Genomic DNA, 72,089 nt, shown 5'->3' with positions numbered 1-72,089 from the left:
AATTACTCATATCTATTTGTGTAGAAATAGCTTAAAAAGATCTTGGAAACACTTTTTGTGATAACTTAATCTGTAAAATTAATTTCTTTTTTGTTCTACTCTGAATGATTAATCACAAAATAAAAGAAGAAAGAAAAATTTACTCTTTTAAATTGAGTGACCAAATTAAATTTTTAATTTGTATTCAATATGATGATGACATAAACATCAATTTGCACAGATTTATATTAATGAATTTCATAAAAAAGAGACATTATTTTTTTATCCATGAAAATTATAATAGTAATTTTTTACTATTAAAAATAGCTAGAAAAATAATAATGAAGTTTTCTCCTTTTTCTTTTTAAAATTCCAGTATTTTTTTATGCTGCTTCTATTTAGTAGAAACGGACAATTTATATTTAACAATGTCAATAGCATGATCCAATGAATTACCACCCATCCTTGGTATTTTCAAAAAAAAATACCACAGTCGCAAAAGACAAAACTATTGCTCTAAAGTTTTCTCTAAGAATTGCTTCTCCACATTCCAATTTATTGGCAATAAGAGCTTTTTTTTATGAAGGATATTATTTTTGTGATTGGGATCAAAACTGAATAATTTATTTGACAATATCAAAAAAAAAGTCAATTTTTGTATTTAAAAAGTAATTTTTCCAGTTCAAAATAGGAGGTATAAATAATTAAAAAAAAAGAAAAATAACTTGGAAACATGTACTCCCAAACTATTTATATCTTTCAAAGAAGAAATTAACACAAAATCACGTAGATGTTTATAAAAATAAATTTTCCAAAACTTTAATTTATTGGGCACAAAACCATAAATACTTGATTAAAAAGTAGACGGTTTGATTTTGAACTTTTTTTTGAATTTCGATTCCGGCTGGTGCAAAAAAGTTGTCATGGTATTTAAATAACCTATGCAAAATTGCATTGTCCCTATGAGGTCATCTTTAGGTTGCACATCTCGGTCAAAAATGAAAAAAGTTTTACTTTTTACTTATTTAATTATTTATTTACGAAGACGTTTTCAGTAATTTCGCATCAAATAATTTTGATAGACATTTGTTTAATCTTTAAAAATATTTTTCTAAATGTCGTATTATCAACACACAAAAAAATTAATGTTTTTTGATAGAATAGAATAATGTTTATCATAGTTAATTTCATGATTATTGCTGTATTTTAATCTTAAATGATAAAAGGTCAAAAATGCATATAAATTAAGAAACAAGTGGGGTTATTATGGTTTGAAATATTTATATTCTAGCAAGCCCTTATTCCACTGAATAATCATCTAATCCGTCCGTGGTCCTCTGTAGCTTGTTGCTCTTATTGGTGAGAAGGTCCTTGAAAATGCTAAGAGCTTTTTTCACTGTCCACGGATTTTATGGACGCGCAGTTGAAGCTCGATATAATGGTGAGATTGTCTGTCATACCAGACATATTTTCACAAGAAAGCGCTTAACTAATATTACTCATATACTCAAATACTGGGTTCAAGGTTGTGGGAAAACTAGAGGATGGTCAGACTACCATGTACCTTCCTAATGATGCATAAGTTATGGACAAGAAGGAATATTTCCTCGATGCACTCCTTTAGAATTAAATTTGACTTTATTAAGGCGAGGTCTTGGGCAACAGAGGCCTTCACAAAAAGCTTCTTGGACTCATCGATGGCCCTGCTCTTGTCCTCAGGCATTTGCTGAAAAAAATCATTAATGGTGAAGAATTTTTCGCATTAGTAGAATGTTAACTCATATCTTGGTGTCACTGAGCTCCTTAATGTGAACTGAGGGTTCTACAATATTTCCACAGTCAAATACAGTGGACTGTAATACTTTATATTACAGTAAATACGGTATAATAGGTAAGTGTTTTCCAGTAGGGTTATATATCGTTAATAAAAAGAAAAATGGATGTACATGGTATTTATAGAGGGAAAATATAATGCAAAAATCTCAATAGCCTAGGCAGAAAGATGGATAGTATAAACGGGAAACCAAAGAGACAGAGCTCTCTTGTTTTGGAAGGGAAAGACTAGAGAGTGTGTAATCAGGGTTGTAACTATGTAAGGGCTAAAAACATCAATTTTTAGGAGTAGGTATTTCAGTTTTGAGCCCGAGTTATAGTATTTTTTTCATTCAATTAAATTGTAAAGGAATACAATTTATTATATTCATATGCGTGCTGTGTGCACAGGGAAGAATAAATTAAAAAATTTATTGAATATTCCATGTCACTGTAACGTGCTGTGTTGTAACATGTGTACAAATATATAAAATAAACAAGCAATTGAAATGCATTAACATTTTAATCGAATTACAAAGCTGATTTTATTTGACGTGACAAGGTAGGATAATAAATGTGTAGTTGAAGGAATATTAATGTCCTAATGCCATAGTAATAAACCATATCTTGTATGTAGGTTAGAGGGGTGCTTATTTTTTAAATTTGTGAAATATTAACCTGAATGGAAAACACATTTTTCCTTTTAGACTAAACACATTGTATATAAACATTGAATGGCTTTGAAAAATATTTAGGGTTCTACAATATTTCCATAGTCAAATACAGTGGACTGTAATACTTTATATTACAGTAAATACGGTATAATAGGTAAGTGTTTTCCAGTAGGGTTATATATCGTTAATAAAAAGAAAAATGGATGTACATGGTATTTATAGAGGGAAAATATAATGCAAAAATCTCAATAGCCTAGGCAGAAAGATGGATAGTATAAACGGGAAACCAAAGAGAGTTGCTCAACCGTTTCAAAGTTTAAAATTTTACAATTTTTTTTCTCAAAAATGAGTGTTTTGACCTAAATATCATCCAAACTCTTCGTGTTACAAAAAAAACTTATTATAAAAGAAATTTAGCTAAATAAATTTGCGATCGAAAGTATTGACAAGAATAATTTTTTCTTTAACGTTACGTGCGGATAGGTCAAAAAGAGCAAAGACTACCATAACTTGCATTTTTTTCTGTATGTTCATTGGATCCTCTTTAAAAGAAATGATATCAATAGTAACAATTAATATATTCGAAATTATTAACTTACTATTCGGTATAGAAAAATCAGGTTAAGTTAGTATACTTTGACCTTTAAAAATAAAATAAAAAGATAGAAAGACAAAATAAGCTATATCTATTTAATAATTTGTAATTGAGAATTAAATTTGCCTATCGATACTTTTTGTGTCTTATGAACTTTACTTGAACCAAAAAGTATCGATAGGCAAATTTTAATTAATAAGTAAAGTAATCAAAGATTATATTCTTTTAATCTAGGATTAAATTTTCGAGCAATACTATTTAGTTCAAATTTTTCATGACGGAAAAAATGTGATCAAATTCAAGGCATATGCCTTGACACAACAAATTCAAATACGGGTAGGACTGTTAGAGCTTGCATTCTTCTTCTTCTAAAAAAAATAAATAAAATAACTATGAAAAAAAAATTTACTTCTATCATTTAGACCCCCCCCCTTCTAATGAAACAATCTCCTGAGTCTTTCCTATATTTATTCTGAGACCATATTTCGTCTAACATTATTTTAAAAATATGAATATTCCATTTATAAACATTGTGACTTCCTGGTCTTTTCCTGAGAAAACCATAGCGAGGTCGTTATAAGAGAGCCTTCAGAAACTTGTTCCCATCGATTGTAGTACCTCTAACATTTTATCCTCCTGGATCCGATCCCATAACGCATTTATTGCCCTGATAAATAAGGATGGTGAAATCCTTGTTTTACTGTTCTTCTTTTCTCTTGTATTGAAGTAAATTATTGGTAACCCGGTCCAAACTTGCACAATTAATGAAAAGTTAAATTTAAAAAAAGTCGTTCTACAGCAAGTGTTGGTTTGTAAAAATCCTTTCTATAGCAAAAATTATTATACAAGAATTAACGAGGCCTTGTGAAGATGAATTGAAAATAGTAATCAACCGACATTACTGTACTATTTATACAGGGTGACCCATAGGTAATAGGTTCAACAGCTAAGAAAGTGTATGTACAATTACTTATTTCATGAAAGTTATTTTTACACTATTCGAATCCGTGTTAAATTTCCTTGAAAACGAGCGCCAGTTCATTCCACAAGGTATTTTGATGAAAAAGTCTGTTTGTAAAGTTTCAGTCTGAAAGACGTTTTTAGACTTTTATAGCCTTTTCACAATGAATTTTTTAACAACATTCTCTGCTTGTATAGTGATTTAGAAATTTCAATTGGAAACTAATGTTATTAAATTTCAAAAGTTTAATTAAATTTTAGTTATCATCATGCCCTTTAGGTCAATGGGATCAACGGTAGAGTCATGCCTTTCCCCATCTTCTTTGAGCCAAAAGAGAGGGTAGGTGCCGACAGGTACTTTGAACACCTATCTGACCAAGTGATAACTTGGATAGAAAGTGAGGTGTCAATTCCTGTTTCAACAAGACTCGGCCCCTCTCACAAAGCCCGTAAGATCCAAAGCTTGTTTAAAGAGGAGAAGATGTCATTTTGACACCCCTACACCTGGCCCTCGAACATCCCCTTTATGAATCCTATGGATTACTACTTTTAGGAGGAGTGAGAGAAGAAGGTTTCTGGCGATTCAAATAACAGCATCGACTCTTTGAATATCTCAATCATCAAGTGTTTTAATTATTTAGAGAGTTTCTAAATACTTTTTCTTCGTGTTCTCTTTTTTGAAAGAATCACAAAAGAGTCAAACTCATTTCAAATTATTTTTTCCTGAGCCTTGCCCATCTCCACATATCGAATGAAAGAAGTGAGCTTCTTGCTTATTTTTTGATTAATTGTGTTTATTTTGAAGATTATTTCCTTGGCATTTCCTTTGGGGGATTGTGGTCTGGATAATAACACACACATTCTTAATCATAGCTCCATCTGAGTGACAACATGTCCACTGAAGATAGGAGTGATCCTCAAATGGCGGCCGCCTATAAGGAGGCTACTTTTCTTGCAAAACAACCTAGCTGGATATTTAGTGACCTTCCAATACTACATATGCAAGTTGTATCATATTGTCTAATTTACAAAAAATATTTTTACTTACGTATGTGGTTAATATATATATCCAATATGACCACCCCCTCTATCAGTCTATCTTCTTTATATCACGTTTCAGGCTGGCAACAGTGTGGGAAACTTTAGAAACGTTTCTCTCCAACTTTCCCTTAAAGTAATAGTCCAAAGGATTACTATAATGAGAGTTGGGGGAGCATATCTCAGGGTTTCAAATTACTGGAACATTGGCCTTCAGAAATTCTACTGTAGACTTGTCTCTATAGGTAGAAGATGAATCTTACTGAAATTATTGGTCATCCCCTCCCACATCCTTTATGAGATCCTGATAGACACTGACAGTGATTTTGAGGCAATATAATAAATTTGAGGAGGCATGACTTCACTCTTGCTGCTAATCACACATAGTACACAATTTTTTTTGGTAGGAAACCTTCTTTTGTACACAGCTGGCCCTCCGAATTTTCTTTGGCAACTAATCTGTCATTCTTGGGCATTTCTGTATTTGTTCACGGTAAATAACTTCTCGTCAGAGAAAAAGGAGGTTTACTAAGGTTTAATTTTAAGCCAGGAAAGGAGTCTTGAATTTTCTCTTGGCCTTCTGAGTTGCTGTTAAGAGGTGTTTAAGCCCAAGTCAAAATTATTTATGCCAAACACGTTGTTAATAGCCATAAAGATAGTCTTCTTTGAACATTACGCTTCTTGGCAAGCTTAGAAATCAGATTGGATGGATTGGCATTTAAGTTTAATTTTAAAACCAGGCATGGAACATGGAGCTCGCCTTTTTGTCAGCTTGGTGGTCATAAGATCGTCTAGAGGTGTCCTTACTTTTTTTTAAATTTCTTTATTGCATCATTGAGAGTGGTCCGGGATATCTAATGATATGGATGATGTCCGTTGCATTGTTACCCACATGAAGCCATTCGATTATAGTTGTTTAATTATGAATATTAATTATGAAGCTGACAACCCAACCTCTAGAAGGGAATTTCAACAGAAATAAGATTTTTAAGGTTTGACAGTCTTCAAAGGCCACTAAATTTGTGACAAATTTAAAGGTACGACCCTCTTAAAGATTTTATTCAATTTGCTATAAGGGTTGTTATTGATGATTGATTGTTATTTAAGTACAAACCATTTATACATCCTCAACTTATGTTTAGCGAAGATAAATCTCATCAGTATACTTGTACACAGTTTCAGATAATTACATCATTGTGTTTATTTAAGTTGTTTCCTCATCAAGATAATCAACCTGAGTGCATTATAGGTAGAAACGCAATTTATAAATTTAACTGATCTCAAGTAGAGTGGGATCCAATGTTAAAGGCTTCCAACTGGAATGTCTCATTTTCTCAGAAATTGTCTTTACGTGAGATTCCATGAAATTCATTTCCTAATAAATTCTGGAATGACATAGTAAATGACAAATACAGTTGCATTTTAAATAATTTATTAAAAGAAGAAAAATTAAAGTTTTCGAATAAAAATTATAAATTATGAATTGTAGGTCTAGAGACTTTTGGCCTCATTAAGTCCCTTGATCTCAATGCTTTGGACTTATCAAAATGGTGACATATTGATTACAAAGCATGTAGAGTCCACTACATCAACATTTCCAAACCTCAAAGCCTTTGTAGAGTCCCATTGAAGGAGGATGCACAGGACTTACATCATCAAAGTATGTACTGCCTTCAAACCTTGTCTTGAGGCTCTAATTGGTAGAATCCCAATTCACCAATAATAATCTTCATAACGGGTGAATAAAAAAGTACCTTTCTGTAGTGGGTGGTACATTGATATCTTACGACTTATTAATTCAATTATTAATGAATGCTGAGTGACTAAAATTAATTCATATTTCGATATATTAAAGTATAAGTAATTAGTTACCAAACAAAACAAGCCTGAGCTCTCTAGCTTACGTACAAGTCGAGAAAATTACTCTTGAACGTGATCAACGAACTTCAATTTGCGCACTTAAGCAGATGGGCGTCTCATGGACCACCGTCTACGCCGTCAGCAGGTCCAAGCCGTTGAAGAAGGGAACACTGGCCCCGGAAGAGTGAAAATAGTCCATGCCAATCAATCAAGTTCATGAATACCCATGAAAGATATCTCGGGGTTTCACACCAGAATGTCCCGAGAGCTATCAAAAAAGTTAAGAATTGTGGCAAGCCCAATTTCATGATAGTGTAACCTTTTATTTATTTGAACCTTGAAACAAACATTCGCCATAAAAGGGGGATACAGCTAAATATATAATTAGAGATATTTCGATTTTCTCACCTTGTTAAAAGACACAAGTAAAATCGTATAAAAACGAAATTCATTAGTCTACAAAGTTCATGAAACAGACAATCATCTCCTCAAGTACAATTGGAATTGGGATTTCTTTATATCTGCAAGTTTAGGTTGGCCAAATAATTTTATCAAGTGTTCCCTCCCTTTTGCATTCGACTTTTCTTTCAATAGAGAGAACAACGAGCCAGTCTGTGGACGATAATTTATTTTCATACTTTTCTCAGATAAGTTTATTAACCATTTGTTAATATCGTAAATAAATATAATTAAATTAACATTATAATTTAAAGTTACTGCTTCATAAAAGAACTTTCAAAAGGGCCAAATTGTTGTATTCAAGTTGGGGAAGTTAAAAGTCATTGATTTACAATTAAAAAAAAGCGAAGTGAAGCAATAATAATAAAATAAACATCCTTAATAAAACACATTATAAAAGTTACTATATAAAAATAATTGAAACCAAAATAAATACCAGCATTCAAACGTCCGGGTTAGAAATTCTAAAACTTATGAGAATTGATATTAGTAGCTTCTTATGTTATAGTGATACCGATGGATAGAATTTCCCTTCTTTTGCCGCAGGGATCCAGGAAGTGTCATCAGCTTTGGGGACTTTCAAGGAAAGGGTGGTAGCAACATACGATAGTTTTTTTATTATTATTTTACATTCAAAATTGTACTTGAATAACACACACTTAGTAATATCAATGACCTCAATTATCCATCTCTGGACGATGGCCTAGAACAGAAGAAGAAAAAATCCTTTAGCTTTGCAAAACGTTGCCCACTGATACTTTTATTAGAGGAGCATTAACGAAAATAGCAATGCGTCTGAAATCTCTTCCGCGCCAGTGTCAGTCCTGAGACGGCTGCAGAGAACGTTGGCATTTTCATTGGGCATGCCTTCTACATCAATGAGTTCATTACAGGGCCATGCAGCTAAGAAGAACCAAAACTAACTCAGTAGCAATATGTTTGACTTCTGTCCTGCATATATTTGGTCCTCATCCAGCCCTGACCTCGACTCCCTGGACTCTGTAGTTGAACGTGCATTGGAGAAGAATGTCTGGCGCACCTCTAATTCAAATTTGGATTTGCTCCAAGATCCCATCATGATAGTGTGATACGCCATGGACAAACATGGCCTTCATTCTCAAGATTTACCAATATGTTCACTCTCATGTTAAGGCAGTTATTGCTTATGAAAAAGGGAATATTCTTGAATAATATAGGGAAATATAGTATTTAAACATTTCATAAAATGGTTTGAGTTGTATCTGTTCTTAGTTCCATAAAAATTACTTTTTTCGTAAATTAAACAGTTGAATTAAGAAATTGTCAACATCAAAATTGATTTAAGAGCTAAAATATTTTCCATGTTATGAAATGGTGCTCACAAAATACATACGGGTTTTAAATAATAATTAATAAAAACAAAGATCGCATTGTTACAAGCTGATTCATTGGCCAAAAAGGGGAAATTTTGGCCAATTAGCTCCGCTTCTTCATACTACAATTCACTTCATTTTTCATTCAAGAAACATAATAATAAAGAAGTAATACTATATCTCATTAAACATACAATTGCCTCATTAACCAATAAATGACCAGAGGAACAAAGAAAGAGCTATAATCATCAACTGTTATGTATTTGAACCATCAACCTAATTGATTACTTTCATCATTTGCTTTATATTTACCTAAAAGTTTTAATGAGTGACTTGGGTATTAACATATCAAATGTACAAGTTACCACCAAAAAACTTGTCGTGAGAACAATAGAAAAATTGAATATTCCATGGATGGGTCACATATTACTTATGTTGTAGATTTAAATGTTTTAATAAATATACTGAGTGATAAATATTCTGTGGCACATTATAAAATTACCGATTGGTCCATTAAAATCTGAACATACAGGAAAGAAATGATTCACTTCTCAATACCTCAAATCCAAGAGTTTCTTTTGTAGTTACGTTTCAGGGAAAAATGCTGGATAGTTATGATTCAGCTATTGCAGCTATGAATACCATTGCTTACACACATGGTCACAAATATAGTACTTTGCATAACAAGATTTTGCTAATTCTCTTCAATTTGATGGGCAAGAATTTGGTCAGTCAACTAAATGATGGGGTCTGTCAAGGGAACAGAAAAATAAATACAAATCGGAATACACTTAATAATGTCAAGCTCTCTTCAAAAAAAAATTCTAAGCCTCAATCAGGCTCCATTCAATTATGTTCATGTTAATGAATTACTGGAAGGCTCTTTTATTCTATAATAGTTATCCGCCCTAATCATACTAGTTACAAAAACGTCATACTCATTTTTGAGACCATCAGCCACTTTCTGGAGCGTGCTTTAGAGTCAAGTGTGCATTGAGTAGAGACAGCCGTGGTTCAAATCTGCTAAGTATCTTGTTAGAAACGCCCTCCTTTTAATTTCGTTCTCACGTCAACGTTGATTGTTCTTCATCCTCTATTAGTCTCTAACGATGAAAAATCGGGACTGTCAAGTTGAAAGATATGGCTTATTTAAAGAAATGTGTATATAAAGCAGTATGAACCATCAAGTTCAATAAATATCCTTATTTTTCGTATAAATGTGTATGCAAAATATAAAAGGAATAAAAGTTAATGGAATGTTGATCAGATCTTGATAATGATTTTTTCTATTATTTCTTCAAATAGTCAATTTGTATAGCCAAAAAAGTATTGGACTGGTAATGATTTTTCCACGTATTGTTTATTTTTCTTTATTATTTTTTATGTTCACCATGAAAGCATTTCAATGCTCAACACTACTAGCATATATCATGGAAGTCTATTGACGTCATTTCCTTTTTTTCCACTTGAGTCATAGATTCTTCTATAAACTTTACATATACGAGGGTTGTCTGAAAAGTTTTATACCTAAAATTTTTAATTTTTTTTTCATCATAGTCTCCTTGTAACTTTATTCACTTCTCCCGGCGATGCTCCCATCTCTGTAACCCGTTCAAATAGTAATTGACGTTTTTCTCTCCAAAATAATTGTTCACAAGACACTTTGTTTTTTGTTTTCTGAGTTGGATGGACTTGGACACGTCAAATTCTAAAAGAATAAGTCTTAATATGTCTGCTATTGTTTGTATCTATTTAAAAGTTACACTTGTAAAAAAAAATTATTTAATGACAGCTCTAAAAACGAGTTTGTTCATTTTCACAAAAATACTCAGATCAACTTACGGAAATTTTGGTGAGTAACTTCAACAAATGCTTGATAGATGTGCCTAGCTTTTATTTACGGGTGCTGCCATTTTCACATTCAGATCAAACACTTTTCAGACCACCCTTGTAAACTTACAGTTTTTAGTGCATCATTTTATTTGTATATAATTTTTTTGCTGTTAATTCTTTGGAAATAAATATATTGTTATGTTTCGATCATGAGCAATAAATATACATCAAGCACTTACAGAAGACTAATATTTTTTTTTCAATGTAAAATATTTATGAAAGTGTGCTCATCAGACTCAACTTACAAAATTGTTAAAGAAAAAAACAAATTATTGAGATGTCCTCCAAATACGAACACCGTGTGACCATTGTCCTTGTGCATCTGTGCCGGGCGAAGGCCCAAGGAGATTATTAAGATATGTTAACATAAAAATATAATTTTGTAATTTTTATATACTAAGAATGATTTAATTGTCGCCTAAAAATGAGATGATGCAGAAATTATCCTACCGTGACTACGATTATAGACGAAGTAATTTGAATTTTTCTGCCTAAAATTAAAACTTTTTATCACCCGCAATCGTCAAAATTTTCATGAATATTTGTTTGTTTAGTCTATTTGAACACTTCATGGTGCATCAAATTTCAAAACATAACAAACAAATCAACGCATACTTATAAATACTAAATAACTTATCTTACAGCTGAAATTATGAATAGTGTAATAAAGACTATTATAACAACTTTTTGCCAATTAATAAATAAGACACTATATTTTATGAGTACGTTAAATTTATTATACTTGAACTCTAACTCTATCAAAACTTGATGAAAACTGAATAAATTAAATGTATTCAAATCAATGATAAGCAATGTGAATGTATTGAATAATAAAAAAATCGCTGAATAACTGGTTTGAAAAATAATCATATGGTAGAACTACTTATTTCGATTTTGGAATTTTTTGTTGTTGCGCCCTCTACGTTTTTAACATACCTAGATTATTGAGTTTACGATGTTCCCAATACATTGAAGGAGTCTGATGGTTCTTGAATACTTGCAATTTGGACTCAATAGTAGCCGCCAATCCAATCCCCAAGGATACATTTAAGATGGAAGCAATAATCTCAAAGTTGCTTTATATAATGTATGGTGCTAGGTCTTCCGGGTCAGCTATACCTATAGGTATAGAGCTAGTTTAGGGAGACCATTCCCTATTAAAAAAGTATATATTCTTTTGGCATTTATTATTAACCCGTTTATCTAATATACATACGACTAATTATTCTTTTTCTATATAGAAGGTTCTACCGAGTATATGTAGAGGTTACTATATACGTTCCCCCTAGATAAAGAATTATTATTATTTTACACAGAAAAAACTAGTAATAAGGATAAAAATACACGTCGAGGCAACTTCGTGGTAGACATTAAGATTCAAGGTTTCTTGGTTTCTTGGATCTTCCTCGTGGAGGAGGAAGAGATAGCATAGTGTTATCTGGAACTATTCCAGGCTTTAATTGGTCGATGGGGATCTGTTGTACTCGGGAGACCCGTTGAATATCAAAATTTTTGTCTTACATTTGTATTACTCGAAAAAGTCCCTCATAAGGAGACTGTAGACTTTTAAGAGCAGGACCACGACAAACAAAAATGAATTGTAAGGTCCAAAGCCTTAATGGTACGTAATCTTTTTGACGTGTTGAATGATGGACAGTGGAGTGAGGACGTAACGTAGAGACATGAGTATGTAGATCGGCTAAAATTTGTTCTGGAGAAGACAACAAAGGATGTATCATTGTACCAAGAACAGAAAGGAGTTTACCGTTAAGCATTTTAACCGAAGAAGAAGCAAGATCCTCTTTAGAGGTATATATACGGATACCTAGAAATGCCCAGGGAAGTTGGTTTACCCATTGTGATGAAGTGAGGCGTGTTTTTAAGGAAGATTTGAGTTGTCAATGAAAATGTGCGACTAATCTGTTAGACTTTAGATGATATGACGTGGTGTAGGATATTTTATAGACTATGGAGAGATATATTTATTGCTAGAGTTGAGAAGTGAACTGTGGGCTTATGTTTGACGTTATTTCTCCTGGAACGCCAAATTGGGATATCCAGTGTAAGGACAATATTTGTGCATATTTAGTCGCGTCTGTGTCAGAGATAGAAATGGCTTCTGGCCAACAAGAAAAACTATCTATTATTATTATAAAAAGATGTAGGAATTCGTGATAGGTGGGAAGTGGACCCACTACATTGACATGAATATGAGAGAAACGTGAAGTTGGCAATGTAATCTGGATTGATGTTGATCTACTATGTTCGTCGACTTTTGACATATAATACATTGTCGATCCCAAAGTTTCATTTCCTTATTCATACCATTCAAAACATAGGTTTAAGCTATAAGTTTAATTGAAGAGCGTGCTGATGGATGTGATAACAAGTGAATAATATCAAATATTGGTCGTTTCAAAGATTGAGGAACCACTGGGCGCGGAGTGGAGCCTGACATATCAGATAAAAGCATTATCGGTTTGTCTGAAGAACCAAAATTTATCTTAGATAATTTTAGTTTGGATTTAGTTGTGCATTAGGAGAACATTTCATTTTGGTCTTCGGATTGTGCAATATTCCAAGACTGAAAAACAATTGAAGGTATTTCTTTTTTGGTTGGTTTCGACTAGTGGCTAGAAAAAAAGCCCAATATCGTCGACGATGATAAAATATAATAAAACATTATGATAAAGTATAATAAAACAATATGATAAAATCTAATGAAATGATATAATGTGTTGTGGAATTAAAGTAGATGTGGATTATTTTTAAACCCGCAATGTGAAGACGTTCTTCGGGAAGGCTGTTCCATATCCGTATAGCTCGTTTAAAAAAGCTATGTTGGAGGAAATTAGTATTTACCGATGGCTGAACTAGGTAAAAATCGGAGGACAACCTAGTGTTGTACATCTTAATATATACTTTGGGCCTGATATTACAATGAGTCAGTCCATTAATAGCTTTAAACATCATAACCACATCCTGAAGTTTCCTCCTCTTTTCAAGCGACAATAGTCCGAATAGATGTAAGCCAACCTCATAGGCTATATCGGCGCACACCATCTTAATGAAGCGTTTTTGTACATTTTCAAGAGCTCCAATTTCCTTTCTATACACTCGATTCCACAATTGAGAAGCGTAGTTTAAAATGGGCATAACATATATTTACTAAAGCTTTTTCATCAGCTTCATATTTCTGGTTTTAAAGCTCCTTTTAATAAACCCCAGCGCTCTGTTTGCTTTTCTAACGATATTGTAAATGTGAGTGCTGAATTTCATATTAGAAGATGTAAGCACTCCAAGATCTTTAACGACACTCACATTCTTCATCTCTCCAAGATCAATAGCACCGCCCCGAAAAGTGATAAATGCGCTTTTCTCAAGATTACTAGGAACTCTCCATCGGTCGCTCCACTTCAAAAATTATGTGAGTTCATGTTTGGCCTCCTCTTCTGAGTGGAAAACAAGCTTTGTGTCGACAGCATACATATATATTTTGTATCTGAGGTTATGAAACAGATCATTAATATAGACAGAAAAGGGGGTAGGTCCAAGGACACTAGCCTGAGGTGAAGAAGATGGGACACCTATTGAAGCTGATCCAATGCCGTTTATCAGAATTCGCTGTTCTCGATTTCTGAGCCAAGATAAAATCCACTGCAATGGTTCACCCCCAATTGTAATGCAATATAGTTTGTGTTCGAGCCCACCATGTAGCACCTTGTCGAACGCATTGCTGAAATCAAAGCATAAAACATATATATCCAGTGAGGAGTCCGTACTTTCGAGCAACATCACCACAGAATGATAAGAGGTTTGTAACACAAGACCTTCCACTTCGGAGTCCATGTTGTCTGGGAGATATCAAATTGTGTTTGTCAAAAAAATTTCTCCATTCCGAATTGATTAGCTTCTCCATTAGTCAAGAGATCTGGCTTGTGATGGAAATAGGTCGGTAATTACAAACATCCTTATGGGTTCCTTTTTGTGTATTGGGATAATATTGGTGCATTTCCACTCAAATGGCACCACTACCACCTGCATCGACTTGTTGAATATCATTGTAAGAGGGAAGTATATAACATTCCTAAGCTTCTTCAAGAAGAAAGCACAAATACTATCAGAACCAGCCGAGAAATAACCATTGATGGAGGAAATGGCTTTTAGGACAACTGATTCTGCAAAGAAAATCTTGGATAGGCGATAACGGTTATCTGGGAGTGGTTGATCAATGTAGGAAGTCTCAGAATCTGTTGAGTAAATTGATTGAAAGAAGTCGTTAAAAAGATTTGCAATGCTATGGTCCTCGGTCATTCGAGTACCGTTACCCAATTCAAATTCGTTAAAAGCCTTATTGAACGGTCCCTATTTGTGTTTCATATAAGAGAAAATGGGCTTGATGTTATTTTTATCAATGCTAGCTAACAATTTATCTTCAAATTTACGTCTACTCGAAGACACCAGAAGTTTCATACAGATCCCTTATTATTATGAGATTTTTTGTTGGGAACGTACTTATCAATAAGGGAGTTAAATATATCACGAAACATCGACCACATATCATCGAAACCTGGTACCATGTTCGTGGAGATATTGGGGGCGGAGAAGAGTTAACCCCTGTTAATGGATATTAAACTTGTTGGGATTGGTATGTGATTGGCGTTTTTAAAATCTAGAGTGTAGGTTAGTGACTCGTGAGGGGTTTTTTCAACCTTATGATGTAATCAGCATCAATAATAATGAGATAGTGATCTGAGAGGGACACCTTCTTCATGACATCGGTCTTAATATTACATTATGAATTACAGAGGACATGATCTAATGTGTTTCCTTTGATATGTGTAGATTCAGTGATGTATTGGGGGAGAAAGGAGTCAAGGAAAGCCTATATAAGTAGATTGGCTTAGTTGGAATAAGGTGCCAGAGTTTTGGCCGGTCAACTGTAGAAATATTGAAGTCCTGCACATTATGGTTGAGTTATTAATTTATTTTATTAAAGAAGAGAGTGCAAGGACAGTTTTGTTATTAGACTCGGGGGATCTGTATACAAACATGCATTTCAACAGTATTCACCAGCGTGTTTCTGGAGATTAAAAGCTCTTGTATCATTACGGGAGTAGATACCGACCCTATCCCCTCTGGATTTGGTCCCTGAGTTGCAATCCGCTCGAGAAATTAGAAAAAAATTGTTTAGAATGATTTTGGAGTTTATATGATCATTTGGCCAAGTTTCGGTGATACAGATCAATGAAAGCTGGTGACCGTCAATAATCATTTGAAGTGTATGGATTTTGTAGAATAAGCTCCTGATGTTTATGTAAAATATCTTTAGTTTTTCCTTTTTATGATTCTTAGCTGCCCAGACCTCCTTACAAGCTGAAAGAGGTCTGGGTTTGCCGCGTTATTTTCTTTAAAATCTTCATAGACCTTCTAGTTGACGTCTCTTTGGCATTTTGTAAGGCATGCATTCACATTTTCACAATCACATTTTCTATTTTTTTGCTTAAAATAAGTTTTTGTTCAGGTCATCAACAAACCCCACTACATATTTCTAATTTGTTATTGAGAGATTCAAACTTCTTGTCGATAGATGTTAATTTTTCCATTACGTCATCAATAGTATCAATAGACTGAAGAGAATCAGAGGTCTCCCTGTTTCTTTTTTTGTTGCCATTCACCATGATGATAAGAAGATGATTTTATATAAGTATAAGCGATAGATATTAAAAAGAATAAAGAAGTAGAAGTAATATTTTTGACAGTTCTTAGAGTTGGGTGCAAGTGAGATTTGAAGATTGCACGCTCGGTGAATATAAGGAAGAGTTTTTATTTTTGACAGATCTTGGTTTTCCATTGGAGGTGAATCAATGTATAAAAATGAATTAATCAACGAGTTAGGTTAGAAGAAGGTATACAGCAAAGCAGAAGGAGTAAAGAATCCTGTACTTGATGAGAGAAGCTATGGTCCGAGGAGCTCCTTTTAGAAGTTGAAAGAAAGGTCGTAGAAGTTTAGTCATACCAGGAACAAATCGATGATAAAATGTTAAGAACCTATGAATTCTTAGACTTTAGCGAGACTAGATGGGAATGGATGAGATTGAATTGTTTTGACCTTGTCGGTGAGAGGTCTGATCCCTGATGACTTTACAAATTGACCGAAAAAGTCTATATTTGTTGCACCAAATTTACATTTTGCAAGATTAATGGCCCATTCGTGGCTATGTAGTCTTTCAAAAGTGTTGTCAAATGTTTTTGATGTTGCTCCTTAGACGAACTTGCCATTAATATGTCGTCTAGATAGACAAAGGCGAAATCTACCCCGTATACAACAAGACCAATGTGTCTTTAGAACACAAGTGAAATTTTTTTTAGACCTATAGGCATTCTTAAGAATTCTAAAAGTCCAAAAGGGGTAACGATGGCTGCTTTACAAGGGTTTACTGGAATTTGATGGTCAACTTTGATTAGATCTACTTTAGAAAATATTGAACAGCTCGTTTAGTGTGTGTTAAAATCTTGTATGCTCGGAAGAAGATATTGATCTGGAAATGTGACGTTATTGAATCGTCGAAAATCGCCACAGGGTATCCTCTTGCCATTAGTTTTGGGACCATGTATAATGGGGATACCCAAGTACTATTGGAAAATCGAATGACACCTAGTTTTTCCATTTTAATAAATTTTTCCTTTGCATTTAAAGTTTTTCTGGGGAAAGCCGGCGAGCCTTAGCGTAAAGAGGTGGTACAGTTGTCTCAATGGTCAACCACGGTATTGTTTGCCTCTTTGTTGAAAACACCAGTTTAATAATAACTATATATTGTAATAAAAGTTTGCCGTAATTATCGGAAGCAATAGATATCGATCCGAGATGAGTGGAATCTAATATATTCGATATTTTACAAGGAAGTGATATAAAATCAGAAGCATCAACAAGTGTACGACAGAACAGGTCGGGGAAAGAGGTCAAAACCATGAAAAAAATTGCTCCAACGAGATACTTTTGTTTTGATAAGTTTCCAAGGAAAAACACGGTCGTTTATGTAAAGTATTAGATGAACACGTTAGTACGGTGTTATGGATGAACCATTAACGGGTTTTAGAAAGAATGATAGTTTTTTTATCAATTGACGTATTAGTAGGAATCACACTGATTTCTGCTCCTGTATTGACTAGGAAGTTTTTCCCATAACTTTTATCGTAAATCGTAAGTAAACGAGGGGAGTAAATCCTTCAAATCTAATTCCCGCTATTTTTGGCTTTCTTGGGAGTTTCCATGAACAAAGATACGCTAGCGCTAGTTCTAGTTCGTTGATGATAATAGCAAACGGCTTTGTCGGTCTTTCTTATAGAACTCACAGTGTAGGAAGACGTCGGTTGATGTATGTTCCACTGTGCAGACAAACGATCAGAGGCATTTCCTACTTTATATGGATCTGTGAAATTAGCTTGTTCCAGTTGGAGTCAGATTGGAAACGGCAGTGCTTTAAAGATGAAAGCAGGAGACTAATCATTTCGTCTAATAATGCCAAAAGTGCATGCTCCTCCAATTTCCCAATATTCAGAAAAATCTCAAACTTCTCGCTGTCTGAAGGTTTATATATGTTCAGAAAACGACCTTTAATGGTAGAATATGGGTCTTTGGGAGGATTTTCTATTTGTAGTACCACTCGAGAAGCTGTTGTATTGTACAAGCAGATGTAATCATGCTTTGTTCCCTATTCGGTTATACCTTTGACCCCAAATGGGCGTTCAGCTTGGGCAAACCATAACAATGGTATTTTGGTATAAAATATAGGAAGATTAACGGACAGTGCACTTACAATATGTGTTGCCTCGTTGTTGATTTTCATCCTTGATATTTGACGGTTCGAGGTCACCAATTTAGGGATATCATTCCCGATACGAAAGTATATTATTTCGTCATTTATTATCAACCTGTTTATTTAATATACATATATATATACACAAATACGGCTAATTATTCTTTTTCTGTTTAGAGGGTGCTACCGAGTATATATAGAGGTCGCTACACTAGTAGCAAAGAAGATGTATAAAAACATTTTTCGTGTTTTCACGAGATAGCAGCGAAGGTGGATTTGGAATACTAAATAAATAATAATGTTTACGAGTATCTTGAGATCCTCTCTGGATCTACAGGTTATTTTTATTTTTTTCCTTCGCGTTTTAGTTTTCGATTGTCTTATTTTTTGATGAATGGTGGTAGAGATTAGTTTAAGTTAATATTAAACATATATAATAATCTAATGACATTTTGAGATTAGCAATGTTTAAAAATATGCATATATGTGTTATTGTAATAAAATACATAATAGTATTAAGAAAAAAGTCAGAACCAACAGGAATATTATTTGTTCAAATTAGCCACTTATAGATGCACCGGTAGCCTCCCATAATATTTTCTTGAAGTACTTGCATAAATAATTGCTACAAGCTCTGAGCATAGTGACCCATTGCTCATTCACAGTGGCCTTGAAGCCATCAATATTTTGGAGGCAGATACTTTTCTCCAAATCTTCAGCAAAAAACTTTTGATTAGATTTAGGACTGCGATCTTAAACTTATTTGATTCGATTTGGATGTCAGAACAGTGTTTCTGACGGTTTGATTATACAATTTGTTTTTCCTCAAAATGAAAAATAAGGATTATAGTCTACTTTATCCCTCAAGAAAATAATTTTCCATGAAAATTTAGAAATTTACAATCAGAACTTTAAAAATGAAAACTCTGAAGCCCTTTGCAAATTGAGAAATTATTGAAAATAGTTATTTTCCAATGGCTATAAAGGTCACAAAAATCTGTTTTTGGAGACTGAAAACTTTCAATCATAACTTTTTTCATAAATACCGAGTATAGAAAAAGTAATCAGACATTCTAAAAATACAATTTTAAAAAGGTGTTGCTTTTAAATCTTAAAGTTTCTATAATTTTAAATAGATTAGATTGTAGGCCATTGATTGCTTTACATTTTGTAAACAAAAATTCTGTATATCTTTCGATGGAGGCAAGAATATCCATCACAGGCAATTTAATACACACCAACTTGACCACCTCGGACATCATGAAGGCTTTAAATGTCAGCAAGGCCACAGTCTGCCTGGTCATTGATCGTTTGGCGGACTGAACATCCTTAAGGACAAACCTAAGAGTGGAAGACCCATCATAGTGAAACCTGAAGACATCATAGTGGCCTTTAAGGTAAATCCAACGATGAAGATATCAGAGTAAGCCAAGAAGGAGAAGATGCATCGTTCTACTGTTGGAAACGCCACTTAAAAGGCTGGAGGAAGGTAGCTTAGAAAAATTGAGAGGCCACTTTGGGCCCAACGTCAAAAAGAACTCCGTCTTCAGCGATGTCAATTCAAAGAAGGCCACGAACGTATTTCATCTGGACTGAGCTCCTGCCCATATTACTAATATTGTACAAGAGTAGATGGATAGCAAGATGAACTTTTAATCCATAAACCTTTGCCCCCTTAGAGCCCGGATCTGCATCTACTGGATTACTCCATTTTTGTGGCAAATTTAGAAAAAGGCTTACAAAGTCAACTACCGAATATTGATGCCCGGAAATCCTCCATTAATCAGTTGTGGAGGATCATGAAAAATAACTAAGTTGCCAATGGGTGTAAGGGGTTCCAGAAGCAGTTGTAGGGTGTCATAGCATTGCAATACTTTATAGGTATAAAATCTGTTCGTTAGGGGAGGGGGTTCATAAATAGGTATTTGTAAAAATGGTATGCAAGTCCTCCAAGAACATCTGGGCAACTTTTGAGTTGTTGTCTGCGACACCATCCTGCTGTAAGGCATAGTTCCCATGGAGGATAGTCTGGCGTAAAGATAGGTGTAATTTTTCTTTTAAGATCTTCTTTTAGTCAGTCCTGTTCAAGCGAAATTTAGTTTTAAACCAAATAAATAGCTTGTTCATACCGTTTGAGGTTCAATTTAGGCTTCCTGCAAGATCGATAATGTCTATCCATGCCTTCATTGGTCTCCATTTCCCTTTGACATTGTAAAACATCTTTCTAGTTTTACCTACATGACTCACAGTCTCTTTGTGGAGAAATATTTATTTGTGGATTATTTTGTATCCTTCTTCAGACTAATATGTTGAAGAAAAAAATCTCCATCTAGGCCGATTTTTCAATTAATATAACGAAAGTTTGAAGAACAAAATCAAGGAATCCTTTGCAACATTATTTTTAGGAGCCAATTTTTCTGGTTACACCTGGTATATTTACATTTATAACTAAAAACCAAACCTAAATCAAAAAAATAATAATTAGTGTTAATAAAAATAACTCTATAGCTCCTATAATTAAAATAAGAATATATACATTGTTAGTAAGTCTACAATACCAACAGCGTTATTACCTCTTAGTTTTATATAAAAATAATTTATTTTATTCTTTTTAAAGTCTTTGAATGGTTGTTAATTCCAAGATATAGAACGTATATATAAATATCATTAAATTAAATCATTAAATACAATTTGAAATTTGTTTCATTTCCTTTTCATTTTAACTAAAATAAAAAAAATCTCCAAATTATACTACACATTGTTTGTGTTCCATTAATTAAATTACATTAGGAAATCAGCACATTAATATACTTCTATTTTTAGTATACACCTTCGTACTTTCACGCGTTAAATATTTTAAAATTATTTACTTTTGAAGATATGTATTTCTTTTAAAAAATCAACGTGGAAACTTAATATTGAAACTAAATATATTGATTTAAAACATTTGTATTATTTTAATGTTTGTAAAAATAAATTTTATACTAAGTTTTGTTATTCAATATCACTCATACACTTATTCATTATTATGGAAACAAATAAATAAATAAATATTTGAATACTGGCAGCAAAAGTACAGAAGGGACGCGTTACAGACCAATGTTGGGAGAAGTTTTCAGAGTTAAAAAGAGACTATCTGTAAAAATAAAATGAAATAATCATTTTTATTTTCACAAAAACATTCACATCCAATAGTTCAAATGACTGATAGCAATAGCTAAAACGTTGAGATCAGAAACTTTTCAGACAATCTTTGTATGTTGCAATGGTTATTTTAGGTTTAAATTATTTTTTTAGACCAATATGGACCCATATTTTGGTCCAGACTGCAGTCTAAGATTGTAGACAAAAATTTAAACATTTTTAAATTGTGGATTGATTTTTCTGTCTCAATATTAGCGATGAAATGATTAATTGAAATCGAATTCTTTTTATGGAAACGGTATTGGTATCAAATTATCCTATTCTAATTTTTATTGATTAGTATGTATTATTTTTCTAAATTATAAATATATATATATATATATATTTCCGTCAAGATATAGGAAACGACCATATGAATTTGTGACTTATCAGTGTTATATATGATTCTAATAAAATAAGTTATCTTAAAAATATGCTCCAAAATTGAGAAGACACAAATTGAATACAGACTGAACAGTAACAAACGTACTCTAAGCATATCCCGTCAGTGCAGCATTTGTTAATTTGATGCAATACGTTTTGTAAATGTAAATCATCTGGGAAATTACTGAATGTTTCTAAATGTGTTTGATCAACCGCTTAACCGTTACAATTGCTAATAGTGTTTTTACATTGGTCAATATTCAAGTACAAACTATACTTGTTTCGTTCTAACAAGTGGTTGTTTCAATTATTTAAAAATATAAGTAATAAGAAAGATTCTTTATTATTGTAATAAATAAATAGTGATGTGCAACGAGCAAAACTCGTTAATTGACACTCTAGTTTTATGAAGTAAATCAAAAAGACACAAAAAACTCGTATAAAAAGCCAAGTGTTACATGGAACTCGTCAAAACCTCGGAACATTAAAAAACTTGGGATTTTTTATTTTTACTTTTCGAGCGAATTATAACAAGTAAATTTTTCTATACCGACTTCCTTTCTCTGTTACATTTTGAATTTCTGTTTTAAAAGGGCCTACACTATGTTCATTTTTGTGAAATATATACACTTAATCCCAGTTTCTTTTAGAAGTAATCTTTGTTTGAATGTTTTAAATTTTGCGGAAGAACTCCACATTGCTTGGAATTACACAATTGATTAAACACACACTCAAAAATCCTCCTCAGACCAACAAAATTGTACGTATTAATATAGATTAATGAATATTTCTAAATGCAGGAGGGAGAGGCCGCTATTAAACATAATTCAAATGTTTAAATTTGATTTTCACTTTAGTAGCTACAAATTCTTTTGGGATTATTCCTTGAAATGTAAGCTTAAGCGTAATCCCCCTTCCTCTTGCAGCATTTCAGGATTAGGGTATTAAAGTTGTAACTATCCTTATCTTTTTTGTTTAAAAAATAGTTACATCTTGAAATGAATTTATTGATTAACACTTTTTCATGTATTCATATTATTTATAATAATAATAATAAATTGACCATTAATATTTTTAATAGTGAGGAAAGTAATGGTGAAGTTGATCTACTATGTGACTCTAAAAGCCCTGTTTATCTTTTTGAATCTCTGTTTGAACCACAAGATTTGGAAATTGTCAACCTTGCCTATGTTGTACAAGGTTTGAAGTCTAATTCTTGAAATAATTCATTTCCATCTACCTATACTCTATCTGGTTAGAATAAGGAAAAGTGTCAACATCACATTGCTGCTTAGTATTTTTACTATATTGAAGAAGGATAAAAAGATTTTTATATGCAATATGTAGTGAATATATAAAAATGTGTCTGGTGTCAACAGCACGACCTCAATCAAAGCCCATTTGGAAAACACTCATTAAGTGGTTTTATATTATTTTATGACTAATAATTCTTTGCAGCTAAAAGCCTATGTTTATCTCCAGAAAAAAGAATCGTCTGGGGCCTCGAGAAGAAATACATGATTGAAAGGCAGCTATGATTCCGACCAAGATTCTAAAAAAGTTATCAATTATTTCAAAAATTCTATAAAAAATATGATTTTTTGAGTGATGAGCTAGTTAGCGACAAAAAGTGTTTGTGTGAGAAATTAGTATTCAGGCGATCAACGGGTATTCATGTGAGTAAAGAGTATTCCAGCGAGTACCGAGTATATCTCGTAATTACTTGAGTCTTTTTTTTACAAACTCGAAAATACCAAATCGGCATCGAAAACAGAAATTTGGAATCTCCTTATAGAGAACCGGCTCTTTTAGTTGGCTCACTCAAAACAGCCGCCTCTTTTGGCTTCCAAACAGGCCTTGAAATTTAATTTACTATAAAGAGCTATGGATTTATCAAAATTTTTTTCCAAAAATGTAATATTGGAATATTTTTTGTTTGGAAGCAGCTGTAGATTTTTTTTTCCAAAAAATTTAATATTTGAAATTTAATTTTTTAATTTTTTTTTCATATAAATTCCAAAATCCAAACTACCTTCACCCACAAAAAATATAATTCAGCGAACACTCCCGCTGTAGGACAATATTTTGAAAAAATTTATCTGCTGCTTAATTTACCCAAATTTTTTTCCAGAATATTAATCCCTAAAAAACATTCCTCCTTCTTAGCTTAAAATTTTGTCATCCTGACGAATTTTTATATGTATAAAAAGCCAACATTCCTTCATTTGGGGGCTACAGCGTCTCCAGCCCCACTACCTGCAGACACTTAGAGCCAGCTCCCGTCGTTCAACTCAAAGAGCAACTCATTAGTAAAGCCGATTTTTTTCTTTTTTGCTCTGAATATATGGACTGATTTCCTCCTAATTTCTGATTTATGAGTTGTACAAATACGATTTATGCAATAGATTTAACCAGGCTTTCATCATTTGGATGGGCTTAGCCCACAAAATTATCAACACCGGTACATAATTATTTATATAAATAGGTTCATATAAGATTAGATTAGAAGAGCGTGTCCGCATTAGAGAATAAAAAGGAATGGAAACAATGAATGAAGGAACAAGAATAAAGACATAGAATGGAGAAAAAAATGAAAGCAAAGACAGAAATATATAGAAAGAGAGAAAGACTTGCTAAATTTTAGACTGATCAGTTCGACCATTTTGGATTCCATGTCTGATAATAACAAAAACATACATATAAATATAAAATAGATATGATGAAAATTTTGAAGGGCTTCAAAAACTTATATGGTTTTTTTTAGAGTGAAACAAAATACAAAATAATATTAATGGTTATCCTAAGTGAACAACTCTGAGGCATGAAATAATTACCCTCGCGTAATTTTATTTAGTGCCCTTTGAAATATTATTAGATCCTTGATGGATGTTTTGAGGTCTCTTGCATGTTATATAGCTCTCATAATTTATGTTCTTGTGTAGGAAACTAAATGCAAAAAAAAAAAAAAAATATATATATAATTATATTTAATATTTATTGTACATTGGGGTGGTTTGTTTTTCAACATTTTTCAAATTTTGATTAGGACTATTGTGGAAAAGGAGTGATATGATATGAATATTATTTTAGCAAAATTGCATTGTCGTACTAGGTCATCTGTAGGGCGCACACCTCTATCAAATTATAAAAGAGTACAAAAATTATTTCCTTAGTAAATAAAGATCTCAGAAGACATTTTAAGTTATTTCGCATAAAATAATTTGGATAGACATTTTCTTAACTTATAAAAAATGCTTATTCAGTTTTTTTCTAAAATTGTCCTATTTTAGAAAAAAAAGAAAAAAATTGCGTATCGTGCATATTATTTTCAGAAAGGAAATATCATCTATCTCTATTTGCTCCACAAGCTAGCTTTAGCAAATAATTTTAATTATCTTCTTTATAGGTTAGAGTAATGTCTATCAAAATAAATTTTATACAAATGCCTCATTTTAACCTTAATTGAGTAGATAAAGAACTTTTGTTTATTTTGAAACTTATACAAATATGGAATTTTGCGTAGATTATTTTCTTACCATATCACAACTTTTTCTTACTAGCCGTAATCAAAATTCAAAAAAGCTTGATAAACAAACCAGCCTAATGTGCATACAATTATTCAGTAATCTAATTTATCACGTATAATTAATGAAACTATTTTTTAATATTATTATTGATAATCTTCACTATGAAAAAATAATTGAAATATAATTATATACATGGTGTACGGGTATACATGTACGATGGTGTGTCTGAAAAGTTTCCGATCTCAACTTGTCAACACTCCTAAATAAATGCTAATCACATCTGTCCTGCATCTTTTGACAGTTACTTACCAAAGTTTCAGCCATTTGGGACGTGCAGTTTACTAATATAAAAATTCCCGATGGATTTTTCCTGACAGTTGTAAATTTTCTGTTTCTTTGCCCGATATTAGGGTTTTGACCAGGAATATTTTTTGGTTCATTCGACTCTAAGGGACTTCAGTATAGACACCTAGACAACTTTTTTATCATGCCAATATGTAGCACATATTTCAAAATTACACACGAAAGAAAAAGACGAGGAGAGGGAGAAGATTATCTGGATAATATAATCACTATGATTGCTCCCTCTAGTGATAGGTGGAGGAGAGTCAAATGTATAACTTTAAATGAAGGATTTACAGTACTCGGGATAAGGATCATATAGTAAGTGAACATTTTACGAATGATTAATGATGTATTTTTTGATTTTATTACACCCAAAAATTACTAAAATATGCATAAATATTAGAGGATCACATGAAATCTCATGACAGCTAAGCTGCTCTTCCCGAAAATATTTTCTTGACGTTGCCATGGCTAGCGTGTTGATTTTCTGTTTCTTTTTTCTTAAATGTCCAAAATGCTCCTGATTAGTATCACTTGTGATATCCCACTTTAAGTGGGGTGATACCATGTGTCATTTACAAAAATGACCAATTTTTTGGTTAAATTTATAAAAAGTTCTGCTGAATCTAGCTAATTAGGTATTACTGATATGGAAACAATGAGTGAACATTTAATTCAAGGCGGTTGAAATAAAACAACAACAAATAATTAAATAAATTGAATATATGTTGATTTATATAATATATGTAGATCCTAATATTTATTATTCCTCTATAAGTCGTTACTATCCTTAATTTTAAAAGCCCCCTTCATATACAAATATATTTGTATCTACATTAGGGTGATGTTGGTGCTCAACACATTCATCAATTTGGAGAGAAAACGCTATTCCTCATTTTGGTTTAGATATACCTAGTGGTCCATTTAAATCTGAAAACTTACTGATTCAATAATTACTGAAGGTTCAGGGATTGAAATTAATTCATAAACAATTAGTTATTAAACAAAACAAACTAAAGGTCTTTAGATTAAGTACAAGTCGAGAAAATGACAATTGAGTGTGAGTTTCCATTCGTACACTCCAAGTGGTTGTCCGTCTCGAAGGCCACCGTCTACGTCGTAAGCAAGTCTAAAACGTTGGAGAGGAAGAAGTGAACTATCAAAAAGGCCAAACTGGACCCGGATGAGTTCAAGGAAACTACCTTATCCCCTCAAGTATATGAAGACCCATGCTAGAGATCTCGGAATTTTCTACCAGACTCTCCAGAGAACTATAAAAAAAGTAGGTAGAAAGAACCATGTGGGCGTAGAGAGGCCACTTTTAACACCAGGAATGACATAAATCTATGTCTTCTGTTGCAAGACTCTTTTGAATGAGTCTTTTGAGTTATTTCAAACTCATTTTTGACACTTTAGGCCCTCCCTTATAACCCTGATGTCAACTCCTTCGATATATACCTTTTGGGAGGATATCGAATTGAAGTCCTCCAGGGTCCTCATTCCATTGCTGAGGCCCTAAAAACCATTTTCAGCCAGCACTGGGGCGCCATTACGTATGACCACATATGCAGTGGGTGCCAGGCCTCCCACGGCCACCTGGAAACCATCATTCCAGAGTTCAGAATTTAATGAATCACTCAGTACCTACATTACCTAAAAAGTGTATAGAGAAAAGGATTAAACTTACCCACTAAACATTAAAACAATCAGTACTTTTCTTTTTGAGAGTCTTTACTGTAAATCTTGTTAACAGAGGGTACCCAAACTATATCCAACTATTAAATCAAAGACTACCCCCATCCTTGGGACAACATAGAAATGAGCAAACTCATAACATAGTTGTAAATGTGATGTGAAGGGCGAATTAGCTAAAAGAATCCCTGTTAAGCCCCTTACTTACAAAGTTCCTAATCATGTAAGAAAATTCCTGTTGGAATTGCACTTAAATATATTTGCAACAGTAATATAAATCTAAGCCTACAGTAAATATGTCATTTCCTCACACAGTAAAATTGTAAGAAATCCGATTACTTCTATTATAGGAATACTAGTTTGGCTATTGGTGCTAGGTAATTTTGCCTTAAATTATTATGCCTCAGAACATTTTGCATTAAAGCCAATTTGCATCAAGGATATTTTGCCTTAATAAACAATTAAATGAAGTTTATACGTCATTATTTTATTTTTTAATGAAAATATGTAATGTGCACTACTATAAACCGCCTTGAATTGTTGTTTTCTGTTGGAAAAATACTGGAGACATGGTGCAAAAATTTCAATGCATAAAACAACAAAATTTCATTTTGTAATGAATTTACATACTGGGTCGTTTAGTTAAATCCAGACCATCGTTAACGATATCCTTGGCGGTAAGGAATGCATTTAATTCAGTGATTTCAATTTTAAAGTGAGAGGTGAGCGTTAACTTTAATTCAAAACAAGTATTTGCAATGTAGGAGAGCCGGAAGAACACCATCATCGAGTAGGTTTGGGCGGGACACAGTCCAGTATATATTAAGAAGATACTCGGGTATTGAAACAACACATTCTTCTACGTCTACAACCGCTGGAAAGAGGAGGAACCATATTGGAAAAAAGCCCACAAGTCTTGGAGTGATAAAAAACACAATCTCAGATTCCTCACATGCCTAAAATGGACCCTGGAGGCATCTCCTGGGACTCTGATTAACGTTGTTGGGAAAAAGCGCCAAGTAAGCAGTGCAACAGTATCCAGGGCCATAAACACTGACCTGAGGATGAAGTCATACCGCCATCTGAGAGTAACCCAAGCTGCCCTCGGAAGAGAATTGCTGAACGATTTTAACACCCATGGTAACTGAATCATATTTTATTCGGATGAGGAACAATGGACTGTCGACAGACCCCACAACATCCAGAACGACAGATGGTTGGCCACAGTGAGAGTTAATGTCCCTCGCGGACATAGTCAAAATCTGCAAATACTTTAGGCCTGTATGGAGCGAACGATTGTCGAAAATGGAAAACATATTCAATGACTTTTTTTTTTTGTATTATTAGAACTCGTTAATTAAAATTTCATATCTCCACTTGCTTTATTGAAGTTTAAGGTAGTCCGAATTTACCTGAAACCCTTTATAATAATTAATTTATATGTATTATTCTCTGAGGACAATTTATCTGAGCCAGTCTTTAATAATATTATTTTTTTGTACCTTGCCTCATTTATATTAATACGTAATATTTCTTCATATCTATTCGAACATTCATTTGTACCACACCTAGTACCAAAAAAAAAAAAAAAAAAAAAAGCAAGCATACTAAGTGCCTCACTCTAACGAAGATTGTGCTAATAAATTCGAAAGTCCACTCTATTTACTTTGTAAATAAAAGCATGAATCACATTAAAACATATATATTGAGTAATTAAGCAGTGCCCAGAATTATTTATTATTTCCGTGCCTAGCTTTTCAAAAGATAAATTAGCATTAATCTAAAAAGATTTAATAAAAGGAGCTTTGTAGATTGTATTAAAAAGTATTTGTATAGGTATATATTTTTAACCTTCAATTTATTCGTCTGCCGAAAAAAAATCGAACTCAAGAGGGTTTTCTATATATTTTATATTTATGAAAAAATAAAAATAGAGCATAGGAAGGTGCTTATTTGGAGGAAGAAAATAAAAATACTTTGAAACACAGATATCAATGAAATTAGTTTTTTAGATTATCTTAAGGGGAAAAAATCAACTTGGAATGTGTTTTTATCTTTTTTAATTACTTTTGGAAACCATTTCTCTTTTAGCCTAAAAAATCATTTCTAAGAAGTTTTAATGTTTGGAAAAAAAATTATATGATAAAATTACCCCATATATACAAAGAAGCAAAAATATCCCATATACAATAAATAATTTCTATCATCTACTGAGTTGGGAACCAAAACTTGCAGTATTGTTTAATAACAATTATTGATTCTTTCGAGGCTTTATTCTTCAACCAAACGACAACTGAAACAAAAATAAACAAGTTTTGTTTTTATTGCATGTCTTTAAGTGTAAAATGTCGGAGTAACAACAAAAAAGGCAAGGTTAATTGCGAAAACCTCTGCGGAAGGTTGCAAAAACCGATGGCATCTCCATCTGGACAGCTTACAACATTATGAAGCCCATTACAATTACAAAAACCATATCATTCTCCCACTGCAATTATGCTGAACAGTCTGAAGGAAATTCTATTGTTGATAAAAATATCTTGTTGCAGTTTTAAAAATTCAAATTGTTCCAATTTTAATAGACTAATCGGTAGTGAGTGAGAATAAGGCCACTTCTTTGTGCTACTAACGAATGTTCATAAATATATATTGCTAAATATACATATACGAAATACTTTATAAAGAAAACTTTTAAATTAGTACATGTGGATTTTCTGAACGCTGCCCCCCCCATGACAGCGTTGTTCAAAATCATAATGTAGGAGAGACCCTCAGGAAAAGAAGGAAGAAAATAAAACGTGATAATAATGAATTGGATGGTATTATTAATGGTGAATTATCAACAAAATCTGAGCTCTATGAAGCTAAAAATAATTTCCAACAAATGTCTGCTCATATTTTTTGAAATCATAATCCTCATTAATTTCTGAGTGCTCTTGTGCTTTCTTTTTTGAAATTTTGGTTGGAAAATGAATAATTTTCTTTATAAAAATATACATAAATACAATGTGGGAACCAAAACCTTGCAAAAGTCACGATTTTTTAATAATTGAACTATCGTTCAATTAGTGTCGAGAACTTTTCAGAGTTGAAAAGGAGATAAAACGAAATATAATTCCGCCAATCAACGTTTAGAACCCTGATTGGGAGGAAAGAAGCAAAAAAAAGACAGCAAATAATAGAATACAAAGTATATTTTAGTGTTAGTGAGGTAAAGCCCTTCTCACAAATACAAAAGTGTACACTGCATTTAGTTGAAATCTATTGAAGTGTATTCTTCTTTTCCTCCAAGAAGTTTTGTTAAAATTGATTGATTTTATAAAAATTAGTTTTTATCAAGAAAACAATCAACTATTATTCAATAATAGTTCCATAATTGGAAGAATTAGCCATCTACACACTCATCTGTGGTCCTGTTCTGTTTCTTTCAGTTGAGAGATTGCAAGATACAATAAAAGTTATGATGTGTGCAATGTTATTGTAATAATAACGGATAATTATGTTTTAATATTAATAACATTGGGTTATTTATTTTTTCGGGGTGAGTATTCAGTAAAAAGGTAACCTTAATCCAGAGCCTATTTTATAAAGGTCTAATCTTTGAGTAAAATTCTTCTAAAATTTGCGACAAGTATCCGTGTGGTTTTGGTTTTTGATCTGGATATGAAAGTTTGGGCACCTAAAATGTACCCGAGTACATAGGTTAAAAGATCCGAACCGACACAGATCCGATAAATGTGTGGATCAGTACTATCTTTACTCAGATCTACGTACTAATTTAGTCCGTACTCGGACTAGAGCTATTTTTTGTTACCTTGGTTTGACTTGTTCTCAGAGTCAAATTGATTTGGAAAAGCTTGATCTGAATAAAGTTATAGCTCTTTGAATTATGATCTATTTCAGTGGTTCTAAAACTTGTTACAGTGTACACCACCTGGAAAAATACCAAGATCAATCTCTTATTACCACCATAGAGATCTTAAAATAAGAAGACCTCTATTTATTTTAAGACCCTTCCCCACATACCCTCGTAGTAACAGATCTTCTTCAATGTTCGATTAAATAAATCTTTCGTATCAAAGTTTGAGAACCATAGATGAATATAACTTTTTTTGTCTCTGGTCTTTTGTAAATTCCATTAAGCATGAAAATTAATAATTAATTGACCAGTCTAATGTAAGAATAAACAGAATAATTTCCAGGTCACAAATATAATTTAACGAAAACAATTGATCACATTTACTTACTTTAAAAAATGTTTTTATGGTTCTGTTACTGTCAATTTCACGATGTAAAAAACAGATGAATGTATGACACACAAACAAACTCCCACAAACTGAGAAAAGTGAATGCTGTATAATTTATGAACATGAATTATTCATAAGTCTTCAATATCTAATTTAATGTTTCTATTTCTCCATAAGTACATGTATTTTTTTTATTTTCGAGATAGCAATTACATAGGAATCATTCATTTTGTGAAAGCATGAATATTAGGCTAATGATCTTTTGACTCTTTTTTCCCAATTAAGTTTTTGTAATGTTAATGGATACACTTTTCCAGATATTTTTTTTACATTTATTGTATTAAAATAAGAGCATAAATAAACAACTTTAAATGTACATTCATTTATGAATAGAGCAAAGTATGTCTGTTTGTGTATAAGCTGAAAGTAAGTCATTTTTGGAGTAGATGTTTGATCTATATAATATCAAGCGTATGTATCATTTGAAAAAAAAAAGTCTGATGAAAGCCATTGCCCAAAAGTGGCCATATTTATATATGGACCTGGCACCAAGTGATTATGATCTGTTTCTCTCAATGGCGAATGATTTTGTTGGTGAAAAGTTTGCCTATAAAGAAGCTTGTGAATATCGACTCTCCCAATTCTTTTCCCATATAGAGACGTTATTTCTATGAAAGAAGCATTATGAAATTACCTTCAAAATGGCAAAAAATTATAGAACAAAACAGTGCATATTTTACCTAAATCAGATAATTCTTACCATGTTAAATAAAACATTGATATTAAAGAAAAAATAATGGATTCCTTTTTACTAGACCTTATAAGTTATATATTATAGTTTGGAGAAAAAGTAATTTCGTATTTCCCGCCTTATTTATTTACTAAAAATATCTTGTTCATTGTTGCCCACGTCAGAACATACGATACAACGTTGTAAAGGTGTGAGTGTATACTGCAAATGTGTTTTTTTAGTGTATTGCACATCACCAGTTGAGTTGTGAATTATCAAGCTTCGAATATGGATGTATCAAAGGAAGATATTCGTCATATTTTACATTTTTACTACCTGAAAGGGGAAAACGCGTCCATAGCAACCAAGAAAATTTGCAATGTATACGGGTCCGATACTCTTTCGGTTTGTGTTGCACAACAGAGGTTTGAGCAATTTTGTTCTATTGCAGTGGAGGTGAATTATGCATCACAAACAGGCAGGCTTGTCGTCGAAAATGTTTATATAAAAATTGAAAATATAGAGAAAAGCTGTCACGTTAGTAATGAGCTGAACATCGTTCCAAAACCTTTTGAACCATTAACAGAAGGCGGGATAAATATATACAACACCAGGGCGGACACATCTTTCATGACACCTTCTTATGCATCCACCCTAAAGTCCGGACCGAGCACCAAGTGACTACTATCTGTTCCTATCTATGGCCAACCCACTTGGGAGTACAAATTTGGCCTCAGTAGAGACATAATTGATTTAAATTAGAGGATTGTTATACTTCTTATTAAGCATTGAAATGAAGCGAAAAATACGAAATTACTTATTGCCCAATCTAATATAAGCAATTATTATCTCTTTGAAATATTTTGTGCCTGATGTTTTTTTATAACATCAATCAAAAAATCAAATTTGATGTAAAAAATATATATAAGTTATTCAAAAATATTTGCGGGTACTAGATTTAAAAAAAATCATTAACCTAATGTACATAGGTATTTATTTGTATTAATAGATATATATTTTATTTCATCGATAAATTTTTGTTTCATTAATTACATATGTCTGCTAATTATAGAATACAACTCTATCATTAATTCCATATCTCTACTAATTATAGAGTACAACTTTATCATAAATTACAACATGTATATTGTAAATACCTGATGAAATCCTCAATTTTATGGACAAAAATGATGAGTAAAGAAGAGTGAAAACGGTTGCAACAAAATACAGTTGCTTAAAAAAATTTATGTTACTCGAACATAAAAAAAGCTACAGTCATGAAATTTACATCACAATTTTATAATACAATAAATATAAAAAAAAAAAAAAAGATTACCGACTTTTTTTTTTTTAAATATTCGATAAAAACTTTTTCAGAGAGAAAAGTATTTTTTTGATTATCCTTATTTATGTAAAAAAAACAACTTTTTATTATTTATTTTATTATTATTTACTTATATTTATTTGAATAACTGATTATACGTGTTATCCGTTGATACAGTTCCATCAAAATTCCAAGATTCAATTCGGAGAAATTTGAGATATTTTAACGCTCAGTACCAAAAAGCAATAACATTTAATGGTCTGGAATGAGTTCAACAAAACTTTGAGGCACACAGTGTTGACTCTTTGTAATGACGTCATAGGTGTTGAGTGCCTCGCTATACATAACATTCGGAGCATACTGATTTGCTAAATATAACCCAACACTGTAAGTAAGATCCACAGTTTGTGAATCCTGAAGTTTTGCTTGTTCTGGCAATTGAGCAAGACTTCTTTTTTTTGCATTGATGAGTCTTTAGCCCTCTCAAGATCTAGCGTCTTCTCTCCACGACTGGAAGCCAAGCAAGACTCCTCAATGAGGAAATTGATCCTGATCCAAACTACGAATCTTTTCTTTGGGTATTTCCTCCTTCTTGGTCTCCGAACCAGGAGAGGACAACACATGAACACAGGCATTTAAAGGGAAAAAAATGTAATTATAACTGTCTAAACCGAGAAAAGAATGTATTATGTAAGAGGTGTGTTAAAAAAACAAGGTGATTTTTCAAATTTTGCTGGCTATGTATATTAGAGTGTTCCGTTAATGTATTTATTTTGAGCTATGCAAACACAAGCGGCATCAAAATTTGCATAATTTTACACAGAGGATGAAAATAATAAAAAAAAAAAAAAATGTGCATCATATGGAGGGCTTGACTACTTTTTAAATTTTTGTAGAAATTTAAGACTTTACAGATTTAAGCCGCATGTCTAAAATAATAAAAAAATAAAGATTTTTGAGAGTTATTTAATGATTAAAACAAGAATGGGCACTCGGTAGAGCGCAAAACCTCCCCCTATAATAATTTTTTAGGTTCTCTTGACCTTGAACTTTGACCTTGGCATCTCAAAATATAATTGCTTCTTACTGTGAGCTGCCAAGGGGGGCTACATTGATTATTAGGGTAGCCAAAACATCATATTAGTCATTTTTATTTTATTGACATACCCTATTCCAACTAATTGCTAATAAACATATTGACAAAGTAAGGCCTTCCAATTATGCACAGTTTTTTTTTTCTTACTATTTTCATAATTTGTATAAAAATACGTAAATTTTAATGCATCTGGTGTTTAAATAGCTCAAAAAATTCATTAATAGGAAAGCCTAATATATATTTGGTATGCTCAACTTTTTTATTTTTTTATGTTAATACACTCTCCATGAACATATATTTATAATGTTTCAGCTTTTTAATATGCTTAGTTTTTTTTTGAGAGGAATAACGATTATAAGTATTTTGTTTGATTTGGCGATTTTTTGCTATTGAAAAACATGGATCAAAGAATTTGCATCATATTTTGTCTAAAAATTGAAATTAAGTACTCCCAAACATTGGAAATTTTGATATACGGTGAAACTATTCTGAGTAAAAAAATGTTTACAAGTGGTAAAAACTCTTCCAAGATGACAGGGAAGATGCCAATGATGAGCCTTCCTCTGGAGGCACAATCACGCCAACAATAGATGAAAACGTTGAACGAATCACTATCTGAGAAGTTGTTGAGGATATTGGCTATAGCTATAATTTTTTTTTTTTTTTTGAACGTTTTGTCCTTAAGACGAGTGTTAGCAAAGTTTTTTACGAAACTGATTAATTTTGACCCAAAGTAAAAAACTAAAAGAGATTTTGGGACCAAATTCAACAACACAATTATGCCCTAGCCACCATATTCACAGGATTTTGCCCCATGATACTTTTTCTTGTTCCCAAAACTGAAGAGACCTATGAAAGGACGGAGATTTGCAACGATTGAGGAGATAAAGACTTTATCGCTGGAAAAGCTCGCGGATATACCGAAAATTGCTTATGAGAAATGCTTCAAAAATTGGAAAGCGTTTTGTATCTGATGGACAACAAAAAATTTATGTTTTCCTAAAAAATACAATCACTTTACTTTTTGAACACATCAGGTATTTGTTTGATTTAAAAAAAAAAAATGTTTTACCGGTATTTTAAAAAAATACCAATCGTAGAATGTTATGATACAAGGGCGTACGCAAAGGGAAGACTGGAGGGGCTGTTGCCCTCCCCAAATTAAGGAATTTTTGTTTTTTACTCGATTTTTTTCCATCATGCAGGCAAATTATGCACCAGAGGAAAAATTTGACTATTGCAATTTTTTTCCAAAAATTAAATATTTAGGGAATAGCTATGGATTTTTTGACTTTTTTTTCCAAAAAAATTAAAATAATAAAATTTAATTTTCCATTTTTTTTGTGTGAAACGTTGTAAATTTTTTTTCAAGAAATTTAATTCTGAAAGTTTTTGGTGCGTAGCTATGAATTTTAGAATTTTTTTTCCAAACCCATTATTTCTTTTGAATAGCTATGGATTTTCTTTCTAAAAAATCGAAAAACCAAGCCCCTCAAAATATAATCCTGCAGACGTCCCTGAGATAACTTTGACCCTTTTATGAATGTTCTGGAGGAGAGCAGCTTGGCTGTAATTGCATTTAATTAGATTAGCCACAAGTTGCTATGAGAGGAAGGGCATAAACACAAGCCACACCCTGTATCTAACAAGGACATAAGCATGATTTACTCCTTAGTTTATTTTTAATCATACTATGAGTTGAGCAATGATTTATCAACATCCATCAAACCCTCTGAAATATATGCATGTAAAAGCATATTTTTAACAACTGTAGCAATGGCGTTTTAATGTGGTTAGTATACATCTCTATTAAATCATTAATCCACAAAAATAAAAATTTATTAAAAAAAAAATTCCACTTCGTTTTTGCTACATAAATCAAGGTTTTTGTGAATGTGGTAAAAAATTTCCGGTCAAATACTAAAAACAAAAGAAACTACATCTTCTTTAGTGTCGTAAAAGCCGAGAAAATGCTATCGGAACGTGACTAACGAATTTCATTGGCAAGAAACCAACAGATATTGTAAAGCAGGTGGAGATCCAGACCAACTACTCGGAAATGAACATGGTGTTACAGATGGATGTTGCGCCTGTACACACGTTCAAAAAGGCCCAGAAGAGATTTGAGGACAACATACCTTTCTGGCCAAAGAAAATATGGCCCCCTACTCACCAGATGCGAACCCATTGGACTTCACTTTTTGAGTGTATGTTGAGTCCAAGTTCCGCACCGTCCGTCACCCAACTATCAACAACCTCAAGGACACCATCAACCAGTACTGGGATGCCATGTTTGAGGACTACACCTGTAATTGGCGCAAGACTGTCTGTAGCCGCCTGGAAGCCATCATTGCTGCCAAGGGGGGCTACATCTATTATTACGGTAGCCAAGACATCATATTAGTGATTTTTATTTCATTGACATACCCTATTACAACTGATTCCTGATATACATCTTGATAAAGTTTTAGATTGAAAATGTAAAGGTATTTTCGCCGCACCCGGTACATACTTTTGACTGAAGTAATGTGTAATAAGTAAATAATTAATCTACTATGCAATATTTACAAACACTGTTATATGTACTGTAGAGAGTGTTTAATAACATAATACTTTTTTCAAGGATCAATAATAGGGACGGACAAATTTGAAGTGCCATATGAAGAATTTTTACAATCCTTTAAAATTATGGGGGACAGGATTTTTAATAAATCATTATCATAAAAAGCTGCAATCCTTAACCTTAACTTGATCTAAACTAAAACTCTTTTCACTTCAAAATACTCAGAACCCAAGTTATCAGTACTATATAATAATTACAATATATATTTGAATAGATGCAAAGTATACTGAATAATGACTTATCAACCATTGTGTAAGTAAATATTTATTTTATAAGATAACACTATGCAAGAAATTGAAGGTCTTGGAACTATATAGATGAACATCAAAGTAAATAAAAAATTGATACAAACAATTCAGCATTTTAATAATGAGTTATTAATTACTTTATCTTGATTACAATTAATCAAAATGTATAGAACCACAAAAATAATCGAGTAAAATGAAAGACCTTACTTCGAAGTATTGTTGTTTCTTCAATTCCTGAAGTTATAGAATACACCTAATATTTCAAATTTAAAAAAATTACCTTTTGAAGGAGTCAATTTTGATTTATTTTTAAATATTTATTAAGAAATTTAATAAGCTGGTTAGGGTGGGTGAATTATATTCTGTGGAAAAAATGAATCACTCACGAGCTTATAATAATTAATTAATCAATTAATATGGATATGGAGCATCTATAAACAGTCAAATTTTCCCAAGAATCACAATGCAAAAATTATTAAATAGCATTGACTTCGATCATGCAATAGATATAATATAAATGTACTAGCTAAATACAAATAAATTCAACACAATAGTTACATAATCCTATCATAGATTTTGGCAGCAGAACATAAGATTTTTGTTTTGGCACAGCATGAAATCAGTTCACAAACATTAAAGCTCAATTTATAATATGCATTTTTTTCTACAAAAATGGTTTGATTCATCCTAGTGATAAACGTGTATTCTTTTAGTAAAAACTTTGTTTATTTTTTTAAACTAGTATTTGGCTTTTAAAAGCATTATCTTCGAATAACTTTTTGGGGTTACAGTTATATTGCTTTAAAACGTTATCACAAACTTTATTAATTGTTTTATTTTTGGAGGCGACGCCCAAAGCATAAAATAAGGACTTATCTCACAGTTTTTGACCAATTAGAGCAACTATCACGAAGAAAAATATATTTCTTTGAAAAAAAAAACACAGTTCAGTGTATGGACAATGAGGAACATCACTGATCTGATATTATTTTCAAATCTATGTAAAATTAAACTTTATTTTTGTAATTAACTATCATTCTTCAACAAAAAGATAAACTTCTCTGATTTAAAAAAATAATTTTTTTTTAAAAGCAACGCAATCTTGGAAGCTCATAGTTGACATTTTTAATTTATTAAATCAATACATTTCCAATGAATCTACATGAAACTTAATAAAATGGCTTTAAGAATAAAAAAGACTCATTATTGGCATTAAAAACTACTTGATACATATCATATTTGGATTAAGTAAGTCATATTGGTAATGAAATTCTTTATGAAAGGTTGAAAATTCTAAAGTACGAGGACTCCGAAATTTAAAAAAATTTAAGACCCGTTTTCACTTCTACATGTTTTTATTTTGTGCTATTTTATGGTAAACTTTTGAAGTAACAATTGATAATTTAACGATTTACTAAACTTTTTATATTATATGTCTCCCTCCATTCTGAATGATGGCTTCAACACAGGGACGAACAGAAGCACAGCTGGCCTTGATGAAGTCCAAGGACACGTTTCACTCCTCTGTGATCAGGGCCTTCAGTGCATCGATATTCCAGCGACAAGTCTTTTTCGTCTTGTCCTTCGAGATGCAACAAACCACCAAGTTCAGAGAGTTCACGTCAGTTAAGGACAAAGTCTGGAAATCTGCCAGCCAGAAGGCAGCCATTTTCTTCCTGCAGAAATGCTCAGTTTCTTTTACGTGTGTGCCACGGCGCCTTTTTGGGTAAACACAAAGGTGTCTCTGTAGAAGGTGTTCTTTAACCATGGCAAGACCTTTTTTGACTCCAGCTTAGAAGGAGTCCATGTTTTTAATCAAGACAGAGAAGCAGCTTTGGGGAACGGGTGGAATAATGCCGTTCGTGTGCTTTGCCACGTAGAGTATTTCCTGGACCTTGAAAATAATGTTCTCTATTTCAAGACACTTATCATATGAAGGTGACGTGAAGACAAGCTAATCCTGATGGGGGAGTCTCACTTTGATGTGGTGCCATACTATGTCCTCCACCACTCTCAACATGGGTACACCCATTTGGTTAAAGTAAAAAACATAAAAAAGATGTCTCCTTCTTATAGAATGAACACTTTTTATCCGCTCTCTGGACTCGCTCTCAATTTATTGGTATAAAGTAAAGACGTTGCTTATCTACACCTAAGCCACTTCTGGGGATAATCGCAGAAGGTTTTTTTTTTTCAAAATCACTAATGGTCTACTATTTTCAGGTCTCTATCTAGGTACAGTCTATTAATTATTCTCTGAACTAAAGTAAAGTGGGATTCTACAGCATGGCCGTTGGAAAAGGCTTCTCTTATTACTTTACTAAAGATAGTTTCTAGTACAATAAAAGTATGAAATTGTTCAGAATGATGCCATTTGATTGGAGCTGACCGACAAACGTTATCCCTTGGTGTTTGAATTGTGACTAAAGTCAATATTCTTAGATACTTCAATTAATCCCAGAAATTAGAATATAAAGTTGACAATGGACCGAGTTACGTGAATGATAAACTAAATATTACTTTTTATTAATGGCTTAAATCTTATTTATTGCTTTTGCCAATGATTTTTATTGGAATTGAAAATAAGAACAGCAAAAATTAAAAAAAAAAAAATTTAATATCAGCAATTTTTGCGAAAATGTGTTTACGTCATTTTTATCCCTCATTTTGTACTATATTGGTATATTTTGCAAAAATGGTTGAATAAACACTGCATTTCTAAGTCTTGAGATCTCAAAATGGTATTCTTCAACATTGTCTTATTTTAGCCAATTTTTAATGGGATGACGTATCTCAATGGACAACGCACCCAGGATAAAGGATTCTCCTGAACTTAATGTGCATGATTTCTCTCTCAGTTGTTCCTGGAAAAGGATATATACTTTATGTATAGGGACTTCAAAGAATATTCCTTGGTCAGATGGAGTAAATGTAAATCTGTAATGTTTAATTTTACTTCATCTGTGCAACTCCATCCAACCAAGTCAAGGAACATTAAAAAAATGACAATAAGTTTTTTATATATTTCAAATTTTACTAATAATTTATTTAGAAGAGACAAAATCATTTCTTATTAAAGGTTGCTTTAATTGGTGGTTTAATTTAATAGTAAACATTATAGTATTAAATTTACTTTTTTTTGACATAGGAATCTTCTTTGAAGTCCATTTACATAATGTATATTTCCTTCTCTAGAAACAACTTGGGCGCGATCGTACGCACATTTAGATCAATAGAATAATTTATATCAAGTCTGTTATCCATTGAGCTACGTCATTCCATTTTTTTTTTCGTATATGGTTTTAAAGTTCAATTTTTAGAAACAGACTATATATGAACGACTAACCATTAATTAGCCCTTATTTCAAAATGAAAGTAATTGTCTAATGAAACTAGAAAAAAAATGCAAAGGGATGCAGGAAATAAAAGTGTCATATTCGAAAACATGGAACAACACAGAGCTGCAACTCTGTGAATCACCATCACATATCTCTAAGTGAGTAGTTGTAACCACGACTCCATATCAAGGTCAAAAAGCCCAAAATAATTGGTTGAGGAAGTTAAATATATCATTGAAATCAACAGGGGCATGGTGACCATCAATGGCATTGGTTGTCAATTTGACAGCATTAACACCACCATGCGCGGCTTGTTGAAGCAAGATTGAAATCTTAAAGCCTACAAGCGAACTCCTCGTCAGGGTTTGAAGCCTTTGGATTGAGTAAAGTTTATGATACAATGAAAAATCCACCTAGATAAGCTTGAAAAGTAAGACTCTTGTCCTCCCCATAGACTGTTCCCCTAGATTTCGGTATTTTTAGTGACCTCAAGGGTAAATTTTCGGGTGTACAATACGCAAGAAAGGACCAACTGCAGGCTGCCATCATCATTGCTTGAGCCAACTTATTGTTGAGGTTGTAGACATCGTTAAAATGGTATCTAATGTTGAGTTTAGAATGTATTCAATCCCATTTTCTACATAAAAATTAATAATAAGCCCGTTTCAAATTTGTAGTAAGGATACAGAGCAAAACTGTGGATCCATTTGAGCCGAAATGACTGTGTTCAATTAGATTACAGTGAAGACCCACGGTTAAAAATAATGTAATCATTCATAAATAAATAAAAATATGAAAAAATTACAGAAATTAGAAGAAAATGTTAATTTTTCCCTTTCAAATGCAAATTATATGTTCGGATTGAATCTATAATTAAGAAAATAAGGTTTGGTGTACATCACGATTCTAACAAATAAAATTATAAGGCAAAAATGTTGAAATGTCTTCTTTTTTCAAAACACAAAAATTGTTCAACTATAAGCGTTGTATTCAAATTTCATGGATGATTTAAGATACTAAAAATATTAACTAGAGTTAGAACTTTCAATTGTCCCTTTAAATAAGATATAAATAGACTCTCAATCCCCCTAGGCCTGCATGACCTCTGTCAGTAGGTGTTTGTGTATAAGAACAATGCCAATTCGCCATTCCTAGCCATCCTGATGGTCCTTACCACCACATTAAAGTCATAGGCGAGGCGGTTCATCGATTTTGCATGGTCCTCCTTGATCTTCTTCTTCAAACTGGACAAGAATTCAGGGTCCCTCTTTAAATTATGCCCTCCGCTTCCTAATTTCCCGGAAAAGTATTCTCCATCATTCTTCTTATTGACCACCTTGAAAACTAGAACAATTCAAAATGTCCATAATCTACGCCACATCCACTTTAGCATCTAAGAGATCTGAGATGTGCTGCCTTTTGGCTTCTTGCTCACTCATGATAACGAGAAGACAAAATGTTTAGTATGTTTTTTTATGCACAAAAGATGGCTGAACCAGAATGTCAAAAAAGAATCAATTCACCTTCCTTTATTAATGAGTATAAGTTTCTAATTGTGTCATTGTAACGATTTGATACAGGATTAATGACAATAATTTGTTGATAGAAATTGCCCATAATTAGTCGAGGATTACAAATGTAATCCAGGCTAAATTTTGAGAAAATCATTTTAGATTGATTTTATATTTAAGAATATCATTTATATTGATTACGGCAACTGTCTCATGAGTAATGAATGAAAACAATTATAATTTTGAAATCCTACCTATTTGGATTTGTAATAAATTTTGTTAATAGATAGAGGCTTAATATGTATTCAGCTGTCAAAAATACCTTGTTTGTATGTAATAAACAAGAAAAATATATTTTTAAATATGCGTGGTGTTCTAAAGATCTCAATTTTCTTTAAATAACTTAAAAATAATTCCATGAACTTACTTCATGTTTCTAAGGAGCAATAATGGTGTCATAAGTTTTTAAATATTTAATATTTTTGTCATATTTTAAAAGCATTTGTCAAAAACAGTTAGTTAGTTAGTTAAGAATTTATTGCTGTTTACCATAGTACATGCATACATCATTAAATAATACAAATATGCGTACATTACAAAACTATACATACATACAGCAAGGAACACTACCACACAAAGGGATATATGTACTACAACAGCAGAAGTTGATCTTAAGTTCTTCTTAATTTTATGGTAAGTATCAATAATTTCTTCAATATTTTTGTACATTTCATAAATTTAAGAATACGAAGATCTTCATCCTTTTGATATAAGAGCAGCTAATCATTTTTTTTTTTTTGTTTTTCGATTTGGTTGCCAAACCAAATCGACTACTTTTTGCCACCAGGACTTTTTAAATATATATTTGAATTTTTTCCAGAGTCTTTCACACCTGCTGGTTGATTTAAAAGGTCTTCTCCTGGCTCATCTGGCATTCCGTGGTCCTCAGTAGCAGTTTCTCTGACACTGCCAGTTTCCTTGGCCTTAAGAGTATCTTTACAGTTATTTTTTATCAGGGTCAGCATCAACACAGACATTTACAATTTCCTCCGTGGAACTACTTACACAATCATACACAATGGTAGTTGTTTTGTGTTGATTATACTTATCAACTTTATCATTTTCATCTTGGTCAATCACCTTTTTCACAGTTTCCTGACTTTCATGAGTTACGGGTGCGTTCAGAGGGTCCTGAAAGTGCACCTTCCCTGCGGAAACCACTTTTAGGGTGAAGTCAAATACCATATCACAACTTTCTCACACTACCTCTCAATGAGCATCATTTCAAAAGAGGGGAAAGTCGGTATAATGATTGTCCCCAGCAGGAAAGGTGAAAAATGAAATGAGAAACAGAAATGAACCGTATAACGAGACACTCTAATGCCTATGAATCACATTTTAGTACATAGTACCTAGGTACTAATTGTGGGTATGTAATATAAAGAAAATAAGTTGTCAAAATTGATATTTGTCTCATTTTTGAGAATTGTGTAGGGACGTACAATTATTACTACTAATAATATATATGCCTCTATATATACAAGACTACTTCAAGATAAGAAAAATACGCCTCAGACTTACATAATTTAAATAAAATTTAGGAATCGATCGCTTAATTTATCTCAATATCCGTGGAGGAAAATCGCATAAAGTCAGACACGCTCTAATAAAAAAAATATCTAATGACCTTAAATCCAGATATTATCTGTCTGCAAGACATTAAGAGCCTTGTTTCCTTTTCATGTGAAAAAACGTGTACTTCTTGCCTCCCAAGTTGTTTGAGCTATTTTTACACTGACTCTGGTGTAAAACGTGGAGTCCTTACTTTTATTTCAAGATTGTTAAAAGGTTCCAATTTGTGTTCAGGAAGTTTTACGGAAAAAGTGAATGGCATCAGATTTTAATTACTTCCACAACATCAGAATTATTTTAATCAACACGAATGGTCGAAGTGAGAGAAAGTCAATTTTTTTTTTTCAAGCTATTATATATTTCCATAAGGGAAATCCTTGCATTCTTGCTAGTGTTATAAATGTGGATTTAAATAGGATTAGTAGTCCAAACTTGACAATTTTAAAGAACTTAATGTGGGAGAGGAATATGGTTGATCTATTAAGGATCAACTTTCAATTAATGAAAATATTTCTTGGAGAACAGGAAACAAAACTTCAAGAATAGATTTATTTTTTTGAGTAATCTAGTTTTATTGATAAAACAACGAAAGCAACGATAACATGGATTTTATTCTGACACAAGGTTATCCTTTTGTCAGGCATTTGTGGCGGATATAGTTGATGAAAAAAAGAATAGGAAAATTGAACGGGGATCTAACTTCAGTCTTCGCCTTAAAAAGCGGGTAAGAAAATTTGGTCCTCCAACAACAGGGGTTAAGTAAATAATGGTGGATGGAAAAAGACTTGTAAAAAGGAGGATATCTTGAACTATTTTCATGAGTGCTTTCAAAATATTTTAGGAAGAATAGGACCCGTTGCAAAATTCTTCTCATCATTTTTGAATAGCCAGACCGTTGGCTTCCCCATGGACTGTTTCCTCGGGACTTTTGTATTTTAGGGTATCTCAAGGGGAGCTTTCGGGAGTCCGATACACAAAAAAGGGCCAACTGAAGGCTGCCATAATCACTACTTGAGCAAACTTAGAGTCGATTCTTGTAAAGAACTGCTGTGTAAAGGAATGCATCTGTCTGGAACTGGTCATGAAGGTAAGAGGCAGCATCATTGATTGGGAATTTAAATAAGGTGTATCTGCTTGTATGTGTTTTCATTAATATATACTGCAAATGTAAACAGAAAAGACTACTGCATATTCGATACTAGATGCGCACTCCAGCAATTTATTAATATGACTACATTGTTATTTGTTGGATATAAAAATGTACATGATATACATCAGGGAGTACTATATATAATGTATATACGTTAGATTCTATGTTTACCAGACTTCCAAATTTCATGAGTATCAGTGCATTGTTACTTTTATATCAAAATCAGTTTTTGATATAAGTCAAATAGCACAACTATACAGTGCACCCCGTGACTGTTTTTTATACAGACAGACAGGCATAGCTTACTTTATTAATATATGTAAATATAATCAAATTAAAATAATTATCTTCTGTCCTTATTAAAGACTGAAAACTGTATTCCTGTACAGTTCAGTCCTGAATATCAATGCTAAAAACTTATAGAATTTGGTCCTTGACAACGTCACTCAACTTTAATTCTTCTTTATTCCCCCAGTTCTACCATTGACAATTCGAAGGATCAACGGTCTTAAGAAGTGGTCTAGAGGACTGATAGTAGGGGCCGTTTCCAAAATTAGAACGAAACGATTAATGTTGGACACAACATGTCTAATATTAATCTGGTCACATTATTGATGACATTTATGTCAAGTATTTTTGATGTAAATTGAATCCCACTTTTTTCCTTTCATCTTCGAAAAATAACTCATTTATAAGAAATAGAGTATTTAATGTCATGAGCATAAGTTTCAATAAAATACATTTCATAAATAATTAAAAAAAAAAAAAAAATCCTCGTATACTCTGCTTCAATTTATGTCAGATATAAATCTAATGCATAATATAATAATATTTTATATTAAGGTTGTCATTAATATGACATCATAGCTTTCTTGACAGCTTTTATGTGTTTAGACATAAATATATACTTTCAGCTAGCATTTTACAATCATCCTAGTCATTTTCTTTGATATAAACTTTGTAGGTTACTTTTAATAGATCATAATCACTTATTTGTAATTTTTTTTTTTACAGATACTTCGATAGATTGTCTAAGACAGGGATTTCCTTATGTCTTTCGGCTAATACTCTATTGTGGGCCACAAAAAAAAAATCCTAGAAATTCTTTAATATGGAATACAGATTAAATTTCTGTATTTACTGAGTGGTCCATTAAAATCTGAATACTTTTAATTTTCAACTACAAGATAACATTTATTAATAAGGAATAGAGTTTCAACTGAATTAATATCATAAATACATATGTGTCTCAGCTCTTTTAATAATTTATGTAGCCGCCCTTAGTGGCAATGATGGCTTCCAGGCGGCAAAAGAAGTGTAGGTATCAGGGCTGTAGTGGGGGGGGGAAGTGCCAACTAAGAAATCAAAATAACTCATAAGACTCATTTGAAAGTGTCTAGCAACAGAAAAGATGGGGTTCCTTCAATATTAGTATCAAAAGTGCGTCTCCACCCTCACAAGGCTCTTTCTACCAACTTTAATGAAAGCTCTATGGAGAGTCTGGAGTAAAATCTCGAAATCTCTTGCATGGATCAGATCTGGGCGGTTTTCTTTAACTCCTTCGGGTCCAGTTTGGACTTTTTGGACCGAGGTATTCATCCTAGTAACTAATTTTTTATGCTTTAATACATATATCGAAATATGATTCAACTTCAATCATTCCACTTTTATTAATTATTGAATAAGGAAATGTTTAGATTTGAATGCGCCACCCTGTACATAAATTGTTTGTAATACAATTAATAAAATGTTTTTGAATCTTTCAATCATTTTTCCAAAAAGAGGAAGAAAAAAAGACCTGAAATTAAAGGATCTTCTTCAAATTTTCACAGTGGTGTCTTATTTGGTCAAAATTCTAAAATATGATTCACACCTTTTTCCGTTTTCTACACCTTAATCCATTGAATTTTCAATTACACGTATTTAAATGATTAATCATATACCAAGAAAGTAGATAACATATCTTGATGAGATAGAGATCCAATGTGTAATTCTTCTGCCTCCTCTCCCCACCAAAAATAAATAAATAATTAAGAAATAGTTGCGTGATAAAGAAATCATAGTCGACTTCACTCCCTTGAGTTCTATCTGGATAGGTTTGATTTTGGTCTTCCTACACAAGTAAATATATATTAGCACACACACACACTAAAAAATCAGAGCTCCGTTACCAACCTGCTACATCAAGCAGAAACACTACAGAAGTGAGAAGTAAAAAATCAAAGATCTGTGTTTTTACATGGAAATTATCTTATAAATATTAAATGTACACTTTGAAAAGTCACAAAATAAGTGACGCAATCTTTGATTAAATCCCCAAATATTCAAAAAGCAGCTTAAATTTTTTTTTGTACGGCCTTGCCTGAAGGAGGTTATTGCAACTCGTGGTGATTTTATCGGGTAATATTTTTGGAATTTTTATTTAATAGCTGTGAATTCTTGAAAAAATTTCATCTTAATTTTTAATTCTACTAACATACATAGTTGATTAAATATGATGGCTTTTTAAATGAAGAGACAGTAAGCATTTTGCAATTTTGCAAAAAGGAAAAAGAGTCGCTACAAGGTGTTTTGTATTCAAAAACAAAGTACATATGAAACGTCTTGAATTAAATCTGAAATGAAAATCTTTTAATGAAATTATGTAAACATTAATATTAGGGTGTGTTCAGTTAATATTTGTATTTTTTTTTTTTTCGCCAGTCTGGAAAAATTTACATCTATAAAAGTAAAAATTGTCAGTTGGCACCGCAGATATGACTAAAAAGTATCACTGATGAAAACTGTAGTAAACTGTCTTAATCTCCACTAAAAATGTGTTTCATTGACATAAATAGTTACTTCCATAAACGTACATGATTTTTTCAACTACTTAGGGTACCAAGAATTTTGTTCATCTATAAAATGAAACGGATATCAAGGAGAACTGAAATACAACACCAAAGTTTTTGTTTTGACTGAAAAATAGAGTACTTTTCTGATGCAACACTAACTTAAAACGTGTACAGCCTTTTTTCCTACCAGCCACGTTCTATTTCCAAGCTCTACTTCCTTATTTATTTTTGATATATGCATTTATTTTATTTTATGACGAATAAGTCACATACGAGCGTCAAGAGTAAATGCACTCATTACTTTTAATGCATCATACTAAATGCATTCATATATGCTTGTTTTGTTCTAGGGTTTATTCAGGTACTCTACACTAATATAGAGTTATAACTATGTATATAAATTACACTATGCAACAAAATGAAGGTCTTGGAGCGCCCACAGGGTAATATCCGTATTTATTATTATTATTTAATCCGTAGAACACGAAAGTGACAATTTAATTTTTCAAACTCCACAGGCTGGGTCTTTCAAGTTTATTATGTAAAAAAAATCAAGTTTTTGGGGTATAATTATGATTAAGTGTTATCTATCGACATGAAAGAACTATATATATAAAAATCTAAGTAAATAACAAATTGATACAAACATTTCAGCATTGATAAAAATGATTTATTTATTACTTTATCTTGATCACAATTAATATAAAATGTATATAATCACCAAAAAATTGAGTCGAATGAAGAATCTTAATGAGAAGCTAATATGTATAATTTTTTTCTTCAAATGCTTTATATCCTAGCTGAAATTATAGGATGGACCTAATATTTCAATTTTAAAAAAGGTCAATTCGGATTTTACAAAAATAAGTTGGTGAGGCTACGTTTAATATAGATTAAAATAATATTCCCAGGTTGGATATTTTGAGGTAAGGAGATTAAAACAAGTTTATTGATGTTTCATAGTCAAAATTGTATTTACCAACATATTAATTGAATAGTTAATAAACAGATAAACTTTTCAATTTTTTCTCCCGGAATATTTTTAATATCTATATTCAATGTAACCTTGGCAGCTTATTTTGAATCGTTGTTAGTGAATTTAATTAACTTTTCCTGCTGAAAAGGTGTTCCTTTGTTTTTTATTTCATTTTTTGGATTATTTTTTTTATCAATGTGGGGATTGAGACATACATACAGTTGAACCAAAATTATTTGCACCCTTTCAATATTTGCCATATCTACATCGGAAATCTTTCACAATTGTTTTCATTTTTTTTTTTCGTAATATTTTTTATAATAGTTACTATTTATTGACTAAAAAGGTTGCCAAGAGTCCAACAACATCTCTTAAATTCATCCAGAAGTGTTTGAATGCAACAATAACTTTGGTTGGACGATCAACTATGCAAAGGTTTTTGCACAAGAATAGGTTCCGGAGGTGGGCCAAGAAAGACTGCACTCCTCAAGAGTAGGAACATAAAGGCCAGGTTAGAGTATGGCAATGACCAAGATGGTGAACTCAACTTTTGGGGCACTGTGCTGTGGTCAGATGAGACAAAGGTGGAGTTGTTTTTCCACAACCAGCATTGGCACATTTGGAGATAGAAGGGGCAAGCATTCAACCGCAAAAAGACTATTCTAACAGTGAAACACCTCGGTGAAAGCACCATGATTTGATCTTGTTTGGAGCCAATGGAACTGGAGAACTTCATGAAATTGATGGGACTATGAAAAAGGAATACTACATCTAGATTCTTGAAATGCATCTGTATCAATCAGCAAAAATGCTTAAGCTTAGAAGACATTGATGGTTTCAGTAAGACAATGACCCAATACACACATGTAAAAAAAACTTCAAGAATAGCTCAATAAGCATAAGGTCAGAGTCATAGAATGGCTTGTCCAAAATCCAGACCTTAATCCTATTCAGAATCTATGGACTACATTGAAAAAATCAGTATGGAAAAAGCATCCTACAAATCTTGTTGACCTTTCAAGATTCTGTCAAGAAAAGTGGTCCAAAATCGATCCCAGTGTTTGCCTTAATTTAGTAAGGACTTATCCCAAGTATATTCAATATTTGAAGAAAGACAAAGGCCTCGTTACAACTTATAAAACCATTTTTTTCTTTGGGTATAAATGCTTATGAAAGGGCAAAAATGATTTTGTTAATTTACTCCAAAAAATGAATCAATTATGATATTTTTTGAGTTAAAAGTAGTTTTTGATTGACTAAGGATATGCTAAATGGGTTTGTACAACATGAACATTTACTTAAGTTTTCTTAGCATTTTTGTCGGCATACGAATATTTTTGGGCTCAATTGTACATCAGTAGCTACAAAATTATAATATAGTAACTATTATTTATATAATACACGCAACCTCATCAGATTCCTCCAAACCGCATAAATAAGATTTTGAATATTTCATGAAAATAAATACTAAAAAAATTAAATTTAATACTTTTACTATAAAAATAACAAACTATATTTTTTGAACCACCAAATTCATATTTTTTAAGATTATTTTCAAGCAAATATTGATTTTTTCTTCACATCTTATTTTAAACGCAGAAATTTAACATTTTAATTGATATTTACATTGTGCTAAATGAATATAAAAAAACAAATGATATAGTTTTATATGAGGTAATTATCATAATTTTTCATGGAATTAAATACATTTATTTTTGGAGGATTTCTTTAAACCAGTTTACAAAATGCTTAATAAAAATTATACTAAAAGAGCGATAAGGACAGCAAAGTTTGAATAAATGAAAAGGCAGTGTATTATCCAAAACATATACTAAAAAAACCGAGAAATTAAATCAAATGCGATTCTGTATTTTAGAGTTATTTTGGAAATCATACGATTTCATGTCTTTAGTTAAATTCCTATTTTAAATTTGTTGAACGTCATCATTCATCCATTCCCAGATCTGCCTCAGCTCTGAAAAATCTGTCAATTCATGAGCCAAAAACTCTGCTATCCTCTTTTTCTTGTAATCACCACTTCTAGGATTCCTATCAAAGACCTGGTTCTAGTCCATCAACTTTTTAATACTGTAAAATGAGGCTCAAGGAGCAAGGGAAAATGTGTGTATCTTAACCATGGACCACTCCGGCGTGAATCAGTGTCAACGGCTCTTCTTATTTTTGCCCCGTCTCCCATATTGTTTGCGCAATTAAATAGTTTTTTAAAAAATCGTTAATTTTTTTTCATAATATTTTTATTTCACTTACTAGAAGCCTATAAAATTATTTTCACGTTTTGGTTCTGTCACTGTGCAGGTGTACCTTTATTCTATCAATACAAAACCCTCCATTTTCGACACATGCATCATTTTACTTGAATAGGCTTATTCTTTCTCATTGTTTACATACAAAACAATGTCTGTTTTATTCATAATTCATATTTTTGTCTTCTTATGCTTTTTTGCATAATATAATAATGTTAAATGATTTATATCTATTGAGAAGATGAGTAGTGCTTCTGCATGATTTATTCTACTCGTTATTTGCATGCATAATAATACCTGTATGCATATATGTAGAGACAATAATAATGTAAAAAAACAAAAACAATATATAATAAATAGTGTTGAATAATTAATTAAATACAATCGCTGTCGTCGTTTAATTTGTTACTAATTTGCATTCCGTTTAATATTAATTAATCAAAAAGCCTTGGTTCCTATTTGAGAGGTTTCTTATGTAAGATTAATTGGTTTCGATTTCTCATTTTCTAATAGACTTGAGTAAGGTTGTAAATCCTAATCCTTTTTTAGCGTGTGTGTTTTTTTTTTGGTTCGCCATTCGTTGTTATGATGGGGATATTTTAAAAAAATCCAAAAATCCAGATGGTAACCCTAAGAATTTGAAGAATTTTGGGGGAGATCAGCTACAATCAGCTGTGACAAGGGGGAGAAGAAAATAAACAAGAAAGTTGCCAAGAATTACTCAGATGTCGGTCCGAAATTCTTTTTAGAGTCCAAAAAATACTTACAATGGTATAATTCCGCAACAAATCCTCAAGTTATTTTATGAGTACACAGGAATGCCCAATGTATGTTCAAAAATGTAGAAAAAAAGAAGTTCACAACTAAAGAGTTAATTTTAATGACAAATACTAAGGAAAATAGAATTCCTTCTTTAGAATACCAATTCTAAAGACACGGGCCGCTAAAAAACCCCATGCATTTACATGACTTGTTATCATTACTCTATCATTATTATTGAGGAGAGAACATCTTAATATAAAGTTAATGACGAGTTTTTGAGCACATAAACGACTGAAAGCAACATTGAGGAATGGTTTTGTGGCTTATAATTGTATATTCCCGTTGGACTCAGTGTATAATTAATTCATAAGTATGTTCTTGCTAGATCCGAAGTATGTTCTTTTGTATAAATTTGCTACATCTCATAGCTGCATGCAACTAAGCTAATCAAACGTCATGACAGCTAAGCTGCTCTCTATCAAAGCATTGTTTAGGATTACCATGTTGATTTTTAGTTTTAGTTTTTAGCATAGCGGCAGTTTGTATTTTTTACAAGTTCACAGTTCTTTTTTTTTAATAAATAGTGATTTGTTTAGATGAACCTGAATAGCGGCATCTTATTGTCTGAAAAAATTTAAACAAAATATAGATACCTTACATTGTTATAATAAATTACTGCTATAATGAAGAGAACCTTCTAGATTTAAAATAGCAATAGTACAGATAAAATATGAAAATTATATTGAAATTCATATATATTTATCTTATTATACATTTTGAAATCAATTTAGACCAAAGATAGGCGATAATTCTTCTGTTAGAGGGAGATATTCACACACCCATTACTATTAAATAATGAACAAAAAAGAATAAAGAGCACGCGCATTAACCGTTTTTCCTTTTCTAATTACTATTCTTCGTTATTTATTTACACGGATCCCTTCTTTTATTATACTAAAGACGGAGTTGAAGTACCAGAAAGCTAATACCTTGCAATGGTAAAAATATTCCTGAAAAATAAATTGGTATAACTTTGAATACGTTCTTAATTAGTTATGAGGGTTCTCAATATTAATTTTGAACTTCCTACGAAATTGTAGAAGTTGGTTTGATTGGAGGAACTTTTAATAGATAATTCTGACATAAAAACTAGAGTATTTAATTTTTTTTTTAATCCCGGGTTTGGGTAGGGGGGGAGTTCCTAGAGGGATGATTCAGTTAAAGTTTCTGTATATAAATAGTTTCAAATATCCTTAATAATTACAGAAAGTTTGTAGTTTTTCTACGCCTCATTGCAAGTGTGAACTTAATATCTTAGAACTGCATGCCCAGTGATGAAAATCGTCTATATTCTTTAGCTGGATAGGTTTTTCTTGGGGATTTGGTGTGAGTTCATAAATGACGGTGAGTAACCTTAGAAATTTGTTGAAGAGTTATATTGTTAAGTCCTCGTTGGAATCAGAGTAGAATTGAGGATTCTTGCTAATGTCTTGCTACATTTCCTTCTTCCCCTCTTTACTCGTCACAGCTGTTTGTAGCTGATCTAATTAAACGTCATGACAGCTAACTGCTCTCCTCCAAAAATACTATAAATTGTCAGGGTTACCATGTTAATTTTCGGTTACTTTTTTTTTTTAACTTGTCCAAATTACACCAGACTTTTATAAGAATATATGCCTACTAGGGCTGGTACAGTATGGAGTTTACCGCAGTTAGGGCCGGTGTGATCTTTAAAGTTTGGTATATTTTTACTGTCAGTACGGTACGAAAAAAATATAATCACATTTTAAATATTTTGATATTATAAAATCTTGGTTATTATTTTCTTTTTATTAATAAACTTTGATAGTGAGATAAGATATTAATCATTCAGCATCCTTTTATATTAGAAAATAATTTTTGCATATGTTCATACAAAAACTAGATAATGACTCACAAAATGATATAATATATCCCAGTTGACGAAAACTCAGTAGTATGGTGGAAGGATAATGTAAATAAATTTCCTAATGTTTCCAAGTTAACTTCACGATACCTTGGAACTAAAAGTACATCTGTGTCAATCGAAATCATTTTATTGACAATGGCAATATTGTGACCACTAATAGGTCTTACTAATTTCTGGAAAATGTCGAAAAGCTTATATTTTTGGAAAAAAAAATAATTATAAATTCAAGGATAATCGTATTATAAATTATTTATGAATATTTAATGTCATCCTGTGTTTTAGAGAGGTTAAGTATATTTAGAAATAATTCATTTTTACAGAAAATAACTAACTAATAAATAAAATATCGAAAGACTGCATTAATTCGATTTAAAAAACAAAAAACAACAACATTGGTATATTATACCTAACCGAACCGCGTACCAAACTGTGGGTTTATCGTACCGTCCCAGCCCTAATGAGTACATATCTGATCTAAAATATAACAATGTAGCAGCGAGCGTGGGTTGTAGCTTAGTGTTTCAAATTAAAAATGAAAAAATAGATGCCAGGATGGGATGATAAAATTGGATGCTTGAAATAAATGTTTTCTTGAGAAGAACTTCAAGAGACAGCATTTGCACAGAGTTACAACCAATGGATAAAAATATTTTCTCCACCAAAGTTGCCCATACTGATAGAGGCTTCTAACACATAAGACAGTATCATCTTCAAATATGAATCTGTTGACTAAGTTATGAATACAAATGACGGAGTACATTATAACGAGTCGTCCATTAAAATCTGAACACATTGAACTTTAAAATTGAACAAGACATAATTTATTATTTAAAAATAGAATTTCAACTAAATTAATGCTATAAATAGATGTATGGCGTCTCAGTGCTAGATGACAGTGGATTTGATGGCCTCGGTGTTTGGATGACGGACACTGCTGTCCTTCCTCTCGACATGCACGTACACGTTGTAGTCGAAGGGGTGGTATCAAGGCTCTAGGAGGGGGGGGGGGCAAAAGTTCCAAAAAAGAGCTCAAAAGAAATAAAAAACACATTAAAAGAGTCTTGCAACGGACATATTTTTTCATTAAAGTTAGACTTCCAATAATAGAAGCACCCAAACTTTTTAATTCCTTTACGCAATAATGACAAAACCTTTTGGTTAAGATATTTCTTATATAATACGACCAATAAATAGTTGATATATTATATACAAAACTACAAGATGAATAATAACAATCTTTCAGCTAAAAGAAGCTCCAGCTACTTTCCTTCTTTACTTTAGACAAAATGACGACAACCAGACTTTGGACGCCAGAAGATTAATTGAATTTAAACAAATTTATACTAAAACGAAATATATTAAAAACATTTGATGGAATTTGTTGTGTATTTATCAGGAAAATTTACGTTGTTAACATTTCCATTAAACCCACTATATACGTTAGTCTAGACTAACCAATTATTTTTTTTCTTTACATACTTGTAATGTATGTAATTAAATAAAAAATATGGTGGACGACCTCTTTTGATTAATTAAATTTGTATTTGCACTCAATTATATTTTTTTTATTGGTTTAAGTTATTAATTTCATAGAGTGTTGTATTTTTTATGCTACAGTTAGTGTCAAGTTAAAAAACAATATTGATCTAAAATATTTGCAGGTTAAACATATTATTGTATTCAACACACAACCGGGCATTACGAAAAATGTGAAAAAAAAATACACTCGTAAAAGAATTTCGCAAAGTTTAAGTGATTATTTTCTTGAAACATTCAGTTAAGATGAGAAAAATATTTGTTGAAGTTTAGAGAATAGTCACATCAAAAAAGTACGAAGAATGCGACAAAAGAACCACTATTTTTATGTCTTCAAGGATGTGTGAACTATGTCCAAAAATATAGCCGAGGATTTATACTTGAGACAGATTTGTTGAAATATCCAAGATCTTTGTAGTTCATGTGAACACTTTTACCTAGATGAAAATAATTTTGAAGCTACTGGAACCTTTAAAACAGGAAGGATCAGTGGAAAACCCGCATAGTCCGTGCCAAGATCAAAGAGATACACTCCATTATGTAATATAATCCTTCAACTAGCATAAAGAAGCTTACTAGAGACAGTAACATCGCTGAAAAGACAATGAAGGACATCGTAAGCAAGGATTTGTGTTGAAAAAGCCTTAGAAAGTCCCAAATCAAAATGTTGACTATCTTAAAAAAACAGAAACGAGTTGAGAGATGCTGGTGGATTTTAAACTTTCACAAAAATCAGCAAAGTACAAAGATTTTTTATTGTATTTAGTGATGAGAAGATGTTTGTCGTTCATAAAGTCTTCAATTCTCGTTTGCACAGGTACATATACACATTGACTAAGGCTGCTCTACTAGAATTAAGGTATGTGGCAAGTTTAAACAAACCTATCTGATTCATGATGTTAAGATATGTTGCCTCCGATGGAAAAGCTTTTCTCTCAAATTTATTGAAGACACATTAAATTTGTTCACATACAAAAATCAACTCATAAAAAAAGTGATTTCGCTCCTTGAGGCAACCTATGGTGTAGGAAACTTTGTTTGGATGCAGAATGGTGCTCCTACCCATTAGAAGGTATCGTTCAAAACAAAAATTGAGATGACAAAGATTCAACCACGGTAAAAGTTGCGTCTTGAAAATATAAATAATCCTAACTTTATAACTTTATCCCCCCCACCCCCATTTGGCTCTCAAACGTTTCCATGTGAAGTAAAACTTATTTGTTATGCGTCATTTAAAAAAATTATACTTATAATAAGTATCTGTATTATCATGCAATGAGTATATTTTTTTTATTTTTTTTTTAAATGTAAATAGATATTTTAAGAGTTCAAGAAGCAATAAAGGCTTGTGCACGCAGCATCTTATAAAGAAAGTAGGACTTTTATAATTGAATAGCAAAAAAAGAAGAAAAAACCACTTTTCGCCTTTTTTGAAAAGAAATTCTATTTTTCAGCTACTTAATCTAAATAATACTTTATGTCAAACATAATGAAATCACAAATACAGAAAAATAATTTTTCTCATAAACATCCTTATTCTAAAATATCATATATATTAACAAAATAATGGTTTCATTCGTTTATTTAGAAATAAATTAGAAGAGTCTTCTAGAACAGAGAGAATTTCCATGGCTCGATCTTCAGCTTTACCACTTTTTGGGGACACATGGTCGATGTATTCATGATCATTTTTTATACTGATGTATATCTAATTTCAAAATAACGTAATGTCAACTACTGTCAACCAATTATTACTGAATGTTCTTCTTTATCTCTGTAGAAAAAGTTATCACTCATTTTGATGACCATTTTGTATTGCCGATCTTTGAATCGAAACCAATACATATTTGTTTAAGCAAACTTTTATTTGAAGGTTCATCATTAAGTTTCTTGATTCTCTGCCTCTCTGTTCTAACTTACATAATATTTTGGAATAAGGATGTTTATATGTAAATATTTATTACAAAAAATTATATAGATGTATGTGTGATTATATTAGATTTAAATTACAGGAGTATTTAAATTAAGATGCTGAAAAATAGTATTTTCTTTGCAGAAAGGGCGAAAATGTTTAATTTTTCTTTTTCGTTTTTACTATTAAATTATGGAAGTACTACTTTCTATGTCAAACGCTGCATACACAAGCCTTTATTGATTTTTGAACCCTTCGGAAATCCCTTCACAATTTTTTTAATTGAATAAATATTCATTTTATGTAATACATATATTTTTTAATGTGTTTTTTTTTCTTTTTCTTTTCATGCGCATACATAAAGCTATACTTCATTGGGAAACCTATGAGCTCCTAATGTATCTATTCTGAAGACACAAGTTTCGCCATTGATAAATCTTTCCTATCTCCATTTTTGTATTGGACATTACTCATTACGGCACATCCAAACAATACAGTTCAAGCCTACTTGATGAAGAAACTGAAATTAAGTGGAATTTTGGTCATAGGAGTTTTGACCACCATCATGCGCCATCCTGAATCCACTTGACTTCAGTATATGATAGCATGTGGAAGCCAGAGCCTGTCCTCCTTATCATCACAATGTCAACAGCCTAAAATCCTCCATTGCAAAGGAATGGAATAGTATATTTAAAAAAAGGCAAGTCCTTTAGGCCTAGATTAGAGGCTTGTATTGCTGCCAAATGAGGAGTAGTCTTTGATAAATAATTGTGGATATTAAATAGATAAATAAAAAACTTTAAATTTTATTGCTTAATTCGTCAAATCTTTTTGCAAGAGACTTGAATTTGAATTCTATTATGACGTATACAGTATATCATTGGGTGGAGAAAAATAGTTTCATATTAGTCCCTTTATTTCAATGCTCAATGAAAAGTGTTACAATCATCCGGTTTAAACAAAATGTACGCCCCGTTCTGCTCTATAACTTGTTGTTAAGGAGAATCCAACTTCGTAATGACTTTCTTGTAGGAGCCCTTGTCCCTATTGGCAAAAATACTCGGACAACCAGTTTTCACAGGCCTAAATTGAGGCCAAATTTGTACTCCCAAGCGTGTTGGCCATTTACAGAAACAGGTCGTAGTCACTTAGTGTCAGGTCCTTTTGTAAAAGTGGATGCATAATAACTTCCCATCTGTGCTCCCAGAGCTTCTTGTGCGTTATCAAAGATGTGTGGGGGCTGACGTTGTCTTCATGATGTCTTGTTGTCTCCTATTCACTAGAGCTGGTCGCCACTTCTTTTTGATCATCACCTTCAAACGGTCGGGTTGTTCATCGTAGAGGGTAGAATTGAGCGGGGGGAAATAGCTCGAATCACTGTTTTGCAACATGAACCGAAAGAGTATTACATTGTAAATTTTTTGGTCGCTTTCGACACGTTTTTCCCCTTTCAGATAGTAAAAATGTAAATCTCTACCTTTGAGATCTCCATACTTGAAACACGGTAATTCACAGCTTAACCGTGTTTGTAGGTTACACTCACACCTTTACAACGAATTATCGCATGATCCAATATGACCAATAATGATCAAGATATACGTAGTTAAAAAAAAGAGCGCAAAATACAAAATTATTTATTTCCACACGTAATATTTAGGTATGTGATTAAAGGCTTGTTTTTCTTGGTGGAGTCGGAGTATTTTTTTTCTTTTGTTTGTTACACCCAGTATAATAATATTATTGGGGTATTTAGATCAAATATTTTTGCTGAAACAATTGGGGAAATTTGAAATGCACACCAAATATTTTAGAGTATCTAGAGCATAAATACTCCATTAGTCTAATTTTTACATAAATTAAAATCCAAAATAAATGGAAAGAACGTATATATAGTTTTTGTTGCTAACAACAGCTGCATGATTAATGATGGTTGACAGACCCTGGCAACCTTATAAAGGCTTTTGTATATTTATAAAAAAGAGCTTAACTTATTAGGCAAGTTGGATAACTCTAGTTTCCTTTCATTTATTCATCCTTGAAAGCATTAATCATCCAAAAGCTGCTTCTCCTCATTCTTCTTCTTTATACAAATTTTAATCATAATGTGAAAGGCACACGTTTAAATACAAGCATTATTAAATATTATAATAGCCGTTTATATAGGTAGTTTTAAAAGAAAAAAATATTTTTATTTTGAGGTTTATCTATTTTTAAAAATAAAAGTTAGCTTGCAGTATATTTAATGAGGGAGTCAAAATGATTTAATCCCTGATTTAATGTCTTTTACGTCAACAGTGTCCCTCATTGCTTAAAATATACAGCCTAGTTTTCAATTTATGTACATTAAAAGCCATTCACGTTTAACCAATCATTCATTAAAGAGGATTTTGGTCATAGTGTATATTTCACATTATTGTCTTATTTCGGCGGGCATTCTAGAGTGATAGTATAATTTGAGAATCATATAAATAAAACAAATTATAGAATGTAAAACATTAATTGGATAAATACTTAAAGCAAGTGTTTTGTGGAATCTCCAGTATTTCAAATGATTAGTTGTTAAAAATATAAACTTTTTAAAAAAATACTAAAATCCAAATTTGATAAAAATTAAACCAAATTAAAAAGGTAGTCCTGCTTAAAAATGGTAATGTAAGGTCGGCGGTATTATAAATATTACTCTATAATTTTTTCAATGGCATAATTAGTCAGGTAGATCGTCTGAATTTTTTTAGATGGCCCGTTTTTTGGAAATTGACAATATGAAGAATGGACATTCTTTTCCTCACCTGTTGTCATAATTATTTAACTCCTGAGGATTTAATTTTTTTTTTACCACTACGTTCAATTATATTAAAAATTTGATTGAACATTCATTCGTGTGTGCTCAACAAAGACAGAAATAACCACAAAAATATGTTGCGGAGTTATAATTGTAGACACAATGTATGTCTTTTTCCTTCGTTGCATTTTTTTAAGAGTCCAAAATATAATCGTCAAACATGTCTCCTTTATGAATTTGTGAATGTCAAGAAAGATGATATTTTTTTTTGTCAAAGGATAAAGATGAATATGAACTTTAACCATATTCGTTTATTTTTAATTAAACGCTATTCATGGGCAAAAAAAACAACAACAAGACCATGGAAGCTTAATATTGTAAATTAATCCTATAAAAAATAAAATAAAGGAAGTAAATTGAAGTAAAAAACTAAATTGTCTTTAAGACAAATTTCAAGAGTAGAACAGGTTTAGTTATAAGTATGTAACTTTGTACAATAATAACTAACTAAAAATTAGGATTATTGTAGAGAATATTCCACAAGGGTCCATTTCCTTTTGATCAATTTTCCTCCTTGGGTAATTTTCCTAGTACCCTTATAAATATTAGAGAAAGACTACTTAATACAGGTTTGATGTTATCCAGTGATACACATTTTTTTTTTTTTTTTTTTTTTTTTTTTTTCAAATTCTCAAGAGTAAAATTTAAGCTAAAGGTGTTGTGAGGACATGGACTTTACAAAATCATCTGAAAATAGTGTTCGGCACAACTTTCATTCAATATGCGAGCCCTCAGCTCTAATAATTGGATCAATACTAGGCCTAAATTCATTGCAGGCTTTGACTACTTGTATACTCGAGCTTGGCCCACACCTTCTTGATGTAAGCCTATAGAGACTGTACACTCCTGTGAGGAGTAGGAAACACCTTCTCCTCCGGATGCACCTAGATAGAGTAGTTCCAGGGGGTCACGTCTGGAGAGAAAGGTGGCCACATTTGAGGTCCTGAAAGTTAGGAAGGCCAGGGTCTTAGTGGTGCAATGACACGGAGCTATGTTTCTAGTGACCAAAAAGTTGACTCCGAACTTTTCTCCGACCCAAGGTAGCACTCTCTTGTCCAGAAGTTCGATAACAGAATCTTGATTGAGCCACAAGTTCTTCTAAAAAAAAATCGGAGGACAGATTCCACAACACCTATGGCCATGGTTCCAGGTGGATTTTTGTTTTGAATAAATGTTTCACTAGACCTGAGACACCGCATGGATGTTCGGTTGTGACATAGCTGTTTCCCAGTATATCCATAGTGGCATCTTTGGTGAATTTTTTTGCCTTTTTGCCCGAATTTTTGTTGCACTGAAGAAAATTTAGAATCTTCTTTACTTTTTTTAACCAGCTCAGCTTGCTTTGTTAAGAGATAAAATATCTTGATGTTTTCCTGAGTGATTTTGAAACAATATCATTCCGGATTGAAAATAATAAAATGTGTACCACTAAATAAAGTCAACTATTTATACTCAACACAGAGTTAAAGAACAATTAAATTTATCTTTTTTACGTCAAGTCTGCCTCTTGAAATAGAAAAAATCACAACTTGTCTCTAGTTATCCTATATTTAATAATAATCATGATTGTGCAATTCGTTTCAAAAAAGATTAAGTATTGCAATTTGTCACAGAAATTCATCCTTTCTTCAACATCATGGAACTTGGAGAAACATGAAGTTACATTCTTGGGTAGTGACAAAATCAAATTTACCAAATATACGTATGTAAAATGGTGTGTGAAAACAAAAGCAATCAGTATAATGAGGAATTCCCATTTTAATTTCACAAATATTATAGACTGTCTAATATTACATGGACATAATTCGGTTAGTAGTAGGCTTTATTTTCAAATTTATGGCATAATACCCAGGAATTTATGCTACAGTTTTGAGGCTTCGATTGATTTACGAGTCTTTATTTGGCTCAAGTACAGCCTTCAAAAGGAATTAATAATATTATATTTCATGATTAAATATAAAATGGTTAAGCATGGTTCGAGTGTTAGTATTGATTGCGTAGAGAAGGAACCTTCATTTATCACAAGGTGAACGTTCGAACGGATTGGCATTAGCAATGGCATGGAACATTCCATTACAGCCGTCATTTGGAAGAATCAATTGACTGATACACGTCAAAAATGGTTGATATATATATTAGTAATGTCCTTTATTTTTACAAGAAAGTCGCAGGAAGATCCTATAGAGAGAGATTGTTATTCTTGCCATAAGGAGTTGGAGACCTCGTTTAATCTATTCTACGAATGTTAAAAAAATTCCCTGATCCTTATAAATGTGAAGGAAGAGATCTGGATGAGCTTTGTGGCGAGACTGAGTCCCTCAGATTGGTTCATTGTAACGTCCTCATGATATAAGGATAGGTGGAAGATTGAGTAATGAGTAGGTCATCTCCAATGTACAAATTAGAATATACAGAGTGAAGCACAAGAACCCAGAGCTCCCTTCGTGCCTCTATGATTACGTCTCTCAAGCTATTATCCTCCTTGACTCCCTCTCCATCGATGGGATACTAATACACAATTTAGAATGTTTGCTAATAAGTATTTGTTAGAATTAGCTCAAGAACTTCTCTTCATAAAATAATTTATTAATCAGACCTTTGAATTTGCCGAAATTTATTATTTTGTTTCTATCCTTGTGTAGTTTACCTCAATCTGATAAAAAAATTTCATGACCCTAGTTTAAAATACAATAAAATGTGGATTCAAAACATTAAAACGTATGTATATGTCGTTTTACTCTAATCAAATTTATATTACTCTTGATTTAAAAAATCAACTTTGTGTCATAATCGTATATATTTTTTTTTCCTTCGCAATTAAAATTAATATAACATAGATAATTTAATTAAACAGTTTATGATGGAATAGTTTATCATTCATATAATTACTCCCAGAAGATTGATAAGTTAATTAAAAACTTATTAAAAGTACCCAAAAGTCTTTATCAGAGAATATCAAATATGCATATTCATACTTTAAGACTAGCAGTGAGAGAAAAAATACCTTTTACTTGTATAATAAAAAAACTTTTAATCAAAATATTTTAGAATGCTACGATAGCAATAATTACCGAGTGGTCCATTAAAATCTAAAGGCTTACTAATTCAATAATTAATGAAGGTTGAGTGATTGAAATAAATTAATATTCCGATATAATAAAGCATAGACAATTAGTTACAAAACAAAAAACTTGACCTCTCTAGCTTATGTAGAAGTCAAGAAAATGACGACCAAACATGATTGACGAATTTCATTTCACATTTGCGCATTCCAAGCAGTAGGGCGTCCCCAGGACAACCTTTTACGCCAACAATAAGTCCGAAACGGTAGAGAGGAAGGCAGGTTTTGTCAAAAAAGTTCAAACTGAACCCGGAGGAGTTAAAGAAAACAACCCAGGTCAATCATCTCAAGTCCAGGAGGGTCCATGCAAGAGATCTCGAGGTTTCACACCTGACTGTCGAGACAGCTATCGAAAAAGTGGGTGATAAGAGCCTTGTGAGGATGGAGAGGTCACTTTTGACACCATCAATGAAATAAATCTATCTCCTCCGTTGCAAGACTCTTTTGAAGGATTTTTGAAGGAGTCTTTTGAATTATTTTTTTTGACACATCTGTCTATAGAATTTATTTTGTTGAAATTCTATGATTGATCAATAAATTATATCTGTTTGGAGCTTAAAATACAAATTTTTCAGATTTTAGTGGACCACTCAGTACATCTACTGTGAAAGTTGCATGACCATAACAGACTACAGAATATAATTGTTTTTAAAAAAAGTTACCCGAGTTACCCTTATTTTATCATTCTTGATCAGAAAGCAACTAAGAATAAAGTAATTACTAGTGCATGAAGCAAAATCCCATTTTATATGTCCGGGTACTTTCATTACTTGCGAAAAAGTATCACCTATATCTCAACTTCTATAATGGGTAAATACTAGGAAAACTGCAATGAGGATGACAAATATTTAAACATATTTTTTTTGTTCCATCCCCCAAGGGAGTACCTTCAAGTGTGAGTAATACTATTGCAATGTGGAGAGGGGATAAATATCTAAGGGCCTCTTAAAATATGGTTGAATACTCTACACACTCGGATTGGCAAGTGTCCCAGGGGTTGAGTGGCCAATTCATCCAAGGAACTCCCCTAATACTATAAACTAGTTCAAAGCCCTCAGGATGCCCGGGGTCTCGGAGGTAGTTCTGGATAGTTAAAACCTACGTCAAAGCATCACATACATCCAAGGTACCTCTCTGATATCAAATAATAGTCCCAAGCTCTCGGGTTGCACAGGGTACTTGAGGGTACCCCTGGATTCTTAAAAATCATTGCCAAAGCATCATATATATACAAAGAACCCCTATAATTACACCCGGGCCAACCTGAGTGCAGAGGGTGTTCAAACATATTTTAAGAGGCCATAAGGTATTTATTCCCCCGCCCTTCCTTAAAAATCCTCTCAACCCATTTTTTAGAAGATTGCATTGAATTTAAAAAATTGCAAGGAATTTTTATTGGAATAATATACTCCCACTTGAAGGTACTCCCTTGGGGGGATGAAACAAGCAAATTTGTTTAGATATTTGTCATAAATAATATTAAGCGAATTTATAATATGTCATCATGAAGTTTGAATAAAATACGGGCAATTTTCCTAACTGGCAATTTTCCTCAATTGCAATTTTTTTCAGATCAATCTTCCAAGGGGAATTTTGTCCAGGGCAGTTTTCCGTACACGGTAAATATGCTATCTAAAAACTTTTTCTGGTGTACTTTTAGACTTAGAATGTTTTAAAACACATTCTAATATAGAAATTTAGAAAAAAAACATTTATTTCAATGACCATTACTTTGTCAATCAAAAAAAAAATAAAAAAAATAGCATAGTATATTCCATATAAATAATTGGAAAATAGTAATAAAGTCTAATGACTTCAAATCACTTTTTAGGGAAGAAAGGAGTTCACAAGTCGTGCATCATCTATAAAGAAAAACAATTCACTCCACTTGATTATCAGTCTGGAGCTGTACATTATTGTCTCCCATATTTCAAAGAGCTCTTATACCTAGACGATACACGTAAACTATATTCTTGCTTGTGTATGTAAATTATACACGTTGAATGATATTATAACAGCAGCATTTAAGACTCTAGTCATTTTTTCAGACAACATTATAATAGCATTCCTCAAAAGGGAACTTGTATATATGGCTCACATACCTCCCTCTACAGATTATTCCATCTTAGAGAAATGTGCAGAGATGAAGCAATAGTGGGGCAGGGAATACTGGGAGTACGGGGAGGACATTGTGAGAGCTACACATATTCATTAATTGTCAGATAAGTAACAGGAACATCTACTAACTAATAACCTGAAATGTGAGAGATGACTAGCAAATTTAGGATTTTTGGTACTACAATCTACTGAAAATTGGAATCTTTTTTTTTAGAGTAAAGAGAATCAAAGATGACCTCATACTTACCTCTTATAACTCAAAAGTAATTGAAAAGAGAGCCATAACAATAATGCAGGCAAATGTTTATAGAAAGATTCATGAACAAAAGAACATCATGAAGAAGAAAAGATCCAATGATTTCGTTGATATCTTCTTAAAAAATGAAAAAAGTAAGGTGGTACATTAACTTCCGAACAAGAGTTAAATATATTCATTGCTTATAAATGCTTATAAAGAATTGAGAAATTGTGTATATATATAAGGTGTGTCGATAAGAGAGTTCTTTGCTTTTGTTTATAATTGTTCTGGCTATTTTGAAGACATCACAGTGGAGTCAATTTAGGAGGAAGTCCAAATATATAAACATTTTCTACTTATAAATTATATAATAGTATTTTATTTCCTTATCAGACAATACTATAAGTGTAAATTTTTATCCTTGGACGATTACGGTATAAAAATAATTTTATAAAACAAAAAGAACAAAAATAGGTCAGAACATACATTTTGAAATAAATATAACCATCACTACGTTATAGAGAAGAAATCAATAATATATTAAGAATAAGTGGATATTATTCAGTAAATATGAAATGCTCATGTGAAAAACATAAACTAACAATAAGATCTTAATTTGTAATATATCTTTAATATAATAAATATAGAGTTCAATCTTGCTAACATAACCTATTATGATGCCTTAATAAGCCTATTTTGCTTAGCAATTTGAACTATTCTCATTAGAGAGAGATATATTTTTTAGTAGTACTAGGGAAATCAATTTTTCTACAGCATCCCCACTTCCATATGGCTTGGAATAGTTTGTAATACAGACAAATAATTAATAATTCTTTAACTAATAATAAAAATGATTTTACTTGACAAGAATCTCAATAACGAAATAGCATTTGCATGTTCAAAATAAAACTGAACGAATCAATAACATAAAAAAATAAAAATAGTGGAGAACTCATATATAGGGAATTCAAATTTAGAAGAATATAATTGATGATATAATTATTTTTATTAGTTCAATTAATATAATCGTATTATAATTTTGATATATTTTAATTAATGTTATCAATCATAAACATTTTTAATTAGCACGGATGACACACATTTAGTAATTTATTTATTTATGTAAAAAGCCTAGATCTTCTAGAAAGTAGTATTCCAATATACTAACAAGTAATTTAGCTGTTTTGAAGAAGATTCCTGAGTAAAAAAATTTAAGGATTGCAAGGACATTAAAAAATTATAATATAAATCTACTGAAATTAAGAACTTACTTATATTTCTTAACAGATAATCATTTAACAGCTCCCAATAACTATTTATCTGCAATAGCAGAATAGAATAACAAAACTATCTAAAAAAGAGACACATGATCTTTAAGATTATAGAGTCACTTTCCACTCGTTTTCTAATCATAAAAGAGACTCACAAGTAAGAAAGAAATAATTATTCAGGGGATAGGCTTAAACTGTACAGTTTATATAATTATCTACATAGATCATTCATCGCGAACTCCTGCTTATAAATCGAATTTATATCAATGGGATTGAGATTAATTATTTTGGTGTTATTCATGATATTATACACCAAGAACACTTATCAATTAAACATATTTCTTAGAGTAGGAGACGATGCAGAGTTGATTTTAGAAAAAAAGGACTCAAGAAGTTCAATGAAATAGTAGTGGATGGAGGATTATAACTCTATCTGTTCCTCATTGGATCTTTCAGTCCATTATTTGTTTCATGGAACTCAATAGTTCTTATATGTAAAAAATACGATGATTCTGTTGAAGATCTGGAGAAATTTATGTATCCTTCCTCATAAAAGCATTGATTCACGAGGTCAGAAGTCACAAGCACAGACCTTAATGTGGAACATATTTGCAGAATGAAAGATTCTTCCATTAAAGGAGATGACATCCAGCAATTTAGGGCACCAAAAGTTCAAGTTATTTTTACATGTGCCCGTAATGATTGTACGTTTTATATGAAATGTAGCAATAAATGATTTATTAATCAATCAATTTTTTTTAATGAGAGACTCATAGTTTTAAGACGAATATATTGAAAAAGTTTAAGAGTATCTCATTTGATAGCTGAAAGTCTAAACTTCAATTTAAAAAAAAGGTTTATTCCAATACGCTCTATATCGTTATCAATTTGAGATAAGGCCACGAAAATATTCCTAGGATAAAACTCCTGTTTGTATTTATCACATAAGGAAAGTCCACGTATTTGGATGCTACAGCTAGAAAAGAAGAGAAAAGAAAAAAAGGAGGGGGAGAAATTAAGAAATCTGAAATGCAATCCTTCCTGAGAGTAGAATCCCGAATTTGGGATCGGTGTTCATCAATGGAGAAGAGTGCATATGCAGGAAGGAATCCCTGGCAATAAAATACCCTCTGAACTACCCTGACCAGTAGGATTACTCCGAGGACTCAATTGAATGTTTTTTGGAATCCCTCACTCACTATAGGTCTGCAATGTGTCGATTGATTTTCTGGGATACTGTAATATTAAATAATTGTAAAATAAATTTTAGGACTGTAGATATTTTGATATTCTAGAAAAAATGACTTTTTAGCTGTCCCGTACTTATGAAATTATGCGTTCAACCACATACGTCACAATTCACAAAAATAAAAGCTCCAATTTCAAAAAAATACCCCAGTCATATTCCTTACATTAGATACGAGTTTGGTCAGAAAATTTTCTTGCCTCAAGGTGAAGATAGCACAACTTGTAATAAAAATCGAGTCACATATATGTAGTAGGACTGTCAAAAAGTATTGATATCAAAAGGTATTGCAATACTTATCAATACATATTGATATAGTAAGTGATAATAATTGAGAATATTGATACAAATTAAAACCAGTTATTAGATGAAGTTATTAAAAATAAGTGACGACATAGACATTTTGATGTGACGTCATTAATTATGAGCCAGGTAACTGATGACGCTAATTACTTATTGACATCTACAATAAATGAAAATAGAATCCCATTTTTTAGAATGGAAAATCTAAATGCTAATTATTTACGTAAATAATATACTAGGGAGTTTAGTGTTTTCAAATCATGGATCTAAGGAAGTCTTTGGTTTCAGCGAAGAACCAATATTTATGATACACAATAAAATATTAAGTAAAATAATAGATCATCAAATGAACTATCTTTATTGGAATATTAACTATTGAAAGTTCTTTGGGGCAATTTTGTGTATTGTTCGGATTTCTCAGCTCATTCAAAAACAAGAGGGTGTATTTTTTTGTTATTGTCTTAATGCATATACAAGAAACTTTATTAATTATTTGTAAACCTTCATTTTTAGATACTAAAGAGACAATATGTAAATCCCATCATTATCGTGTATGATAGTAACTCTTTTATTTGTGCTGGATAATGTTATATCCGTAATGAAGGTTGAAAGGCTTAAGAAGGAAGAATCTTTTTAGGTAATGAGAGTTCTCCAATATAAGGCGAACATTTCATCCCTAGAAATTTTAATACATCTCTAGGGATGCAGACGAACAGGTCTGGAAGAAGTTACGTATCCGTTCATTACCAATCTATCTACTCAGCATTATTATAAATCAAAGCTATAGTTGACTCTTCGTACTACTTTTTATCTGTGTGGATATGTCTCTGTTATACATCGCTTTGTCATTTGAATTAGCTCGTTGCATGGTTATTTGGAATCGGAAAATAAAAAATCCCATCGCAAATAATTGTATAAGGGATTGGAATCCGAAACATGATAAATCGGACTCAATATAAACGTTAGAAGTGTCACATAAATACTTTGAAAGATTCTTGACCTTTCGCAGCAAATTGGCTTCTGACTTTTTTTTACTCTGAATGAAGATATTACTTTAGTTTTTCATCACTTTCAATCAATTATTATTGATATATCTTAATAATATAATAGTTCAGTTCCTTCTGTTCAAATTTATTAGCTTCAATAAATAATATAATTTAGCATTATTATAGTTATTTTTAATCTATATCATGTTTACTTTTAGATAAATGAAATTGAATTGATCATAATGTTTTAATTGATCTATTATTTGTCTAATCAACACTAAAAAGAATGAATAATTATTATTTTGGTACATTTTCAATATTTTCTTAGATAAAACCACTTATATTAATAAACTCTTATAGAAAATATTTATTTATTATCTGTAATTTATTAATTTGTGTGGAGATACTAGATCTTCACATCTGTAATTTTATAATATGGTGACACGCAGTTTAGTTATTTGGAAGATGATCCCGACTCAATAAGTAGTAGAATTGCTATGACATTAAGATATTCTTATAGAAGCGTACAAAACTTAAGAATACGTTTTTTATCACCTAATCACTTAACAGTTCCCAAGAACTATTTATGCACATAATCCCTTTAGAGTAGGAGAAGAAGCAGAGTTGACTTAAGGAGGGATAGACTCCTGAATTTCAATAAAGAAGCTGCGGATGAAGGATGATAACATTTTTCGATCCTTATTGGACCTTTGATCCGATTATTATGTCGTTTTATTGAATTCTTATAGAAGTAGGTGATGATTACATAGAAGATCTTGAGTAATGGATGGATTCCTGAGTATAAAGGGGATGATTAGCGCGGCGGTAAGAAACTATGATATACTTTGATGTGAAGGGACATCTGTATAATGAAAGGTCCTTGGATTCTTCGATATACATCAAATAAATTGGCATTAATAAAATTCTTATGCTAATAAATCATTGGGCCGGCGTATTGAACAATAATTGTACGTCTTTCAATATTTGTACAGAAATGTGGGGGTATGAAGTATTGATAGATTATAAATTAAATTCAATACGTAGGTATTGTATCATGAATCATGATACAATACACGTATTGTTACAGCCTTAATATCTAGCATCTATGGACAGTCACTCACTTAAGTGTCAGTCCTTTTGGATGTACAGTTGTTATGTTAAAGTTATTTGTGTATTTTTTGTGCAATGGACAAAATTGAGTGTCATAAAATATTTTTTTTAAAGTGTAACCTTTAAATAGATTCAAACAAATAGCAGGAATATTAAGGAATGCTGTGTTAAAATTTGACTCATCTAAGTCAATCCAACATGGACAAATTGAGCCATAAACTAAAAGTTACTCGTGAAAAATTATTCTGTGGAGAAAAACGCAGTGGACAGGTTACAGAGATGGGACCATAGCTGGGAGAAGTGTGTAGAGTTAGAAGGAGACTATGTTCAAAAATAAAAAATCAGAAATAATATATTGTATCTTTGTTAGGTTGGAAAGTTTTCAGACCACCCTTGTATTTACATACATAAATGTAAAAATTAAAGGACAGAGAATGCAGATTTTCTTAATAAAGGGAAATAAAACATATTTAATGAGTTAATTTTAGTTTGAAAAACAAAAAATTAAATTTATTTCTCATAAAAGAACTTGAAAAAAAAAGATTAAGTAATGCATAGAAAAAAGAAAGTATGTGGATAAAATCCTGATTTTAAAGTGTGCAGCAGAATTCTCGTAAATATTCAAGTTAATGAGGCAGAAATTAATTCTTATTTCTCCAGAGATCATGAAAAACTATGTCCTCCAATTCATTTATAAATATTTTATACAATTCTAAATATAGTATCTTTCCCTTTTTGTGAGCGAAGGTTGCGAGTGGATAAAAACATTGGAATTATCAAAACAAGGGCTTCATATTTAAAAAAGATGAAAAAAGGAAAAATAAAAAAACAACTTAAAATAGCAATGGCCTGTATGAAGGGGCATTTTATGGATTTGTATATTTCATTTTAGTTAGGTCAAATATTAATGATATACAAAACTTACACACTTGTATTATTTTGATTTGAGAGGTTATGTTTCGGGAAAATAGATCCGTCTGTAAATGCATAGGTGCCATTTATCTCAAGCACCTGCTCCTTTTTGAATGCAAGCCTTAAGGTATCAACTGTTCTACGTGAGGGTATTTTTTCAACAGAGGCGGGCAGGCCAACAGAAAAGGCTCGTAAGACCATCTACAATGTTATGAAAATGCTAGACTACAACAACACCATA

The sequence above is a fragment of the Lepeophtheirus salmonis genome, chromosome 2 (assembly GCF_016086655.4).
Source record: "Lepeophtheirus salmonis chromosome 2, UVic_Lsal_1.4, whole genome shotgun sequence".
NCBI classification, from domain to species: Eukaryota; Metazoa; Arthropoda; class Copepoda; order Siphonostomatoida; family Caligidae; genus Lepeophtheirus; species Lepeophtheirus salmonis.
Note: the sequence above shows the minus strand (reverse complement) of the source record.